This window comes from Accipiter gentilis, chromosome 20 (genome assembly GCF_929443795.1).
Source record: "Accipiter gentilis chromosome 20, bAccGen1.1, whole genome shotgun sequence".
NCBI classification, from domain to species: Eukaryota; Metazoa; Chordata; class Aves; order Accipitriformes; family Accipitridae; genus Astur; species Astur gentilis.
This window is the reverse complement of record NC_064899.1, coordinates 18,033,522-18,102,003: the sequence shown is the minus strand read 5'-3', so window position 1 is coordinate 18,102,003 and position 68,482 is coordinate 18,033,522. Positions and strand designations below refer to the sequence as shown.

The 68,482-nt window shown below is 40.9% G+C and overlaps 1 protein-coding gene and 1 long non-coding RNA gene across 2 annotated transcripts; both read right to left on the bottom strand.

Annotated features, from left to right (window-relative positions):
- Positions 1 to 9,174: 9,174 nt before the first annotated feature.
- On the bottom strand, positions 9,175 to 16,489 carry LOC126048720 (uncharacterized). Its single transcript, XR_007508957.1, has 3 exons — positions 16,423 to 16,489; positions 10,646 to 10,761; positions 9,175 to 9,265 (listed from the first exon to the last, which is right to left on the bottom strand). It is a non-coding gene; the product is annotated as an uncharacterized LOC126048720 (long non-coding RNA).
- A 12,392-nt stretch (positions 16,490 to 28,881) lies between these two features.
- Positions 28,882 to 53,507, bottom strand: TMEM170B (transmembrane protein 170B). The gene is made up of 3 exons (XM_049824038.1): positions 52,871 to 53,507; positions 42,589 to 42,759; positions 28,882 to 37,708 (listed from the first exon to the last, which is right to left on the bottom strand). The coding sequence occupies exons 1-3, from the start codon at positions 52,965 to 52,967 to the stop codon at positions 37,578 to 37,580; spliced, it is 399 nt and encodes a 132-aa protein (XP_049679995.1). The 5' UTR covers positions 52,968 to 53,507; the 3' UTR covers positions 28,882 to 37,577.
- Positions 53,508 to 68,482: the final 14,975 nt, after the last annotated feature.

Below are 68,482 nucleotides of genomic sequence, written 5' to 3'. Positions count from 1 at the left end.
GGAGAGGAACACGTATACAAAAGAATAACGCTTTTTTTCCTACCCCTGAGACAAACAGAACTACCTCCTCCTCGGAGTACACAGGACGATCTGGTTTAATGTTGGTAAGGACTACGCTCTTCAAGGAGAAAAGACGGAATGCACCAACACATACCTGCTTTTCGTTTTGAGATGTTCGTTGGAGTTTGTGGCACGGAACCGCCTAGTGACAACGCTGTTGCCAGCTGGCAGGTGAGAGACACGTTCGTCACCTCGTCTGCTAAAAGTTTGCGTGCTACAACACACCGCCACTTCTGCCTGTGTTTGGAAACACCGGTTTTCCCTTCCGCTGCTTTTCTTCCACATCAAAAGCTCCGGTAGCAGCATCCCCTGGCCCTGACGCAGCATGCGGTACCGCAAGGGTACAAGCACCCAGGGAAAGGGACCGGTTTACAAACCGAGCGCCGCGCAGAGGCGACTGTCCCTGGCACCCACCTTGCCACCTTCGGAGGTGACCATTCCGGTGGCGGTGACGGAGCGGGCGGCACGTGCCCCCGCGAGGCTGACGGAGCCGTCGCCCTCGCGAGGACGCCGTGGGACCTTACCCCGCGCCGCGGTTCGGCCGGCCTGAGCATCCGTGCCAAGGTGGGAAACGGGGACACGTGTACCCGAGAAGAGGAGCTCCGGGCCGAAGCCTTCGTTTCTGTCCACGCAGGAGGACCGCTTTGGATGCGTGCCTTTGAACGGGAAGAAGAACCTCACTTTGAAGCGCGTGTATTGCTACCAGAATAAAAATAAAATAAAATCAAGTAAAATAAAATAAAATAAGCCCCAAACTCAGCACCTCGGTTCCACAGCGGGTCCTGACATCTCAATTTCATTTTTTTTATTATTATTTTTTAAAATTTTCCAGGGGAGGAGCGGGCTCCCGAGGCGCCACAGCTCCACCTGGTGGGTCGCGCCGGCGCCGGCGCCTCCCACCCGCGGAGCAGCGGGGATCTGCCCGGCCAGCTCCCGAGGCTGCCCCAACGTTCTACACCGTTGTGGAAAAAGCTGCGGTTCTGGGGTGTTTCACCGTTACCCGCGACCGCCTGGGATGCTGCAGCCGGGGGGGGGGGTCGCTTCGGGATCATAACCGGTGCTAATTAATACTTCGTTATGAGACGCGCCACCCGAACTGCCCACGGGTGGGTTAGCGTTTACTCCTCAAGCACCGGTGGGGACTTGCGGCAGCCCCAGCCCAAAAGAAAACCCACGTTCTGGCCCGCTGTGTCATCTCACAACCAACCAACACCGCGTTATTGAGTCAAAATCACGGGGAGAATAAAGAGAAAGTTGGTCTTTTTGGTCAACACGTGTAACAATCATGTGGAAGAGGCAAGAAACAAAAGCTAATAGAGCACATTATTTTTACGCATAGTCGCAGGTTTGGGGAGGTTCTGCTTTTTTTTTTTTTTTCCTTTTAATTTTTATTTTTTTACTTTTAAAATCAGACGTTGCCAAATAGTTTTGACCTTGAATCACACATACATTAAAATGGCTCACAACCTTTTGAGGAACAACCCCCAGGCTCTAAACTGTTCCATCGCTAAAGCAGCCTCCTTGTTGCTAGCTGCCAAACAATAGCCATTGTTCCTGTAGGATCTAGCCAAAAATAATATGATGTGCAACTGCCTTCCCACTGTTGTCTTTGCAAAAGTACTTATAAGTTCCAGAGATGACTTTATGCATGGTGTACAGCACAAATAAACCCAAAAGGAGCAGAATGACTTAAAAAGCATGTAGAAACAGTGGAAGTGGGTGGAGTAGGAATAAAAGCAGCAGGGGATGGAAGAGAAAAAAAACATTATAAGGCAGAGCTTATATTAAAAGATAGTGAAGTGTTTAAGTTAAGCAGCTGTTTTTATGTTGTTGTGTAAGTGAGAACAAAACACAAATATCTGAGTACTCTGTCCACGTGCCCCTATTACTAAAACTTGCATATTCTTCTTGAGCAGGGTCGTTGCATGACTGCACCTTAAATGGTGCTTTTATGCAGCTCTGATTTTAGGAAGAAAAGGATTTGCAAAGAGAGAAAAAGGTACAGAAGGTTGAAGTAGTTTTATCTTAGCTTCCCCCTCCCCCCCCCCCCCTTCAGCTTTCACTTCAACTTTGCCAGCGTTGTTTCTCAAGACACAAACATCAGTTTGAATGACTATTTGTGAGGGAACATACAATGGCTACCCCCCTGGTTGGGGGAAAAAAGTTATTTGAAGATGAAATATCTGGAAATCATAGGGATGACAGACACACAGCTAAATATACATAGCCTGTGGCTTACAGGTGGTGTGTCCTGATTTCAAAACTTTGCAGAAAAGCGGGGGCGGGGGTAGTTATTAATAACTGAATTTCCTACGTGGAGTTCAAAAAATACCAGTGAAGGGTCAGCTTAGCTTTTCGGCTATCCATAAGTCCAGGCCATAGCAGAGGCATCTTGGACAGTGGAACTTCATGTTGTTATTGTCTTTGCTGTACACTTCCTGATATAAAATAAAGATAATCCATCTTCCATCAGTAATGCATTTATCTTATCAACAAAGAAAGCCCTTGAAAGAAAGGACAAATCTGCACAGATACAGTACATTGTGTGAAAGTTTGACTTTCAAGTTTTCCTTCACATTTCTACTTCTAGTCATCAGCCTACTCAGTCATCCTAAGTCTCAGTTCTAGACTCTGACAGAAATTTACAGCTGAACTTTGACTTAAGTCCTGAATCATAGGTGTAGAAGAAACAAAGCAGGCCAAGAAAAGTCACCTCAACTAATAAAAGCTAATTTTAAAGTCCAGTTTGAATTTCTGGCAAGTATTGAAGCTGATATTTCCATGTAATGCTATCCAATTACAACATATTTACTAACCACAGCATATTTATTGCTAACAAAATGTTGCAAATGCCTGCTATAATAGGCCTCTGTTTAGCCATTACTGGCTATTTGATAAATGATCTGCAGTGTTAGAAGGTTACAGAAGAACAGTAGAGAAACACGGGTTGGGGGGGGGGGGGGGGGGGGAGAAAGACAAAAACCCCCAAACCCCAAGTGGCCGGCAAGACCAGACTGTGGGAGAGACTCAGTTATGCTCTCTTTAAATATGACCAACCCTTATAAGGGAGAAAAACATTACCAATGTCAAGCACAGCCTGTAGGCAATGCCTGTGCCATTCGGATGCATCCCCCAAGCTTTGTCCCTGGTGGTATGTGTATATACACTCATCGTAAAAGTATGTTCCATGGAACGTACAGCTGCAGCGACTTCCTCCTCGGGGGAGCCGGCATCTATATGTCTAGAGAAACTAGCGCATGGGTCCAGGTCCAACCGCTCGGGTCCACACAGTGCAAGCTGCTTCCAGAGCTGAAGGAAAGGAAGGGAAAGGAAATGACCTGGGGGAAACGGTGCGGGATGGCGTTCCGTGAGTGCGCTGTTGTCATCAGCTGGGAAAAAAACCCCAAACGGTCACAATGGAAATGAGGTTGATCTGGTCATTACTCTGACAGAAAAAAAAAAAAGGCATTTCCTTTTAGTGGTGGTGGTGCCTTTTAGGAATTTCTGGTTTGTTTTGCTTAATTACGGGGCTTTGGAGTTTCCCAATTATCAGAGCACTCACAAAGCACTCCTACATTCTCTGTCTGTGCATGCGAGTGCCGTCTCCTATTCCCCGAAGAGAGAGACATTTTTAACAAATTGATAAGATGGCATTTTCCCATACAGTCGCTATCAGGCAAATGGAGCACTGCGTGGCATGTTAGAAATGAAAAAATGTGCTTACGCTCTTTCTAACTTGGACGAACCCCCCCAGTTCCTCCTCCCTCCTCGTCTCAGGGTCAGAGCCAGATAGAGAAACATCGCCCAGGCTACAGCACTTGCATTGCTGCACCAAATGCCAGAAGCCATCTCGTGCCCTGGGTTTTGTCGGTTTGCACGCCCCACCTTAACTGATGGGGGGTTTCAACAAAGCAGAAAAAACAGTAGCTGAGGGAATGAAAAATAAGCCATTGTACCAAACATCGGTAACAAGCTCGCAAAACCTGTGCGCTCTATCTTATTTGTATATTGCCTCGCATGCTTTAAGGAACAGTCAGTAAAGTATGATTTCCCTCAGATAGACTGAAAATATCCAAGACATGGGCTTGCAATGCGAACGCTGGGGTTCATACAGGAGGGTTTTCCTGTGGGAAAGAAGCAAGGGGCAAAGGGGAATTCTCCGCTTGGCCAACGCACCATCCCATGAAACACCTAAAACTCCCAATGGGTTAAAGAGAAGATTTAGGTTTGGGCAAGCGGTACAGTCATAGAATAATTTCATAATGAACGGAGGGGCTCCTCCGTTTAACTCCGCTTGTGGCGAGCTTTTGGTTCTCTGTGGTGTCGGGAGCGGCCAGGACTTTCCAAGGGGTGGCAGGCAGCAGGCCACATCTGTCAACAACGTGCTGCTAGAGGCGGGCAGCATGGGCCAGCTCAAGGACCTCTCTTCCTGCCATTGTTATCCCTGCAGCCCTGGAATTTCATCCAAATGGATTTGACCCCTCGCTAAACAGCCCGTGCATACTTCCCTGATTAGGGTATTCCTGTGCGTGGAGAGGATGGAGGCGGGGGTGGAGGTGGAAGGAGAGCAGCTTGCTCCATCCCTGCCAAAGTGCCACGAGCGTGCTGCTGAGCACCCGACTCCCGGCTGGGCACGTGGCTTTGAGGGGCAGCAGCTCTCCTGCCTGATGGGGAGCGGATCTGTGCACCTCGGGTGTGCTCCACCAGCAGCAACTGCTAACGGGGAGAGAAAATAGCACAACGCATGCAGTTTTTCACCCAGCTTGCATTTGCTTGTGAAACGCGAAAGAAATTTAGTAGGTGCCATTTATGCCCCATGCTTTAGGAAAAGTCTGTCATTATTTCAACTTTTCAAGTCTGAAATGCATTGTACTTTCCTACAGTGCAGCTATCAGTGTGCTGTAATGCCTCGCCATGCTTGCGTACAGTTTTTTATTTCTGCACGTTGCATTGATTTTGCACAGCATTCCCCTATGCAAGCACTGGCCTTGGTTTCTGCCTGGGAGAAACCCTCTTTTTGCAGGAGAGCTGATTCTTTTTTGTCTTTTTAAAAGTATTTTCTATCCATAGGATGATTTTCATAACAGTTCATTGCCACTAAGCCTCTGACATCTCAGATGGTGCTCCAGTTCCACACCACAAGAATACATCTGGGTGGTCTCTGCCTTGCAATTTGATGGGTATAGCTGCCCCAAGGTTGACTGCTGTTTTTATCTTTTTCTGATCCTCACAATCCTAAAAAGCTTCATTTTGTTCTCAAACCTCCCTATCTGTTTTCCCCCTCATATTTGTACCACAGTGTGCCCTGCTAAAATTCCCTTACTACCTTACTAGACCTCAAAATGTATGACAACATTTCATATAACACAGAATAATGACCAATTAGTAGCACAATCTGCTTCCAGCTGCCCTACTTTGGTCTTCTCCATTCTATTCGCCCAGCTTTCCTACAAAAGAAACTTCACAATTTCTTCCATGACAAGGCTGCTGATGTCCAAGGACAGGTCTCTGCCAGCACTTCAACCTTTATCACGCAATCTATCCCTCTGCCGATTCATGAAAGCATTTCTAAAATCCAAATATTGAAGAAAGCACTTAAATTTGAATCCAAGTTTTGCCTTTGTAACTGGTTCTCAATTTCTATTCCAGGGCATCCCCTTGTCCCATGGAGGGGTTGGAAACATTAGGACCCCCTCTCTTCTCGCCTGTCATTCAAAATTTCCGTGTCTGTCTTAAACAGACTGAGTTAACAGGAAGCCTTCCTACCTCTTTTTTCCTCTCCTTTCCTCCTCCTCCATCCCAGACTTGACTCCCTAGCAGATGCCAGTCACTCACCCTCTACAAAAAGCCATATTCCCTCTCAAAGTTTCCTTCCTTCCCCTCAGGATCTCCTAGAAGAAACATTCCTCTTCATTCTTCTGTTCCAAACTTCTGCCCCGAGGCAGATATGGAAACATTAAAACATGTATAAAGCATTATTAACCCTAGACAATGAAGAGTTATTCAGGAAAAGGTCCATAGTTTGCTATATATTAATAGAGTTTTTGGTATCCCAGGGCCATGGCTTCCTTGTAGCTTTAAGGAAGAGTGAATGTCAGAGGGTAATAATCAGAAATCCTGTTTCAGCAGATTGACCTTCTCCCTAAGAGGATATTAAACAATCTTTTGTTTGAACAGATCTCCAGGTACTTTGAGTAGGAACTTCAGCTGGGTGTCAGCGTAGCTTTATCTGAAATTAGTGGGATCATGTCAGTTTATGGCTGGAGTTGCTGACCTGGCATAACGTAACTCTTTCATCTAAGAAAATCTAAATATCCCCAAAATATTAATTAAGCCTGAAAATAGGATAAATACTTTAATACTGCATTTACAAGCAGGGAAACTGAGTCTCGAGAAGCCAAGACCCAGGTAATCCATGATATCCACTGCTTCTGGACAGGTGCACATGAAAAGTGCACCTAGGCTGGATTTTCAGTACAGTTCAGCACAACAGAAGTCAGGGGAAATGGTTGCCTGACAGTACTTCTGATGGCCAGGTCATAGGGCTCTCATCCTGGATTACCCTGAAATAGAAAAGCACATAAACCAAAAGCTACTTTTAAAACACATGAAGCCAGAATGCTCCAGTCTTATCAGAAGAGGATCCGGGTCTTCTGGCTCCTTCCACAAGACCCTCATTTCATTCCCTTTGTCTTTGCTGAGCTTTGGATCAATGCATGCAAAAAATGTTTCCACTGGGCTTTAACTTTGGCCATCCACTCAACTATGCACTCCTGTACAGTCACATGCTATTAATATGGTTTTAATCAGTAAAGGTTACACAGCTATACCTATTGTTTCAGTAAAGTTTTGGCCACAAAGTTCACATGGTCATACTGAGCCGAAAACTGAGGTTATCAAGTAATCAAGCCAAGTACATTTGTTGTAATTACAGCTCCTTATTTGTTTTATTCACACACACTCACCTTCCTCTCCTGCCCTCCCTTCTCCCAGCTTACCAGCTTGGAGCAGTATTGTTGCTTTGTGTTGAGCAGTGACCCTGCATCATGTAGACAGCTGAATTAAGTCCTATCGCTGTACCGATCTAAACTGACATTTTGACAGGGGCAACATGGGTGTGCCTTGGCAACAACATGGCAGTAAATGATGTTACAGCAAAGAGACACCATTTGAATAGGCAAAGAACATTGTTTGTAGCTCTGCTGCATTGATTTCAACCTCAGGCCAGGCTGCTCTTAGCCAGTGGATTCAAATACCATAATTGATTGAGTTCTTCCTGTGCCAAAACAATAATGAGAGATAAAAAGGGATTTGGACGTTCTTCCCCTTTCACTCTCATCTAGACTCTAAAGAAACAAACAGCTTCATCACACATGCAGGCAATCAGGTATTTTGAAATGAAGGTGCACGTAGAAGACAAATTGTGGAATGAATTCTGTTCTTAGTTGCACTGGCAATAGTCCCGTGTAAACTACATCAGAACTTTGGCCCCTGCAATTTGACAGAACTTTCACCTTCTACTGGTAAAAAAGGTTATGTCTAATAATCTACATAAAGTGATTATTACCTGATACATCACTCCATATGGCTGTTTTCTTATTTACATTGTACCCATCTTGGACTGTGTCATTGAGCGAGCCCATTTTACTTTAATATTCCGCCTGTCATTTTTTGGTTCTTAGGAATTAGCATGAGGTAGTTATGTTTGGGTCACTGCAATGAATGCTGATATTCAAAATTTGCAATAGGTTAGCTTAAGATGGCTTATTAATTGATTTAATTCAATACCTGGAAACTCTGATATAGTCAGTCTTACCTATTCAAGCCTTGTTTGGTTCAGTTTAATTATGCCTCTAAGAGATTCAGCTCACTGATAATTGTAGTTTACCACCCTGCTCTACTTTTCACTGTCTTTAAATGCCATGTTGAAAAACCATGACATTAAGAGTACTTCAGCTGGGGTTCTTTTTGTTTGTATTCTGTCCAGCAATCCATTAAGTCCTATGCTTTTCTCAGAAGCAAAATGAAGACTAGAATCTCTTTCTGCCTTTTGTGCTTTATTTATGAGTAATCAGATTTTCTCATAATTAAGCGGCACTAGAACAGTGGGACCTAAACTGTGCTGCCACCATGATTCACAGCAAAAAAAAGCAGGGGTTTGCAACACAGCTATTGTACTCCATAAAAACAGTCTGGTACACAGCCCACAATCAGCTCTCATGCTTGCGTGGTCAAGGATGTGTAAGCCCACGTTTGAGCTTAGTTCAGTGGCAGGCTAAGACTTAGGCACGTGGTTAGGTATTCAGGTGACACAGGGCTGTTGTTAAAGCCCTTGAGCATCTCTGGAAGGGATTCAAACCAGGTGACCCAAAGGTGCTACGCAGAGAGTGCTGGTGTCCTCCTGGAACAATAGCCTCTTCCCAGAGACCAGCTTTTGTTCTTTAACTACTCCCACTAGTTTATCCCTCAACAGCTTCTCCATATAGAGGAGCCTTAAAAGTAGGTCTTCTTGAGCTCTTTAGCTTGAGAGAAAAGGATGACAGCTATCTTCAAATCCAGCAGTGACCCCTCCATCAAAACCTGTTTAACACAAGGTTTATTCATGGACCACACAGGTCTATTGTTAGCAAAACACTCCATGCCTGTAGCGGAGTGGTTACCTTCTTTTTCATAAATGCAACCACAGAAAAATCACTTTCAGTTTAATTAAACAGTAAGACTGATTCTTTTCTCAAGAATTAAAGGGGTTTCAAATATGGTGGCAAAACCAGACTTTCCCAGATCTCAGAACAAGTGAAACCAAGTCCTTGAAGACAACTAGTCTCAGAATCCCCCCCAAAAAAATTAAGGAAAAAAGATGTAGGCAATTCTCTGATAAGAGATCAGAGGTCAGATCCAATAGAGCAAACATACAATTTTTGTTCTTGCTCAAAAAATAAGGGGAGCAGTCTGTTTGGGATTCCTCAAAAAAATTTGTACAAGAACTAATTTACTTTGGAAACAGAATGGTAATTAGTACCCCTCTTCTCAAGCATCTGTTTTGCTTTCCCAGGTAATGTATTTTTAAGCACGGTATTGATTAGCTTAATGCAAGTTTTTCCTGTGACTACTCACCCATAATGATGAAGATTTTTCCTCCTTAAATGCAAATAAGCAGCAATATCATTTTAGAGCAGTAGGTATCAAACCATATGGTGACTTGCACCTGAAATTTAACAGTTCAGAAATTAGAAGAAATAATATTATTTTTCTTAATAAAACCAAATTTAAATATTCCTTTTATTATACCTACTTTTTTAATTCCCTCCCTGACTTTCATACTAATAAGGCTGTAAGTGTCTAAACTGGGCAGCTCATGGAGACACGAAGCACATTCAGAACCAAGTTACAGTAGTAAATATCAACCATATTTCATTTGATTCTGTGTGAGGCAAACACCTGCTTTGCCTGTCCCAAGCAACCTTTTGTGCTTCTTTTCGAGCACAGAACAGTTTGCATTTTGTTAAAACTGGTGCCACTAACAGAAAGAAACGAGTGCTACTCACTGAGCACAATTTCCAATACAATTTGCCTGTCACTGTATCAAATTCATATCACAATGAAAAGTAAGTGGCATAGATTAGTTTTGCACTGGAGACTTTTCGCTAGCTGTGCTCTGAAAATGCTTGTAATTAAATCTGACAGACACAAGAAATTACTTAACATTAGGCTCGCACAACACAGAGCTCCTGAGAAAGGCCAGAACAGCAGATACTCCTGTTTCAGGCTTCTTTTTTTTCTTCCCAATAAACAGTGACAAGAGTACATTATTGCAAGAGTACTGTTTATTTAATGAATGCAGACTCTGGTTCAGTCTGTCCTCACGTGAGGCATCCAGCCATTGCAAGGCTGTGTCGCACAGAGGAAGGTGGTACAGGAGGTAGGATGCTACCGCCGTGCCAGCTAGTTAGCGCTAGGATACTCTACAGCCGAAATACAGGCGATAAAAGATCCACGGCCGCTTTCTGCCCCTTCTGGCAACGACTCTTATGAGACTATGTCCTGTTCGATTTCCGTTTAGCTGGCTTGCTGTTAACACACTTAGCAAGCAGAAGGAAGAGTCAACAAAGCCTTGGTTGATATTTTGGAAAGGTCTTTTGTTTGGTTGGTATTGTTCCCCCTCCCTCCCCCCCCAAGAATAGCACTCTCTTTCTGCCTCTGCCATTCAGTTTCTCCATCTCTTTCTTTAATGCCAACCACAGAGTAAGAAAGGAGCGTAACGGAGAGATATTTGGAAGTTCCTACAAACTAAATCCTTTTGCTAAATCTATCTCAGCGTCCTCAATTTCTACGAGCACATGGCGAGACCAACATGAGGACTAAGAGTCATCTAGAAAGCACAACGTTACTTCACAGACTTTGGTCAGCTTTTTAATTCTTTTCTTTCTCTTTGGGTGAAAGAGTTCAATGAACCTAAAAGACCATTTCTTATTAGAAATTTTAAGTTCTTAAAAATAAAAAATGCAGATGTGTAGGGACAGAAATCAGGACTCTGTGTAATGGTTACAAAAATATTTTAACACTGGAGCTGGTGACACAGACTTACTTTTATTCCACAGCTTGCCTTTGCTTTCTTCCCTTACGATCTCCTGTATGTCGTACATATTCATGGTACTCTTCCAGCGGTGAGGTTGCGGTGGCAGTACAGACAGCAGCGCTCACCTGCAACAGAAAGTGAGCTTTTATTTATGCCGTGAATATCCTATGCCACTTAAAGACATCAAGTTGTTTGGTTGTGTGGGGGTTTGGGTTTTGGGTTTTTTTGAGGGATATGTGTTTTAGAAAACATTCTTGCTTGCTCAAAATGCTAAGCAACTTCACAGAGTCTCGCAGGGAGGAAATACAACTAATTGTCATCTTTCAAAAAGTGACAACTGCCACATGAGTAGCAATAGTGCCTTATGCAGTATAATTGCTGGTATTTCAAAGATGACCGTGTAAGTATGGATGTCTATAATGCATGCTGCTGTCTGTGTGCTATTTGTAAGTTGCTGTGGTTTTGTGTGATTTTTTTTTTTAGCTTTTATCTTCTCTGTAAAAGCAACAGTTTGACTGTAAAGCAGAGCTTGGCATGCGATTTAGCTTACCAGTGACAAAACTGTGGTCTCTTACAGAGATATCAGAGAAGACCAAAGAAAACATAGAGATAAATTCTAAGAATTATAAAAAAACCTAATTCTAAAATCCTGTGGCTCTTTGTGAAAACATAGCTATGCGAGAGAGAAGCAGACAATGGATTTCTACCAAATCATTTTTTACTGAAATTTCCTCAAGCAATGTATCTAGATTATCCACTGTTATCTCAAACAGGTTCATAGGATCACGCGTTAACCCAGGTTGGAAGGAACCTAAGGAGATCATCCAGCCCAGCCTCCTCCCAAAGCAGAGGCAGCTATGAACACGGGGGTTTAAAAAAAAAAAAACAACACAACCACCTCCCAATTCTTCCTGTTTATATCTTGAACACCACTTACAACTAGAAAGCAGCCTCGTTCTCATCAAGCTTTTGAAAACAATTACATCTTAATTTTTTTTTCCTTTTTTAAATACAAGGGTGTTTATTTAAAGATGACAGAACATGAAGCTTTCCCATCATCCAGTACCCAGTGAAGAAAGCAGGGAAAGAAAAACCTCTCTTGGTAAATAGATACATTAGTACATACAAGAGGGGACACGTGGTGACAATGCAAATGCCGACATCTGACTTATACCAGTTAACTGCAGGGAAAACTGCTAGTGCCTTCAACAGAGTTATGGGTTTACCATATGGAATTACAACGATATAAGCCCAGACTAAGTGAGCTCTAAATCAATCTTCTAAATCTTGTTGAAAGAGGTGTTGGGGAGAGGTGGTGTTGACCAGTAATTATAGTTTAACTCAGACAGTATTATGAACAAGAAGCAGCAGCAGAACTCAGAAAAAACATTTCTCCCCCAACCCAAACCTCCCTTAAACCAAAATCTTCACTTGTAGGTCTGACTTTGTTTGACATGCTGTTGTTCACATGTAGCAAACTTGACTTTAAGCCCAGGAGAGATGAAGAGTTCCCAGGAAAGAAAGTGGCTCAACAACAGAGTAATAAAAAGCTAAGAAAGTCCTCATCACGTGCTGAGCTCTGAACCAAATGTCTACTCAGGGAGCAAGCTAATGCACAACACGATGAAGTAGGAAGTTGCTAATGACAGACAAGCTCCCAATTAAATTGTTACTGGAGATTCTCAGGTGCCTGTCAGATGAAAAGAAATAATTGCAGCAAAGCAAAATATAAGAAAACATCAGAAGAAAAGACTATTCTTATGATCTATTGGATGTGGAACAGTCTCCCTAGCGAAGAGCATTTGTCTCGAGTCACTTGTCCAAGCTTTGTTAAATCAGTTGTAAATACACCTCCTAAAAACCCCAGAATTGCATTGGCAGGTGGAAAGACATGGTGATCCAGAGGGTCTTTTCTATCTCACAGTACCATGACCTCAACTGGACATGCCCAAAAACTTTTAGAGAGGAATGTGTGTTAACGCTTACATGAGGACATGGGCCCCTGGAGAGATGAATGCATAATTGCTCCAGAAAAGAAACATCATCTAACTAGTCAGGAATGGAAAGCTGTTGTACACAGAGCCAGTATTAGTCCAGCTGGGCAATTTCTTCTTTTTTTTTTTTTTTTTTTTTTTAATTACCATCAGCAGTCTCCCAGTGTAATCCGGGTGATTGGTTTCAACTAGGTTTTCTATCCCAGTTAGCAATGAACCAGCCAGATTTCAAATATTTTTAAAGTTCAGATTAACAGTTTAATTCAGCAGTATTTTATAATAAATTCTTTAACATTTGTATCATTACCAGATAAGCAAAAGTTTGTTTTGGGAAGAAACTGCAGCATGTTTCAGATATTCTCTTCACTGAGCACACCTGCCCTCCAAAAATCAATGACTGTAGTAGTAATCAGGGCTGATTGAACTCCTATTGTTGACACTACTTAAATCAAGAAAATTTCAAGCAGCATTATAAATATTTATGGGCTGTCTGCTGGAGAGTTTTTAGCTGCAAAAAATGATTTTGGAAAAAAAATTTCAATTTTTTCTTACTTTTCAAATAATAAAGACTTTTTTTTTTTTTAAATATAAAATTGTAACCAAAGGTTTTCAGCAACATTATATGTAAGTTTTTTGTTTACAGCTTTCTATTCAACAGGCACATAAAAATGTCATAAGAGATTAAAAAAAACAACAACAAACTTCAAACCACATCCATTAAACATTTCCTGAGAGGCAAAAGGAGTTACTGACATTTTTATTGTTTTATTTTTAATAAGAAAGCACAACTGCTGCTTTGTTTCAATGGCAAGTTCTGAGGACTTGTCAGAACAAACATTACTAAGTACTAAAACAGTGATAGTTGACTGCAATTAGATTCAGCATTCCTACCTGAAGAGCTTATTGTATAATCAACGTAAACCTATGCGGTTAAACCAAATCAAAGGAGTAACATAAAAATCAGCATGGGAGCACATAACCACGCCAAACCATAGGCATACTACATCACTGGCTTTTAGTATCTGAGGCGAAGACCTGGGAATAACATCAAGAATGGAGTTATTGAGAAAGGTGAGGAAACCTCCCTGGCCTCAGCTTGACACGGAGCAGCAACAGGATGCCCTCTAAGTCTGAAATCAGGGAAAGATTTTGCAGTTTTAAGGTCTTTCCCACCCCAAAACCTGCCCACCACCATCAAGGTAGCGTTCAGCCCTAGAACTTGCTGAGACTGAGAGGACTAGAGAAGCACATACCTGGGGACATAAGCCTCTGGCTCTTGGTATTAGCTTTGTCAGTGCTGAAGATAAATATCTGAAGAGAACAGAGTTTAGAGTTTGGGATTTTTCTGGTGTTAAAATGATAAGGGGAAAAACTCCTGCTTGGTGCTCCATAGTGATACGACTTTTTTTTAGTCACTGATAACATTCAAATTGCCTTAAAAGCCATGATAGGGAAAGACTACATTTGAAAGAAAGATCGGGGTATGAACTTCTACCCAATCTCCGAGGGAGGTGGAGATTTTTTATCATCACCATCATCATCATTACTTTGTTATTGTCCTGAGATTAGTCTTAACAACAAGAACTATTTTTGAAACCAAGACATGAGTGAAAAATGCTTGGGTGGTGAGCCAAGGTTTCCTAGGGCACTGTTCCTTAGCCAGGTTTTTAAATATTCTGGACAACACTTCAAAAAAAATTTTTTTTTTTTTTTTTTTAAAAGCAATATACACTGTTAGCTGCTCCAGCATCAGTAGCTGCACACCTTTGGCACCCTGGAGAGGAAACACAGCCCTGCCAGAGACACCTTGTTTCTGTGCCTCAGGATGCTCCTTGCCTTCCAGGTGAGTGAAAGGGCTGCGGTCAGACACCTTCCCAGCCGTGCTCTTTTAGGGTCACTAACTACTCAGCAGTGCCTCTAATCCCAGACATGCAACCCAAGCAGGAGTGCAACAGGTGGAGTAAATTGTTCCTTTCCTCTCTTTTCCCTAAGAGACCCTTGGCAACTCTATGAGCTGGAGCTTATGCTTTACATTGGCCAGCCTGTACCCACTAAAAGCATTATTTTTTATTTTATTTTTTTTTCCTAAAGTCACCACAGGTCTACATGCTGCAGAGACTTCATGTGTACACTCATATATATAAGTATTCTAAAAATCGCCATACACGTGCATATGCTCCCTACAGACTGGGTTTCCGTACAAGCAATGCTTTTCTAAAATGTAGCTAGACTGTGTTTCTTAAAAATATCAAACTGAATAGACTGCACAAGGTATCAGCAAGGAACTTAAGTATGTACCCCACCTTTAACTCATTGAAAACAAGATGTGTGCAGCTGAATATGCATTTACCTATCTTGCTAAATTGGAAACTGTAAGATTTGCAAAGAACTGCTGCAAAATAAATCAGAAACTTATTGTTTCATTTTCTCAATTGGGAATGCATAGTTAAAAGTTTGGAATGACAGTTTAATGAACGTTAAGATGAAAGAAATGTTTCGCTGCGCCTTTATGAAAATCCTCATGGATTTAAAAAAAAAATAATTATAATTGACTTTTTTTCCGAGATAGTTAAAGAAATAAGAGTTTTTCCTGTCAGCAAAATGTGATTTTATAGAGGGTCATTCCTCTGTAGAGGAGATAGTGGGCACCTGTTCCCAAAAATGTAACAGCTTTACTTCTGTCCTCAATTAAGATAATTGACTAAGTGCATATTAGATTAAAAATTTTGTTCTATAGGGATCCTGCCAAGCCTACAAATGTCTTAATGTCAGTATTACCATTCAAGAACCGCAGGATGGTTTGGCAATGAATTCCTAAAAAGGGATTATTTATTTTCTTCCTCTCAAAACTGAATTCTTGAAAAAAATAAAATAAAAAGGCACACCAAAAAAACCCTGGCATCTGCCCAACTGTACGTTGGAAGTAAATTATGAATTTGCACTTTACAATGTGCAAATTCAGCCTGTGTTTTGGAAGCAGGGGTATTATGTGTTGCCCTTTGTGTGCCGCTGGGCTCCTCTGCACCTGTTTCATACTGTACATATTTGGAATTTTTCTGTATTCTTTATCATTTCAAAGACAGGAACATAAACATCTCCGCTTTTCCTGAGATGACTGTCTGCATGTGTATATATGCATCACTGAAAATTCCTAGACCCAAATGCTGTTTTCTCTTGCCAGACACCCCTGTGGGTCTTCCTGAACAGCAGGCACTTTTTCAATAGCAACTTGGAGATACTGAGGGAGACTAGAAGGTCATTTTCTAAGACAGGATGCCAAGAGGACAGGAATTGAATGGTGCTGGCTGGCCACAAGACGCCATGCAAATCAAGAATGCAGTGTGGTCCCCAGGGAAATAGTTCATGAGCCTGGAGTATACGATAAACCTGCAACCAAAGCCTTCTTAGGCAACTGCGATAACAATGTGTCACATTCCAGAGGAGTCAAAAACAAAGGTTGCAAAAGTCCTTGCAAAGCAGCGCTCCCTTAGACATCTGCGCTTTCAAGGAAAAGGAAAAATTGGGCAAGTTTTGTCACTTCTGGCTATTTTCTGAAAACAAACCAGAACCGTTTAGGGTTAGTCCATCTCAAAACCTCTAAGTAAGTGACAGCAGAAAGCAGTTGTACGAAATCTTTAACAGGTTAAAAAGTTAAATATGAGTATGCACCCGCAACATACTGAAAATAAAGTAAATGCCACAATAAGAAGGTGGTAAATGGATATTTCTATAGTATATTTGTAATATACTATATTTTATATATATATTTACTAAATATGCAATATTACCTACCTGTCTAAATGCTGTGTTAGCCACCAGCTAGGAAGATTAAACCCATATCTTTAAATTGGCTTTCTTAGTCTTTTCATTTAAGCATTGTACTACTTTCATAGATAAGTAGTCATTTCATTGCTGCTCATAAATTGAGCATAAACAGTCCAAGATACTTACTCCTTCTGTTTGCCATTGTTCAGTGACTAGTCTGTGCAAATAAACAGGTCGTGAAATAATTTCAGCGAGTAATTGTTATTCACTATTAATTATTGACGTTGGCTGACTGGCCAAGTCCCATAGGCTGAGGGAAAGGGGGGGGGGGGGGGGGGGCAAGAATGGGAGACGAAACAAAACACCCTTGCTAAGGTGACAGACAAAATTCTGCCATGCATGTATGAAGTATGTGATGCAGCACGAGATTTCACAGGAGAAGCATAACTCATGGTGTCCTTCTGAGAACCGAGGAAGGAAAGATCAAGAGCTCCCCAGAATTCAGAAAGCAACTACATTGCACTTTTGTGAATCAGATCAAGCTTTCTACCTCACCCTGCTTTCAACCTTGAGGTTTGCTGCTTCTCTTTCAGATCTGAAGCATCCAAGAGCTCATTTGCTTCTTTGTTCCAGATATTCCTGCCAATAGCAGTAGAAACAACACAGATCTTTGTGGTGTTGCTTTGTAGAAATTCTTTGATATCATCAAAGATCTCTTCTCCCTAGCAGAGTATCACGGCGCGCCTCACAACGCGCCACTTCAGCAGCGGGATACAGGCCTTCGTGCCAAGGCCTAAAGCCAGAGATGATGAGCTGAATTGTAATAAACAACAAACAACCAAAAAAAAAGCAGAGTATAAGAGCAGAAAAAATAGTTTGGAAAACAGCATGAAAATTATTCCATTCCAGGTAGGAAAGCTGTATACCAAAAAAGAAAGCGCTGGGAAGACTGCCAAGGCAACAGCTGAGCTATCTGTATCAAGGCTATGTCTTTCACAGGGACCCGCAAGAATTAGTAGAGCTGGTAAGTCAGGCTAAGGTAGGCACTGCCTCCTTATTTCTCAAAGGTGCCCAGAATTTATGCATGGGTGAGTACGAAACACACATCCACAGCAGAAAACAGCTACAAAGAGAGCCTCTAGAAAAGGATCTGCTGTGCAAGGACGCAACACCATATGCCAGGAAACCATCAAGGTTCAAATACAGGTAGGTGTCCTCTACAATAACTTCCATTTCTGGCACTGCTTCTTAAGGCATCTTTTTGCCTGGCTGTCAGTATTGCTGTTTATGTAGTGCTCTCTTTCTAACTCCACTTACATGACAATCTCTCACAGACCTCAGAAGGCACTGTTTAGACCACCATATTTTAAAAATTAAATAAAGATTAACAAGTTACTAGTCATTCTCATCTTGCAAGGACTGAAAATTATCCTCAAGCACTCCAGTAGCTTCAAATTAAGAATACAGAAAGTGTCAACCTGACCAGAGAAAGTGCTAAAAAGCTATTTAACAAGTGCAATTTGCCTGCATGAGTGCCTCCTGAAGAAAAACCCAAAGATCGCCACTAATTTTACTTTCTGTTTTCAGAAGTGCATTTGAGACGATCAGCCCTTTGCTTCACTGGTAATCCCCATACTGACAAAGCCTTCCCCTTCTCCTCTACCCCATATGTGCTCCTGAAGAAACACAGAAATAAAGAAAAGTTGGAATGCCAGTCATTCACTTCCATGCACTGTTCCTCCCTTCCTCCCAAATAACGACTGTTCGCAGTAGTGTGCCCACTCCGGATAGACAGAAAAAGCTGTCCATTCAATGGACAGTTGAGAGCACTACATGGTTTGGGAAGTCAGGACGTTTTGTTGTTTCCATTACTAGAGAAAATGCAGTCCTTGTGAGTACCTGAGCTGTGCAAGAATCACAAGTCTCCTTTCCTCCACCCCATGCCTGCTCCACAACTCCAGGGCAGTCAGCTAGTTTTCCACCAAAGTTCAAATCTCCAGGTGATTCTTTCTCTCAGAGTCTCACACACACCACAGATGAGCATGAATCCTGGGTTGGGATTTGCAGCCTGAATTTAGGCCAGCGTTCAGAGTTGTTCATGTTTAATTTTCCAGTTCAGACTCACCTGCAGAGATTAATACATTTGGGAAAACAAGAGTAGCACATTAGAACAGCGATACAAAGCCTGCGAACAAAAAATAGATCAATTTTCTAGGCAGATACCATTTATAGCTGAACATATGTATTCATCACAAATCTATTATAGACTTGTCTCTTGGTTTCTACTTCCTCATACTCAAAAACCTCCTACACAATTATTTCCTATATGATACTTTCCTGCCTACCCACCCCAGCCACTGCCCTTCCTGGTAGCGCGCCAGTTTTTTTATTGTTCAAAGGTGAAAAACAAAATCTATCCCAGGAACTCACTCTGGCAAAGCTAAACCTAAAACGATTAATTTAAGAAGCGTGAAACAGCCCAGTACTGGGGCCTCCAAGCAGGGCCGGCAGCCCTGATACGGCACAGAAAGCCACATGCATCGCTCTTCTTTCCACTTGCTTTGCAGTGATAGAGCTGACAGTCCTGCAAGTACAGAATTCAAGAAAGTTAAAAATATGCACTTACACTTAGGATTAACTTCCAGGCAAATAATAATGAGGTTGCCACAAGGATGCTGTGGGGTTTGAGAATAAAAAGGGGGGTGAGCCATTCGAATCATGAACAGCAGCAATGCTTCCCTCGCACATAGCCTCACAGCTAAAGATTTTCTCCATTTACACAATTTGTGAAACAATTTGACTAGGCATCTAGATTGCCCAGGGGCAACCTACAGTTTCTGTAAAGCCACCTACAAAATGAAACTGAATAATGAAGCTCTGATTATTTGTACCAACTGGAGACCTGCTCCCACAAGGATCATTGGAACTCTAAAAATTTCACTGTTGAAATTTCACGCTTCCCTTTTCCAATTACAAGATCAACGCCCTGGTGCTTTGTTTTATTACAATATTTTTCTAAGAAAATAAGTGGCCACTACATGGAAGTGAATTAGCCTTCATTCAAAACATGTTTTGCAAAAGGTTTGATTTCATTCAGTGCCAATCAGAAGACAGAGAGTGATCTTATTTATGAGGGCTGGATCTATTGTCTACGTTTAATTAGCTGATTATTAGACTTCCCATTTCTGTTATTGCAGATCCTTAATTCTTTTCCTAACATGATGTGCTTTAAAAAATGTTTTCCAAAGAAAGCAGAAGACATTTCTATTTCTCCTAATTGTTCAGGAAATTAAAACAAGCCAAATTTTTTTCAGCTAATTAGCTTTGAAATACCTTGTTTCTCACTGCCAGAACTGACCTGTAACATCTTTCTCTCTCTCTCTCTAAATCACCAACCGCTCATTTGCTTCCTTTCACTGTCCTACATCACTCAGCAGCTTTCTCCACAGGACATATCCTCTCACCAGTTGCTCATTTGCCCATAAGAAAACATATCCTGATGGACGCATTGAGGTTTTTTTCTCCCCAGATATCGACACAGCATACTACTGTTAATGGCAGAAGTCACTTCTGGAGGAATAGAAGGTACTGCTTCATGTAGGCAAAAGGGAGTAGGGGTGTGCAACATGCCACCACACTGCAGGCACCAGTAGGTAGGATGCTGAACAACTACTACTTCATTTTCACTGGATTCTTTAAAAATTGTGATTGGGGGGAGGGTGAAAAGTTTTAGGACTTTGTCTTCACTGCTTTAGCCAGTAATTAATGTCATCAAACACTTTTTGGAAGTCATTTGGGTCTTTAGATATTTTTGACACTGTCTCTCATGGCATACTCCTCGAGAAGCTGGTGGCTCATGGCTTAGACAAGTGAACTCTTCTCTGGGTGAAAAACTGGCTGGATGGCCGAGCCCAAAGAGAGGTGGTGAATGGAGTTAAATCCAGTTGGCAGCCGGTCACAAGTGGTGTTCCCCAGGGCTCAGTATTGGGGGCAGTTCTGTTTAATATCTTTATCAATGATCTCGACAAGGGGATCGAGTGCACCCTCAGCAAGTTTGCAGATGACACCAAGTTGGGAGGGAGGGTTGATCTGCTGGAGGGCAGGGAGGCTCTACAGAGGGATCTGGACAGGCTGGATCCATGGGCCGAGGCCAACTGTATGAGGTTCAACAAGGCCAAGTGCCGGGTCCTGCACTTGGGTCACAGCAACCCCATGGAGCGCTACAGGCTTGGGGAAGAGGGGCCGGAAAGCTGCCCGGCAGAGAAAGACCTGGGGGTGCTGGTGGACAGCCGGCTGAATATGAGCCAGCAGTGTGCCCAGGTGGCCAAGAAGGCCAACGGCATCCTGGCCTGCATCAGAACTAGTGTGGCCGGCAGGAGCAGGGAGGTGGTTGTTCCCCTGTACCGGGCACTGGTGAGGCCGCACCTCGAGTGCTGGGTTCAGTTTTGGGCCCCTCACTGCAGGAAAGACATGGAGGTGCTGGAGCGTGTCCAGAGAAGGGCAACGAAGCTGGTGAGGGGCCTGGAGCACAAGTCTTGTGAGGAGCGGCTGAGGGAACTGGGGTTGTTTAGTCTGGAGAAAAGGAGGCTGAGGGGAGACCTGATCGCTCCCTACAACTACCTGAAAGGAGGGTGTAGTGGGGTGGGTGCTGGTCTCTTCTGTCAGGTGGCTGGAGACAGGAGGAGAGGAAATGGCCTCAAGTTGTGGCAGGGGAGGTTTAGGTTGGATATTAGGAAAAATGTCTTTACTGAGAGGGTTGTCAGGCATTGGAACAGACTGCCCAGGGAAGTGGTTGAGTCACCATCCCTGGAGGTATTCAAAAAGCGAGTAGACGAGGCACTTCAGGACATGGTTTAGTGGGCGTGGTTGATGGTTGGACTCAATGATCTTGAAGGTCTTTTCCAACCTAAATGATTCTATGATTCTACTCTCTATATTTCTGTCAGCACCATATAGGACCCATCAATTAAGTCTTCCACATGCTGACCTTTAACACACCGATTTTCCACCTTAATTTTGTATATGGAAAACATCCATAGGAAGCCAGGCCTTACACATCTTACCTTGCAAGCCTCTCTGTTTTCTGAAGTGCTTGAGATTGCGCCTGTCCATATGCAATTTGTTCATGTAGCCATTGCATATGGTATGTTTAATCCTTCATCAGAGCCTGAACTGCTGTCACAAGAGCAAGGATGTAAAACTAAATTGACCCCTTCTTTTGACATTGGATCAATGCACCCATGAAGTGTGCAGCAACAAAGAATTATGGGCAAAATACATTTACTAACGTATGGTTTGCTTTTACTGCAGCTTCAGTGAAACACGGAGTGCTTACTTACAAAAGTCAGTGGCATGAAACATCTATCTGAAGTTTTTCTGTGAAAATAAATCGGAGCATGTTTAAAAAAACAGTAATTCTCCTGAAGGGGTTACCAATACTATTCAGTCCTGAGACAGGGAACACCCTACCCATAAATCAAGATGCCACAGAAAATAGCAATAGGACTTCTTGATATTCTCCTTTCCTACTCCTTCAGCCCTTCTCTCATGATACCACTGCCCTGGGAAAACGATAAATGTTTACAGGAAGAAAATTGCTCTACTGCCAAACCCGTTCAATACACGTCACCTCTCAGAACATACTAATATCTTGTTCTGGTGGCATTTGCAATATGAACAGTCATCTGCAAAGGATGAAATCATCAATATATTTCAAGATACATCCTGGATCATTGAAAAGTTTTGAAATGGCATGGGTGTCTGGTTTTTTGTTGTTTTGGGTTTTTTTTAAAGTGTCTTTTGGCTAAGGAAAAATGTACCAGAGATTTTAGGATATATATCTCATAAAAAGTAAATTTAAAACATTTTATATTCACTAACGAAAGTTGTGATAGTGCTCATCTAGCTAAGGAATATTGTTAACTGAAGCTATTATCCTAGAATTGTTGTTTTCTAAAATAACCCAGGTATCAGAGTGAAAGATGAGACTACACAATACACCGTTTCCCCTTTATTCACTCTAGCTGCAATACAAAGTCCTCATGGCAGAAAAGCAAATGAACAATATCTTATAAAGTAGACACCCCCTTGTGAAAATCTTGCTCATCTTCAGCTTGAATTTCCCTACTGCTCCCCTAACAGATTGCCATTCCTTGAGCACTAAGGAACCAAAGAGGAGAGATTTTACTATGTATGGACATCCTATGTATGTCCATAGGATTCCCCTTGCTCCTAAAAACCAAGAACCACATTCTCTATACTGATATCCTTTTGTCTGGTGTAAGTCAGTTATCACATTTCTTACACAGCTAAAAGGAGTCATAAATGCATTCAGTCAGACAGCTACTGCATGTCCCTAGAGCACCTGGAAAAAGATTCCCACGGGTAGGGAGCAAACAATAATTTTGCTTGCCCCTAGTATAATAGTGTTTTTTTCTTTCAATTAATACTTTTCATAGATTTTATTTTAAAAAGTTATTTTTAGGCTGCTTAATTTCTGTCTCAAGCCACATGAAGGAAAAGTTCTCTTCTCAATAGCCCATTTAAGGAATCCAGCCAATAAGATGCAGCCAAAAGCAAATCTTGAAGAAGAGGAATATTTGACCGTGCTTATGTATAACATCGTATTTGTAGTATCAACTGTCCCAGGCAGTTCAAGACAAATAATTTTGGATATTTTGAGGCAAGCTCTATCAGAACTGGGGGAAGAGGAGAGAATGATGCAGGGACATGCAAAGCAGCCGTCATTTCCTATCAGAACATAAATCAAACCATTAAAAGTGTCATCTTAATTAAAAAATGGGAAGTCAGAGAGAAACCTCCAGCAGAAATTAAAAGCTATATGAAAGAAAATTATCCTCACTGAAAAAGGGGCATATAGACAGCATAGGTGCCACCAAATATACAGCATGAATATGACCTGGCAAACTACTGAAATTTAGAAATCCTTAAAAACCTGTTAAGAGCAACTGAATAGCATTGTGCGTGTTGCAGGACTGGTACACACCACGAATTACTCCTTCACTCCAGCTTGTGTTACCTTAGTAAGTATACGTATGTATGAGGGCATACACCAAGAGGATTTTTGCTTTGTATCAGAACACCTCAGCTGACTACAGTAATGAAAAAAAACCACATCCCATTTTTTTTTACTTAATCCCATACTCACTGTAAAGAGTGAATTACAGGAGGCCAGAGGAACCAGAAGGGAGCAGGGACCACTGCAGGTAGGTAACAGCCTTTCAGAAGAGCACTGCTGCAAAAACCCCATCAAGAACCTGTGAATGAGAAGGCAATAGAGTAGCACCTATCAGTGAATTGGAAGTATTGAGAAGCAAGCTAGCCTTAAAGACGTTCACACCTAGGTCAGTCTTCTAGGACACACTATCACTCCCTGCGCTGTTTATACAAAAGTGGATTTCACAGAACGTTCACTGCCATAGAAAGGAGCACCCAAAACCAACAACAAGTTCACTTTTTGCAGGGCTCTTTTTCACTACAGACAAACAATAAATATTATGACCCTCTACCCCATCCCCGCAAATTGTGCATGCTCTTATGTTCTTGAGCTCTCAGCCTTTATTTTCGTATAACCATACAAGCCAAGCAATTTAACCGTGCCCCTATTAAATTACGTTTGTGAAACAGAGCCTGGAAAGGGAAATTTCCTGACAATTATAGAAGAGAAGCTGGAGAGATCAATTGATATAACCTCGTCATGACCCATCTATTATTCAGAGGGAGTAATTGGGCAGATAGCGTTACAATCACTAATACTTTCACACAGGTGCAGCACCATCTGCTTCTGCCCTTTTTGGCATGGGGTTATTAGATGTTCAGTCCTAATTTAGTTATAGGGTGAAATTAGTAGGTTGAACCTTTATGAACCAAGGGAGACCAGTGTCAAATACTTGGAGTACGATCAGCGGAAGACAAGACTGAAGAAGCCTAATACTAGGCTGTACCTCGCAGACATTTGATTTCAGATTTGTAATAGCCACTTCCTAAAAAAGCAAATATACTCTTTAAAGCCTCAAATGCACATTTTTACAGTCAGATAGGGTTCATTGGTTAGCTAACACTGAGATTTCGCCAAAGGAGATTGTCCCCTTTTCTCACGTGGACATCCAAAGTCAGAGGCAGCAATCTCTTGATCAGCCATAGCTGCATATTTTCATACCGAGTGCAGTGCTGATGGGTACTGGCTTTTCAGAGGGGTATGCTGGACTGTTTGGTCTCAGAAGATGGCTATCAGTACTCATTCCTCCTGCACTTCCAGAACTGAGTCTGACCTTTAGGTACGGACTTGTTTTGCAATAGGTCAGGTCAGACTATTTAGACTTTTGTTTGTTTGTTTGTTTTGTTTTTTAAATGAAGACATTATTTCTTCAAAACTCATAGCTCTACAAGTTTCAGGTTCAAAATTGGAACTGTTTGAACTTATTCAATGAATTTTCTACCTCTTCTAATTTAGTATTTTGACAGCAGGACCAATGGCCCATCATGCAATCTCTGGCATTTAATAAATGCTTGCTTTACTCCTTCTGTTTAATTATTGGAGCAATAAATCTCTCCTTTACAGTTTATTTAAAGTACATTTCAAACACATGATCCACGCACTACATTGTTCGTGCTCAGAGAGGCCTCTCGGCAAAAGCAAGAACATTCAGCTATTGCACTGCAAACTTACTAGAAAACTCACTCCACAGGCCTATGGTAAAGGGCAGAATACTGCTGTTATTGGCATTGTTGAAAGTTTACAACAGGACTCACCATTTATTTTTTCAACTGGAAGTTTCCAAATGATATCTCAAAGATGTTTATAGTTTAGATTTAACAGATTTCACCTGTTGAAATAATTAGTTGGATGACTTCAGTTAGCAGCAGTGCTCCAAGGACTGTTTAGCCTCATTGAAAAAAAAAAAACAAATAACAAAACAAAAAACAACCTCACAATTTTTAAATTCAGAAATCTGGTCTTTTTTATATTATTAATCTCCTTGGAATCTGTACTCAGAAGCTGACAAAGTTAAACATAAAGGAGTGACTATCTTACTGATCCAAAAAGGACTTCACTTTAAATGCAAAGGACCGCCAAAGGCTGAGGTCCTTCCTTCCCCCCTGATTCATTACAGGATAATACACTATTACAAAATAAATAAACATAGTATGGTCAAACTTGTCTGCTGTGTTTGTTAATACTATACCATAGCATAGTTCTCAATCAAGATATAAACTGTCAGATACAGATGACAATATAAGTGCTGTTATTTCTATTGTCATAGTGGCAAAGAGTTTCAATAAAGACTGGGATTCCACATTAAAAAAAATTGTTTGAAGAAAAGCAACTTTATTCAGTCATCTAGCATTCATCTTTCTGCTCCAAAATAGGGCTGAGGTGTTTGGTTGTTTGGTTTGGTTTTTTGTTTTGGGTTTTTTTTTTGGGGGGGGGGGGGGGGGGGGGGGGTTTACTTTTCTGTGGTTGTTGTTGTTTTTTACTGTATATAAAGAAAATATATTCTACAACACTGCATCTTCAAATCACTACATTTGTCTGAAACCAATCTGCCAAAAGTATCACCCAGTCTGGAAAATACTGAGCAGGAAAGTGGTGATCATCAAGTCCAAGTCACAGTAACTGAATGGTTCAAATATCTACTTTTAAGAGGTCTTCTGGGAGTTGGAGTCAGGCTTCGAGTCATAAATCTTAAATATGAAAATGAGTGGCTCAGCCCTGGGCATATGCAATCACTGTGATTATGTATCTGTTTAGGCAGATAAGTGAAAGTATGGGGGTTTTAATGCTTATACCAGGAATTTCAGGCACTTTCCTTCTCTACTGTAACAGCTAGTGGAGTTGAAGTTCACTACAGGACTGTTTGGAATCTTTCCCACAGGACATGAAGTCCTGCAAAATAGCTCTACTTCCAGCAGGAACTGGTAAGTTTCTCTTGCAGCTGACTTTGAGATTTTAATGTAATTTTGACTGATCTGGTTGCTTTAAGGCTGATGTTCCTTAGACCTGCCAGTCAAGGCGTTAGTTGACCAAGATCCTCTGTCTGCATAGAAATTACTCTGACTGCCAAATTCATGGTTAGTCCTTTGCAAAGATTAAAATGCAAGACCCTGTCTTAGCACTGAAGTGTTTCTTCCTCAAGTATCTCCTACCTGAAACAGGAATCTCAGAGTTCTGGAGGTGGGAGGAATGAGATATACAAGTCTATAACACCACCACACCACCCACCCCACCCCCCCCCGACCCTGGTTGGGTTTTTTTTTGGGGGGGGGGGGGGGGGTGTTGTTGTTGCTAGTGGTGGTGGGTTTTCCTCCCCTCAACCAAACGGGCAGTCTGTTTGACACAACACGAACTAATCACTATTGCTACCTACAGAATGGCAGAAAAGTACGGTAATGTCAAAAAGGGTTTTCTTTACTACGATAGGTTGCAATAACAAGCTGAAGGGTGATTAGGTCTATTCTATTTCCCCATCCTAGAGCTAGGGAAAGAAAACTGCAAGAAAACCTTTGTATATCAGCTATTCCGGTAGACACATCTAGCCAAAGATGCCAACTTGGTAAAGTTGGGTACATAACACTCAGGAAGGGAATTAAAACAAATATGTTCAAAGAACAGTAGGAGGAAAGGGTCAACAGAGCTGTAGCTTGAAAATTTCCTTTTAGTTTCTAGACTTTTTTCTTTTTGTTCACAATGTCTTCTTGTGCAGCAAAATGGCCAATGGTATCTACACAAAACTGAAGAATTAGAATTTGAGCTTGGTTTACATTTTAATACCTCTGAAATCTCAGCTTTGAAAACATGTTTCATATTTAGAAGCAGAGGAATCTGACCAGTTAGAAAGTTGACAGGGACTTCACTTTCCAAAACACACAATGGAATGACAGCAAGTGTTAATGCAATGGCCATGCACTGACAGAAGTGAGCCTAAAGTTGACCTATGGGAGTCTGAGTCCTGACTTGCACTAGCAAATACAGAAGACAAAACCATCATGTTCAAATCCTAAAAAATTCCCAGTTTTAAAAGCCCACTTTGTTGGCCTGTGGAAGGTGCTGAGTTAGACCTGCACTGCACAGAAAGAAAGAAGAGGTACCAAAGAAAGCACCCGCAGTAGCAAGTCAAATAGAAGTAAAGTCTCAAGAAGAGGTTCCCTTCTGTCCCAGTTTGTTGCCCACTCCCACTTTTACTGTTTCCTTACTACCTGTCACCAGGCAAAAGTTTTTGCCCTGGATTCCCAAACCAACACACTACCACTCTATTGAAGAAAAAAAAAAAACAAATCCATTTCTTCTGCTAGTCATGTAAAGAGTAACTTAACATCAAAGTGTTCCAGCTCTGGATTTTCTCATCTGCTCCTGTAGTTTTTATTTTGACTTTTAGAAGTATTCATGTTATATAGCACAATGTTAAGCATGCTACCAGCCATAAATAACAAATAATGCCTTGAGCACCAGACATGATAAGCAAAGATAAAGTTTAGAGGAAAAAGGTGAGGATGAATAGTTTCAGTCTGCCCTAAGCCTTTAAATGCTAAGGCTTTTTACCTTTGTAGACATAATATTCAGAAGGAGCACTAAACCAGGATGATTCCTTTGGTCATTATCTAGAACAGCAGCGTGGGAGAAAAGAGGGCGAGAAGGGAAGAGAAAGCTTGCACAGGCCACGATCACCACCTAGTGACAGAACTTTTGCTTTGCAGGTGGTTTACCTAAACACACAAGTTACTGTGCCAGAGAAACAAACCAGTTTGGGAGGGGTGATGACTTACCTTGGAGCAGGTCTAGCACTTTCGGCTTCTGCTGCCCGCCTGGTTCCCGATGCGGACACAGCTCCGTTTTTCTCGGGTGTTCCCGCAGCGGTACAGGGCAGGCAGCCAGGAAGCACCGCGGCGGTGGGTACCCAGCCGTTCTGAGAGGCTGTTAGCCCACGCAGGGTACAAACCCACAGCAGCTACTTGCTTCTGGCGGCTACTCTGAAAGCTTATACTTTTGCACAATATTGCACTGTACCTTACACAAGTTCCACCAGAGTTTGTCATCGGAAGATTCGGGTATTTTGAGTCTTTTCCTCCAGACTGATTTCCCTTCTTGTGCCAACCACCGCTTCCAATAAAAGCTCACCTTGAAAGCAACTTTACCTTACAAATTAAAAAAAATAAAACAAAACAAAACAACCCCAAAACCACCCAACGACAAAAAAAACCAAACCACCGCTACTTTTGAGACATAGCAACCTGGTTTTATACTCTCTAAAGCCCCTTAAGCTTTTCATGAGAAGTTAGCTATTGTGATGCCATCTCTAAAAGCAGTGCTTTCAGGCTGCATGGAAGAGATACAGATTTACTGGTGAATGTTCTCAGACTGATTTAATAAAATATAGAGCTAATAAAACTGTATCTTTTATTGAAAATAAGCAATACAAAGCTTACATTATACTTTGTCAAAATGGCACCTCCAAGAGGTAATGACTAACACACGCACGGTGAATTAGACTTCCTTAAAAATAAAGCACATGTGACAAGCAGGAATAAATAGCATCTATATACCTCAGCAGGTTGACAACAACAACAACAACAAACTAGATAAAACATTTACATCATGTTGACTAAGTATAATTTTCCCCAAACAGCATTCCATTGTGAGCTGGCTTAACCTGATGAACTAAATCAATCTAGTTTTCATTTCTGCAACCAATTTTTTTTTCTAAACTATGCATATCCAATTGCATAAACAAATCCTTATTATAACCACAAAAGCAGCTGCCTCAGTTTCTGTTGTAGCCATTTACGTAGGTTTCATTTGCTCAGGCATTTTTTTTCCCCACCTGCTAGAATTCAACTATCAAAACCAGAGGCCATAGGTATTAAAATAACATGTGAAAAACATGGAGAAATGAAAATCTCACCCACAAGACACTTCAGTCTTGTGCCAACACAGGTCCCACTGAGATTTTTTTTCCATCTGTAGAAAGACACTTGCAGGAACACACCACTACAGTCTAGAAGAAAGTGCATCACTTAATTATTAATTTTAGCTTTATTTTATGTGTAAATTTATACATTTCAATCAGGTTCACAAAATGTAATACTTGTTATCAGAGTATTTCATACAGACATTGACACATAGCTTTATGATTGCTTATAAGAACATGCAATAAGCTATGGAAAGTTTATGAAAATATTTTAACAGAAACTTTTAATCAAATAAATGAGCATGAGAAACTGTTTGACTTGTAAATTCTGTATGTAAGCTATTACAAAACATTTCCTATTATACCAAAAAAAAGATTGAAAAATACTTAAAGGCTCTTGAAATCTTACAATTGGACAAGTGTTCCACTGTGCCTCCATTCTAAAGCATGGAAGTGGAAATTGTGCAGAAAAAAGTTTTACTTTAAATAATTGTCCAACTGTTATTGCTGTTTTTCAAAGAACCTGAAAACATACAATGAAAACTTCGAACTAAACAAACAGCTGAACGGACATATTTAGATCATTCCTGCAATTAAAATGCAAAAGTCAACTGCAAAAGTTAACTACAAAATTTTCTCCAAATGCCGTGGTTTGTTTTTTTGTTTTTTGTTTTTTTTTTTTTTATATGTACATAGAGAACTGTACACAAATAGGGAAATAAAAAAGTTGCTTAAAAAAATGAAAGATAATAGTATACAGTATTTACAGCTTAAATGTCACCCTTTTTGCTTTTAATTGGAGCTGAACTATTACATGAACATGCAGTACATCCACAACTCAAAATTAATACCTTTTTTGCAGTGTAATATAGTCCTGTACAAAGCATAACAACTATATGTTAAATCACTCTTCTCCATCACCATTCTTGCTATATTTAAGCTTCATAATGCCTAGGACACGATCCTTTAGCTGAGGCAACTTCATCAAGTGAAAATATGAATGTTTCTTTCCAATACAAATTTGCAGAATGCATTCTATCCACAAGATACTTTATGGAGAGACATTATGCTGCATCGTGTATGATCTATTGTTTAAGTCATGCTTGATGAAATACAGTATTAGAGGGACACAATTTTGTCAGTGGACTAATGGATACTTTTTGAAATTTTCATTTTCAAAGATTTTCAACTTCCCTTTTTCCTCTGCTCCTTATTTGCTCAGCCAAATCCAAATAATACTGATTGCAATTGTAAAGCTTATAGTACAACTGTTATAGTTACCAATACAGATGTCAAATACTTTAGCCTTTTTCTGACTGTAAAATAGGTACCTATCTTCAGTGGTTTCTGTAAGCATTTCTGAAGAATTATGTGCTATTCTAAATATTGCCACAGTCAAAAGTTTAGTTACATAAATACCTGACTATCCTCTAAAACCCCAAAACATTGAGGACCTCCAAAACTTCATTATCTGTATAAAAGTTGAGCACTTTTCAAACAAGTAAAAACTCCAGCCAAGTAATTTTAAAAGGTTATAGATCTTTAGCTCTGATGGACTCATCAATATACCTTATACTGATGGATAATCCAGAAACGGATTTTACAATGGTGATATTAAATACCTGAATTAAACTTCAAAAGTTAGATCTCAAATGAAAAGGAATGACATTTATATCAATCAAATATTATTTATTTTACTGAAAATGTCTTCAGTATTTACTTTGCCTTATAGGTTTTTTCTTTTCAATTCACAGAAGCAGAACAAAAGGACATATTATCTATTCCCTTTAACAATTGACAAATCTTACTAGTATTCATGCAGTAACTTCCTTAAGTGTCCAGTAACTACATGAGGAACAATTAGAAGTGAAAAAAATGTGTGTTCCTGAAAGAAAATACTTCTATAGAGCATCAGAGTATCATTGGGTTCACACCTGCTATAATGGGATATATACACCCTATGCAGTAACGTATCTCTGCGGACTTTGAGATATCTTTGTGATTATATTTAAACTTAATGCACAAACTGATTTCAAGTACAAGTCCAGGCACAAGTGTGGGAAACAGCATGCTGTCAGGACACAATCTTTCTCATTTACAACGTATCAAATGGTATGTACTCAAGTTAAAGTCTACCTTCTATGACAACTTCATTTTCACCAAAGAATGTGCAGTTAAGTACACAGGTTAATGCAGCCCAGCTGAAAATTTTACTGCTGTAACAGAATACTTTTCCCACTGACCTTAAAGGTTGTAAAGGTGGTGACCAAGGTGTGACCAAATATTTGAGTTTTAACCCAATACAAATTTTCATGTGTTAAATTCACCTGTACACAAAGAACACTTACTCCTTCTGAAGCAACAGCTGAGGATTTAAACAGTCTTTTTACCTTGGGCTGCTCCCAATCTAGATGTTAAAAAAAGGAAATAATTAAAAAGGTATTCCGTCACTTTGCTGATGCAGCTGAAAGTTAAATTCTGGTAACACTGAAATAAAGTTATGTTCTAGCATTTATATATATGTAGCACTCCATTATAGTTTATGAACAAAATTCAGAATTTCATTTTATCTCAAATTGCTTGGAAGTAGATTAGGTTGCAGTTGTCATCCTAACAACCAATCTCCACTTTTTTCCTCTTAACTGAAATACACATATAATGAAAAAATGTATTTCTAGAAACAGAAGAGTAACTGAAAAAATTCTCATGTTCACAATTGTTTTTCTAAGACTTATTAGTCACATACTTTTTCGGAGGGGTGTCTCTGATTCATCCACACTTTGTTACACCTAGGAATACTATTGTATCTAAAGAAGAAAATTAGTTGCTTATGTGGAATTACATACGTGTGATATTGAATGGGTATGTACAAAACCATCCAGCTTAATATGCTCATGATAAAATATTCAGATTTAATACAGGAAAGCTGTTATTAGAATACACTTAGTGCATGAAATACATAAATTAAACCAGAAAGTAACAATTAAATCAGTTCTTACAGTCATTAGAGCTTAGACTCCATTACAGCTTCTGCTCAAATTGCATTATATATGCCTGGCCCCCAACAGAATTAAAATAAAAATTGTAAGCAAAACAAATATCAATGTGTGATATGTTGAAGAGGGAATACTATTTCCTTTAGAGTAATAAAAACAATGTACTTCAAAAGTAGAAAGCTACTTTACACAAAATCAGGACTACTCTCTTTGGTCCATGTTGAACATTCAAAACTGGTTAAATTATTTGTTTCTTTTAAAAACTGTCAACAGCAAACTTCAAATTATATCGCTACTCATGGTACGTACATTAATTTAATAAACTCAGAATTACCCACAAAATGAAAGACAATAATTATTTGGAAGATTTGTTTTCTGCAATACAGTTGGGGTTTTTGAGTCAAACCAAAATTTTTTGATCTGGGGAATAAGCCAGGCCTACCAGAGCAGCGACAAATATTCCTTAGCTGCCTCCCAAGATGAGAACCAGAAGACCAACCACCTCAAGTGTGTGCATGCCAATCCACACAGCCTGGGGAACAAACAGGAGTAACTGAAGCTCCGCAACCAGTCAGAAAACTATGATATCATAGGACTAACTGAAACATGGTGGGACAACTCACATGACTGGAAGATCACGATGGATGGCATCCCCATCTACAAAGAAGGGCTTAAAGGAGTATCGAGGAGATTATAGGCCCATCCATCTTACTTAGTCCCTGGGAAAGTTATAGAACAAATCCTCCGGAGGCTATCACAAATCAAATAAAGCACATGATTGGGAAAAGCCAGCACAGATTCACAAAGGGCAAATCATGCTTGACAAACCTGATTGCCTTCTACGACAAAGAAAGCTGCTCAGTTGATGTGGGGCAAACAGTGGACATTGTCTACCTGGATTTCTCCAAGGCTTTCAAGATGGTTTCCCACAGCCTCCTCCTACAGAAACTGATGCATTACAGTCTATACAAGTGGTCCGTGCAGTGGGTAGGGACCTGGCTGACAGGCTGCACCCACAGGGTGGTGGTAAATAGCTCCTTTTCAAACTGGCAACCTGTCACACGTGGGGTCCTCCAGGGGTCAATGCTGGGCCCAACACTGTTTAATGTCTTCATAAGCAATCTGGATGGTGGTATCAAGTGTACCCTGACAAAGTTTGCTGATGATACTAAACTCAGCGGGGAAGCAGACACTTCGGAAGGGAGAGCCACCCTGAAGAAAGACCTGGATAGGCTGGAAGAGTAGGCTAACAATAACTTTATGAAGTTCAACAAGGACAAGTGTAAGGTATTGCACCTGGGAAAACATAATCCAGGCGCACAGCACAGGCTGGAATCTACCTGGCTGGGGAGCAGCTCTGTGGAAAGGGACCTGGGGGTCCTGGTGGACTAGCAGCTCAATATGAGCAAACAGTGTGCTGCTGTGGCAAAGAAAACCAACAAGATGCTGGGTTGCATCAACAAGGGCATCGCCGGCAGAGATAAAGAAGTCATTATCCCACTCTACTCAGCTCTTGTCAGGCCACACCTGGCCCCATATTGTGTTCAGTTTTGGTCCCTGCTGTGCAAAAAAGATGCGGACATGCTGGAAAACCACAAAGATGATCAAAGGACTGGGAAGCCTGCCATATGAGGAAAGGGGGAAAGAACTGGGTTTGTTCAGCCTCAAGAAAAGAAGGCTTAGGGGAGACCTTATCACCATGTTCCAGCATTTAAAGGGTGGCTATAAAGAAGACTGAGACTCCCTTTTAACAAGGAGTCACACAGAAAAGATGAGGGGTAACAGGTACAAGTTACTCCCAGGGACATTCCAACTGGACACCAGAGAAAAAATTTTTACAATGAGAACAATTAGCCATTGGAATCATCTCCCCAGGGAAGTAGTGGATTCCCCAACATTGGACACTTAAGATTCAGCTGGATAGCGTGCTGGGCCATCTTGTCTAGACTGTGCTTTTGCCAAGAAAGGTTGGACCAGATGATCATTGAGGTCCCTTCCAACCTGGTATTCTATTATTTTATGACTACACTGATAAATGGTAAGTGCGTGGGATGTTTAAATCTTTAACAACAGCAGCTTCTAACAAAGAGAAGCTTCTTCACATTAAATATTATATTCAGTATTCCCCTTCACCCCAGATTAAATTGCATTGATGTATTATTATTTGTTCTTTACTTGAAATTAATCATTGACAATGCAGAATGTGCCTAGTGATACAATGCAGAGGCAGGCAGAGCTATTTGAAGACAGCACTAAAAGACCTTGTGTGGACATCTGCACAACACTGTATTGTCCAAAGGGAACCAGAGTACCATCAGTGTCATTCACACACAAGATATCTTTGTAGCCTAATAACAAGAGGGGAAAAAAAGAAGTTATCTGAAGTAATTTTCTTTTTCTTGGGCAAGTTATTTCAATTGTTAGTGCGTGCAAGGTACAGAACACACCCCAAAACCACCATTCATATATATACACACATAAACATGCATACACTGCACTGACTAGAGCACCTTATGTTTAACAATGCTGTTTCTAATGATGTGGAATGAAATTTCAAAGATTCATAGACATAAGGCCACTTACTTACACTTCCTTTCACTGCTAGAGTTATTATACAGTAAGTTCATGTTATGATCAATGAGTACTTCATAGACAAACTATCTGTCCTCATATATTCCTCACAAGAAATAGTTAAAACAATTTTCTATCAAATACATAACTTTGTCTCTGTTAAGCCACTTAGGCATTATGTTATCTGCCTATTCATCATTGCCAGGCAATAATGCCATATAGAGACAACTAAGCACCTAACAATGTTTTAAAAAGTGATTACAATGATCTATGCAAAGAAAATTATTTGGAGGAAGGTAACTTAACATCTGCAAAGATGCCTCCTTGTCAAAGGAGGAAAGTTACCATGACAACAATTTCATTGGCACGACAATTAAAATGAAGAATGAAGTTCATCAATAAAAGTTCCGTATATGCATTTCATACGTTAGTAGTAGTCTGTTATAGTTTAACTCAGTGAAAGACAGCAAGCCATTGATCAGTGGTAGCATAATAGCCTCGTACCATAAATAAGAATTCAGATACTCAAGGACATCTGGAAACTGGGAAGAAGTTTTAGTGTGAGGTAAAGTCATGAGACAATCTAAATTACTGAATACAGTGCTTCATGAAACAGTCGGGTTTGATCCAGACAAGCATTTCCAGGTTGTCAGACAGGAATGTTTTAATGTCTGTTGAGTAAGACATTATAACAAATAACCAAATTAATAACAAAATAGCAAAAATAGAACAAGAATGAAGATATGGTAAATTTTTTTTTAAATCCTCTCCCCTAAAAATATATGTAACAAGGCACATTAGGAGAAATATCTTCAATTACTTTATTATTCAATTTGATTTAAATACCTGAAACCAGTTTTCTCATAATTTAAGACAATGGGGAGAAGTTTAAATTTCCTTTTACAGATGTAATAATTTCATTGTCTACTAAAGTGCAATGATTGTTATGCCAAAAAGTATCATCAGAAAGTAAAAGCCACAAGACAAAAAACACCAAACCATGAAAAATAAATAAGTTTTCGAAGACATTCAAAATAATGAGAATATACGCACTCAGTCACATTTTAAAGCAATTCAAAGCCAAAAATATAACACTGAAAAGGTTTATAAACCTGTATTTTACCTTGTTCCCTGCAAAGCCTGTAACTTTGTACATTTTCCAAACAAGACTTAAATACTTTTAAAGAAAAGAAGTAATATTAGCATCCTTCACACTTTAAAAAAGTTTATGTGAAGTAAAATAAAGGCAGACAGGTTAATTCATTATAATATTTTGAAGCACTAAGCGATATGACTGTATTCTAAGTTATATTTTAACCATATTTTTAGCTGTGCAGTAGGTGCCGGTGGTTTCAACAGTCCTGAAAGTCTTTTTGACTTCTTAACTGCAAAACCTTTGAGCAATTTACTCTTCCTGTCAGCATTAAAAGCTGACTGCTGAAAAGCATTCAGTTGAGGAAAGATATAAAATATTCCTTATTCCTCACACAGAACTTTGTGCCCTTTAAATTTTGCATTTCATAAAGAATTAGTAATTAGGCTTAAAATCTCTATTCACTCCAAAACATTCACATTTAAGACATTTCACATGCACAACACTACTGTCCCTTTTAAACTAGACAAGCACAAGCTCTACTGAAAGCTAAGTATTTGAAAGTTCCTGGTTTCTTAAATCTTTCCAAAGATACAAAGTGTTTAGAAACAAGGTAATAAATACATTAGTGCTGCCCCACTTCCAAACTTTTGGAGTATAGTAACTATTTTATTAAAATTAACATTTTTGTTCAGTAGAAAACCAGTATATCATTTTTTATCCATTTTCCTCATAGGTGTATTCTCTTGAACTTTGTTATATTTGTGTGTTCTTTAAAGAATACATGTAGGGTTAAGAGTCCTATCAGTGATTAAATAAATAATAGGGAGCTTATTTGCAACAAGTAGCCTTTCTGGGGCTTTCAGAAGGGCTGGTAACAATCTGTATGTTTAAGACAAAATAATTTTAAGGAAAGCATCAATTTAAGATTTGTTTGTGCATACCGAACAGATTGTACTTAGTAACCCTCATACAGTCTCCCTAAGCTATTGATTTCTGACAATCTAAAACCATAAAGAAATGATGTGCTGACCTTCAGAAAACTGCCATGAGCCATTCTACGCATAGTGCTAATTACACCAGGGTTGCTAAAGCTGTGGTTCTTAAACCCCATCAAAATTCACCTACACTTTGAAACAGACCTAACAGTTATGTTCACAGCATTCTTCTATAATTACAATTTCGAAGCTTACCAGCCAACAGTTAAGAATTAAACTCCAAGTTTGGCACATACAGCAATTGTCAGAAGCATCCCTTTATTTTATTACAACACTGTTAAGAACAATGATCCCATCACCAAGCATTAACCTGACTGGCAGCTATTCAAGGTGCTTTATCTCAAATTCGCACACATGGAGTGCACCTTGCCTATGACTGAGGCACATAAGGTGCAGTGCAGAAGTACAACAGTTCAGACACTAGAGGACAGTCTGTTCATTTGACCGAACCTCTAGATTCGTAGTGCACGTTCCACATTGCTTCCTTTCTCTTGCACTAGAATTCAAGTTCGTAAGCTGATGAATCCACTTTCAGGAAGTTCCTCTTCAAATTAAAGATTTCTTTAAACTAGTTGATTTCCCCCCTCCTACATAAGTCTCAAAGTGTTGCAAGAATTCTTGAAAATGAGATAATTAATGTCAGTACTGTCTGTCCAACGCCAAAGACAAGAGCTTCCAAGGGAGCCATATTCTTTCCTGCTACTCTGTAAATTCCAGCTACTGCAGCACCTAAGAATCACAAGAAAAACAATGATCAAATCACAGAAAAAGCCAAGGCTGAAATATGACAAATTATTTACTGTGTCTATGCATCAGCTATTTATAGAACATTACCAAACACTGTATTGCTTCATGGCATTACAGAATTATTAGCCTTACTTGTATTTTTGTAGTTATGCAAGTCCTTCAGGAATGATTTTCCCAACTGAACCAGATTAACTTTTCCAACATCAGTTTAAGAAAATTGAATCTTGCTGTTTCCCTGTAGACACCTTAAATTCTTTTTTTACATTTTTGCCTTCCGCTAATTTTAAAAGGTAGCAAAAAAAATCCCCTAAAAATTGACCGTATCTGAAGTGTGGTTTAATCGTGCTTGTATAGGCAGGGAGAAGGCAAGAACAGTAAAACTACTAGTGTCTACAAAACAACCGTAAACACACATTTATCAGCTTCATTTAATATTTCAGTTGAATAACCTTGTCATGTTGTGTCAGTTTGGTTTTGACTTAAACTACTAAATTGTTAACAATTGTTTAGCAAACCAAGCAAAACATGAAAAAGATCAAAGCACTGCATTGTTATCCACCAGTGTGTATGAGAGGAAATTTCTAATCAATATGATTAGATTTTGAGCTATAACACATTAAAAATTAAGAGACCATTTTTCTTACACAGTTTTGTGCAAATTCCTGTTTAAAGTATAACATCAAATGGCCAGGATAAACCAGAAACAAAATACTGCACTGTAAACACAGGTGCTACTAACTCCCTTCTAACTGCCTTTCACATACTGAATTTATCACATGTGTTTGAAGAAAAAAGTCACAGAGCAAACTTATAGGGAGAAAATGCCTTGGAGAAAATGTCTTGGAGAAAATGCCTGAGAAAAAGATAAGTCTTTCTATCAATCAGTCAAAATAATAACATGCTAATGATGAATAACATTTTCTGCTCAACCAACTTCTAAGCCTTTTAAGGATACAAAAATGTTAATTTGAAAAAAGAAATATAGGCTGTATATGGCTGTGTCCATAAGTAAAAAATTTACTCAACCCAAACCTCAAAGGTTCAACTAGAATGAAGCTTTTATTTAATAGTTTCTGAACTAGTATTTTCTATACAGTGTTTGCTTTCCTTGCCTTAAGAACAACCATTAAGTTTATTGTCCTTTATTTCAGAATAAATTAATTTTTCCTGAAGACCAAAACCCAAAATTTAGTGATAGACCTTTAGTATTTATGGTCTCAGATGCTACCTGATCGTAATAAATGCTTTCAGGCATCACAGAGGCTTTTTCAGGCTCAAAGAAAACTGAAAAGCCACCACAGGTTTTTTTTAAGTAATAGGAAAGAGTTTAAAAAAAAATAATTGTAATTTTGTTGGTTTTGCACAGTCACTAACAGGAATAGTCTGCTGAAATGATCAAAAACCCATTAGTGACATGGAAATACACTAAGTCCCAACAGATTTTTCTGAAAGTACAATGTGTATCTGAATCATCTGACATCTTAAGAAAAGTAACACCTCATTTTTACAAAAATTTTAGGAAGAGTAGAATTCACTAGCAATTCTGGCCATAACAGCATTTGCAAATACAATTAATCAGACTATTAGGTGAGTAAATTGGGGGGGGGGGGGGGGGGTGTTTAGTTTTTGTGGGTTGTTTTTTTAATTGCTGGTTTTTTAAAAAACATATTCTGTAAAGTGTATTTTGTCAGGAATATCTCACCAGAAGGCTAGCCTTATGGTATTTCACTCAGCTACCTTGCGTAAGCTTTTCCATTTGTTCCTTGACTATCTGCTGTCAAAAACTGAGCAAGATCCTTTAGACTGAGCCCAGTACTGACATTAAAATTATTTTGGTGATTGAACTCTCAAAGTGAATTCAAATCAGCCAAATTGGGGTACCAGAATTTGATGCTATTAGTTACTCAATAACAGAAATTTTTGGTTTCTTGAGAAAACACAGAGATATTCTGGAAAATATCAATAATTAAAAAAAACCTGGTAGTTTGATAATTAAGTATTTGTACTCATCAAATAACAGTGTACAATACAACCTGTAATGTATAACCCAGCACAATTGGTATAGAGCTGAAGTATGCTACAATAGGCTGCCAATGAGATGAATGAGAATATGTCACCAAAAAGGAGTGTGCTGGGGGAGAAGAGGAAGAATAGACCCTTCTGGATGAAATACAGCTAAAATCCTTGCCTCAAACTTCCTGACATTTTTCTGTTCTTGGTTGGTTTGGTTTTTTTGTTGTTTTTTTTTTTCCGACAGTATCCACTGCTATTTAATAATTTTTTTTATACCAACTGTTAAGTTCCATGATTTTTCAAAACCTTGAAACTGAGGCATTTCCTCCTTTTTTACATGCTGGTAAAAAGATTCCAGAAGGCCAGAAAGTTTGAAAGATCTAACTGAGCAAAATTAAACTTGCATTATTTAATAATCTATACTGCATTCATTCATCTACACAAATGATGCAGAGGACTGGAAATACAAAATGGAAATGGAAGTCAGTTTGCTATTTCAATTACTTAAGCACTGGACTAGGCATATCCAAACAACAAAATACTTCAACATGCATTCCAGTTTGCAGCACAATTGCTATTAAAATTCCTCTCTTTAATATTTTATCACCATATTTTGTCTTCAGAAGCTCCCCACAGAGTTTCTTTCAGTATGAAACAGCCCAGTGCGTTCAGAAACAAAAATACCTGGAAGTAAAAGTATTTGGCTAACCACTTTGCAATGCTCTGGGCAAAACCTTTGGGAACAGTGTAACAAGTCTACAGTCTAAGCCTGGAGAAATTCTCAGGTGAATTTGCACATGAACAGTGCCGCTTACTTATTAAACATTTTGACCTGCAAAACTGGATGCCAAAAATACAACTGTGTTGCTCCTCTTTTTATGCTTAGATAAAAGACACAGAGTACTTTCATCTGAGAAACACTGAACCTGAAACTTCCCCACCACATAATACTATAAAAGACTCTGCTTGGATATTCCAGCATCACATTTCCTATCTTCAGTTCTTCCAAAATGCTCATGCACAATTGACCTTGTAACAGGACCACTGCCACTTTAATCGTAGGACAAAAATCAGCATAACATGTAATGTAAGGCACTCAAACTGGTTCCACCTCACTTTAGAAAAAAAAAAAGAGTTATACTGAACTATACTGGGTTAAATAATAGAAATTCTAGGATGAGATATATATAGTAATTGAAACAAGTTTTTGAGGAAAGTATTAACGAAACTTTTCATGAAATTTGCGTTTTTATTTAATCTTGAAAACCAACAGGCAAGAAAGACTTTCAGCAGCAATAAGAAAATCTGTCACAAATCAACCATGAATGTGTCCAAAGCTGAAGTGATACCACTATTCTGATAATTTGGTTAGTACACAGAAAAATGGGAATGAAAGGCAGAAAGGCCTTTCAGGTTAGACCATCTCAACAACACTGAAGATCTTTGGGCAGAAACTACTACTAAGGTTAACAGAGGCCCCATTCAATCCATTGATTTTAATGTTGAGAACTGCTGATTGGCATTATTTCAGACAACAAAGCACAAGCTTCTTTCCTGTATAATTCCTGAATAATATTCACTATTTCTCCACACCCCCTACCAAACAGAAAATTCACCATGCTCTTATTTGCTTGGGAAAGCTACTGTAGTCTACTTATAAGTTAAACATACATAGCTGGATATGATAGAGCCAAAGACTGAATAAAGTGTCCTACTGATCTTATAGCATATATTTTAGTATTGACACAGATAACAGAATTTCTTAGGGAAGATGGAAGAACAGTATCTGATACCACTAACTCTAGATGAAAACAGCTAAGCATCATTTCCTCAAAATGTTCTTGGCAACATCACTTGTACCATATATGGACAGGTACAACACTTTTGCATTTTTCTACATAAAATACTCCTGATTTCTGCAATGTTTTCATGACGAGTATAGGTTTCAACTACAGCTCTGTGAACCTTTCAGCATGCTGCTTTAACAGAGAAATGGTTAGCATCTTATCTGTGGATACAATGTCAAAGAATAAAAAAGTGTCTAAAAATGTACCTTGAGTGGTAGGCATTAAACTAACACCATAAGAAACTCCAAAACAGATGCCCTTACCAAAGAGCACTTTGCCTAGAACAACAGCACAGCTTAATTTTTTTATTTATTTATTGGGGGGGGGGGGGGGGGGGGGAAGTCTAATGGCCTTCCTCCCTACCCCAGATAAAGTAGAAAGTAACATTATGGCCAAGCCAAGACTGGAAAGTTCATTCAAATCCATAAGCCAAGTATAACTTCTCCAAACAAAGGAATTTTCTTAGCTGTAAACCACTACCTACATTGCACCTTTATTTCTTTTAAAAGAGCAACATCCTAGCCAGCTGCAATTTAAAAACCTGCAGCAGGCCCAAGGAAATGAGCAGGAATTCAGCCTTACAACCAATGGAATCAGGACCTCTTTTCCAAGAAAATCCTCGTGGCTTTAAGGGTACTAAGAGGTGATCTTGATCAGAAGCCTTTAATAAAAAAATCCGCAACAAGTATGGTAGGACAGGACAGCTCTTCCTGATCGCCAAAAGATACTACCTGCTGAGCATACACCTTTTGAATAGCTTGGTACCCAACATTTCCAAAACGAGAGAGTACAATGATTTCTGCACTTTTCAGACAATTTATAGTAGTTTTATCTTTACATAATAGAAGAGCAACTCAGCTGTCATTATCATTAGGATAGCTATATAACTAGGGGAAAATCCTTAATAAACAATTAACAAATCACCAAGAAAAAGGGTTTTTTTCTTTTTAGAAGTTAGATGTAAAATAAGAAAGAAAAAAACAAAACAAAAGACAGACTTACTGGTTATCATTGCTCCAGTTATAGAACCCAGAAATCCAATGCTGACCACAATGACAGAGATCAGCCTCCCCTGCCTATGCCTCTGCAGCATCACAAACATTAATACTCCCACAGCACCATGGACAAAGAGAGAGGAGAAGAGAGCCCAGAGGAAAACCCAGTACCACATTTCTGAAAGAAAGCAGTCAAATAAAGGGTTAATATTTCTGAGACAAGAACAAGTAAGAGTTTAAAACATTGCATACAATCAACAGTAAGAGAAAAGCAATACTGATTTCCATCTTAAAAGGGATCAATATGACAACATCAGCGTGTGCTCAAGACACTTTCCCCCTTTTAGCAGTGTATCATAAAGGAATAACTCTTATGATCAAAAAAATTATAAAAAGCATTCTGGCACAATTCTTAATTCAGATGTATTATTACAAGAAGTCCATCATTCTTTTAATAGCTTCTTTAAACAACATTAATTGCAGTATCTTACTAGGTATTGTAACTACTACACCTGCAGAATGAAACATTCACTGAAACAAAGACTGAACCAAGAAAAAGTCAAGAATTGTTTTGGGTGGGGTTTTTTTGGTTGGGTTTTTTTTTTTTTTAAAAAAAAAGAAGAGACAGCATCAGGTAACATCAAATGGGAAAACTGAGATTAAAGACTTCAGCTTATCTACCCAGGAGCTGTAATAGAATGTTCCATCAAATTAGCTTCAAAGGCACAAATAAAAACACTACAATTTTAACAAGAAATTTTAACACAACCTCTTCCTTCTAATTGCTTAGCACAAAACTTCATAGAGACATGTAGACACTATTATTTAAATTACTAAGCAAGGACAAGAGATCATGAGAATGTGTGGAGTACAAACATTTCTCTAAAGAATGGCAGACGTGATCATTACCTTCAAAGAAGAGAGCAGAAACCATCAATGAAGCTACATAAGAATTAAAGAACCTTTCTCACTTGGTGGTAATTTTCTAAAAACATTTACTATAACTCAAAAGGGTAGGGAAATGCAAAAGAGAATTTTTTGTTTTTTTTTTTACATCAACTACAGTTGGTATATATCATCACAGAATTCAGCAAATTGGGGCACATTTTCCCAATTGACATAATCTCACGAAACTGTCATCAATTCAGAGTTTTTGCTGCAGTTCCCCCTCAAAAAAACAACACAGCTTCCTTACAACAGCAGGATGCTTATTGTTTGAGGTGAGCCTGTATTATTGTAGCTTAACACACATCAGTCATTTGAGCAGAAATATGACCCAATTAGCTAACTCAAAAAATACTTAGCAGCTCAAAACACCTAGTGAAAAGATTCTGAGAAAGAATGGTTGCTACACAATAACCAGTGTCCTTTGAGTTCGATGTCAATATAGTATGTACATCCATAGCACAAATACAGAGTTTAAGCTTTTTCATTTAGCAGTACTTTGAGAGTAGACTCAACCCTTCCCCTTTCACACAGGCATAAAAGGCAAAACTATGTCACAGGACTTACAACTCCTCTAAATTATGGTCACCAAAAGGCTCTCTTAAGAGAGCAGCAAGGAAGGTGGATGGTTAATCTACATTCAATTAATACTTCAGCTGTAGCTCAAGGTGTAACTTTTCTGAATGCTTAGATATATGCACACATATACTGAGGGTGGCTCCAAGCAGCTCTCCTCAGATCCTCCATCCCTTTACACCTTGCCCTAAGCTGGGCCTCAAAAATCATTGCAAAAGGATAATGACCACTGTACTGTTCCACTAAACCTCCCATTCTCAGAAGCTACTGTAACAGAACAGTGGCAAGAGTGCCAAGTAGTCACTCTACAAATACCTGACAAACCCCCTCACTAATATTAAGAAAGATTGACTGATTGCTGATCTAATCTCCCATGGTCATGGATAATTAGGGTGGAGAACCTCTCCTGCAGTCCTAACAGGCTTTGTCTGTTACTAGCACAGATTGGGTGTTCCCACTGTTTTTTTCTAGTGGAAACAAATAAACAAGGAAATTAGCCAAGGATCTATCAATATAGAACCCAGCAGCCCTGCTAGACCTACAGTTTGACCATAGGGAAATAAGCCTTACGAGATGGGGGAAAAAAAAGTTTACTTTCCTGCAAATGTAAATCACGTACAACTTTGGGCAGGAAAACCCTGTCAGGAAGGAACACTTCCATTCTTCTACATCAGAAGACCTACCAGGGAAGACCCTTTCATTGAAAGTGGTCACAAAACCAGATTCCTAGCAGCTCAAACTGTTGATATTCTATCAACACGATAACAACTAAGCTCCTATCCCATGGGGGATCATTTCCTTGAGCACCAAGTGGACTGTTAGCAGATACTTCATAAATTTTAGAGGTATGTACTGTGCAGACTATAGTTCAGCAATAGACTGAACAGGTCCTCAAGTCTAAACTGCTTTGGCAACACTGGCAGTGAAAAAACACAATTAATAACCATGAAGAACAAAGTTAGACAAAAGAACTCTAATATGGGAATTAAGAATGTATCTAGTAGGCAAGAGCAAGCATCTCCTTGCTTGCAGATGTTAATCTCTGAAGACTTTTAATCCTAGAAGATACTATGTGCTTATCTTCGATCTGCCATTCTAGTTCTCCACAGTAACATGGTTGAGCCCATCTCCCAGATTATTCAGAGAAGCATGAAACTAAACTGCTTGCAGGTGAACGTGACACTGAATGCACTATTTCAAAAGATAATTTGTTCTTACACAGAAGATGATGTTTTGCCTTGTTTGCCAGTAAATACTGTAGTAGAGATGCTATTTATTTTCTGGACACAGCACCCTTTCCTGCAATTAAGTTTGTCACACAATTTTCATACCACTCAGATTATACTGATATGCAAAATACTCAGTAAAAGAGAAGTCTGGATCATGAGGACATAGTGCTGACAATGTTCTTGACCCAAACTTTCATTTCTCTTGACTAAGATGGATGCAAGAGATGAAACATCAACTACCAAGAGAAAGCAAGGGCTTCTTGCAATTTTACTAGAGTAAAGATAACCTGATACCCCAGTGACGGACTCTGAGAATACATATTTCAAATCTGCAGTTGAAGGAAACGCTTGGTTCTTATGTAAGGTTACACGAACAACTACAGGCTTCCAAGACTGCCAAACACTCCCTAACTACACCAATGATGTATTGATTAGTATTATCCCATCAGTTCTTCCACAGTCTAAAAAGAAACTTCTGGAAGGTGTGCTGTTGTGGGTACTGAATTCAGGCAGGTATCAACTGATTTCATAAAACTGCATCAGAATGAGACAAACTTGTCCCCATTTAACTTGAAGCCCAAGAACAGACGACTCAGTTATTTCAAGTAAGAGGGGACCTGTGATTATGGCAGCCTGTTCAGTAGCCAGTTATTCTGAAGATACTGGTCAATATGTAGATATGCTATGGGGAAGACAAGCAAAGCTCTCGATATTGTCTCTCTGCAAATGTAGAGGGACAGTCCCAGGACACTGAAAGTCATTCTCTCCTAAAATGCCATTGCAGCTGAAAAGCTTGAAACTGGACCAGGAAAGCCTGTTGGAATCTAACTCTGTTAGGCACCATCACTCCCTGTAATTTCTACAGGGTTTGCTAGGTACTGCATTACCTTTTAGTAAATCAGTGTTTGTGGTCACTGTCGACCCTCACCAGGTAGAAAAGGCAATTGATTTCCAGTCTTAGGGAAGACTTATTAGAATGACTGTATTTTTAGAACAAAGGGAAAGATTATGGGAAGGCTAACTACTCCCCTGTAACTAAGAAACCAAAAATATTTACCAACCCTTACACAACAAAATAGCTGCATAGTGAGCAACTATCTTGGGGTTTACTTACATTCCAAATGAGGCTCAAGGAAAATTAGCATCACCTCTCACTTTATATTTAGGACAGGAGACATGAGACTAGAACAAGCCCCAAATGTCCTGTTGGATAAAGGAATATAAACTCGAGTTCTTTGGTACACACTTTTTTCTCCTACTTCTTAAAACCAACACACATACTGAGTGCATTCAAAAGGAAATTAGAGAACATCCAGAAATATTCCTTGTTCCACACAAATGCAGCTGTAGCATTTAAAGAAAACAGTTATAAACCATCACTTCACAGAGGCTTAGGTTTCCAAGTCCATAGCATTGTAGAGTCAGTGATGGAAGAAATACAGGTAGTGTTACACATACCTGCAATAAACCAGTACCTTCTTATTATAAATTATCCATGATAGCGTATAATTTTGCCAAACTGACTGTAGATGTTAAAACTTGTAGGTGTTCACTTCAGAAGAGTTGGAGGGGAACAGGGTGGAGGGAGGGAACACCGTCATGTCCAGCTGAAGATAAGAGGGAAGAAGGACCAAAACTTTGTTCATTTGGGAAGGATACAGAAGGGGGAAGTGACAGGTGTGAACAGAAGGGTTAAGGACATTGGCCTGTGATACACCTATCTGCAGAAGGCAGGCAGCAGGATGAGGGACAGAGCAAGCAGTGGAGTTAACTGTCTTTATCCTGTAAGTAGGCAAAATACTTGTAGATCATCTTCTACTTGAGTTGCTTTTCATTTGGGCAACTCCATCAAGTACATATGCCCTAGATTATCCACTCTCCACCAACTTAGATATTTAAATTTGTTAAATAAAAGTAGCTGAAAAGTTTTTCTTTACCAAGTTACCAGACAAGCTATGAGCAGAGAGACTAGAAGCAGGGGGGGGAGGGGGGGGGGGGGGGAGTCCTTCCTCTCCCCTCACACACATTCTTGCTAAAAATTCTCACCTCCTGCAACAAGGACTGAATTTTTAAAAGGTAAGGAAGAGAAAAAGTCTCCCTGAACAGGAAACAAAGTACAACTCTGCCACTTTGTCTTGTGGCTGGAACTATTCTAGCATCTCCCCTCAGTACCAAGATACCTCTAATTTCCTAGAGATTCATTATTGGTTGGTTTTTTGGTTGTTGTTTTTTTTTAATGGTTGTAATTAGCAATGAATATACAATAATTTATATTGTTGTATCCTGATACAAAACAAAGAAGAAGGAATAATCACACTGCTCAAATATTCTGGGATGATAGCTTACCTAGTCATTATATGACTGTAGCATTTCAAAATCTGATATTAAAGAAATTGAGAACTTGATCACACAAAGCTTTTTAATCTTCGATTTAGATCATACCTTTCTCTTGCAAAGTTGGCTTTTCTAGCAAGGCACTTAGCAGAACACAGCAAGATATCTTCCAGAAAACTTACACAACATACAAAATCAGAGCCATTTATAATCATAATCTATGAACCTCTTATCACAGCCATCTTTGTCATGTTAAAGTAGCTGTTAAAAAACCTGAAAGATCTGTAAATCGGAGAATTGTATCAATTGACTATTTCACATAAGTGTTTCCTGTTCTTTAGCTACAGACTACACATTTAAGTAACAGGCTATGTATTTATCAGCAATTCTGCCAAATCCAAGAATTTTCTTTATCTGCCTGAATAGGTATCATCCACTTTGTTAAACCACCACCTCACTTCATTAAAATGTCAGCTCAGTCCTAGAAGCTGAAACAGGACAAATCACTTTTGAGCATCTTCCCTAGGAAAGACAGGAAGTCATCCTTTCTTATCCTCCTTTATTTATTCTTTTTATGTCTGGTAGTTCAACTCACTTATTTACTTCTGCCCATTAATTGGGCCAGGGATGAAGACACCCAAGTAAGCTGTTTAACATAGATGAACAAGATAAGGAAGAGAGCCAATCTTCTAAGCAAACTAAAGGAGGCTTCAAGCTCCATAAACCTAGAGGACAATATAATCATTCTTATCCAGACAGGTTGAGGGCAGAGAACTTTATGCACAGGTATTTGAGTGAAAGAGTTCAAGGTTCTGTAAAATTCAGCATCATCTAACTCCAGAATCATGATGAGAGATGACTCTCAGATAAAAGTGTGCTAGAGTAAGACTGAAGGAAGCAAAGGATGGGTTGGGGACAACACTGAGAGGTGCCACTAGAAAACAGAGAAAGACAATGTGGACCTCTGAACACAAACGATCAAGACTTTGCTTGTTCAAAAATAACTGAGTAGTTGAAAGATTTGCAATACCTATAAGGAAGAGGAAGCGAGACTGAAGTGTCTTAAGAACATACTGGTATGGCTATTTGTGTCCTATATACTGACTGATACTTTTAAGAGGTATAAACTTACCTACATGATTACTGTTGCTACCTTGATTTAAAAAAGCACATGGTCTTTGTGTAGCTACACTAATTATCTTGCTCTTTTGATGATATGAACTGCACGTATGGAATACTTTGCTGGTATGGTAATAATGACTTAGCTTTATCTGGCAGCGAGCTCCAAATACTAGCCTAGCCTCAGTTTATTTAGTCATGCCCTCACAGACCTATCCTAAAGAGACATGGAATAAAATTTTTAAAAAACCCTCCCAGCTTCCTTTGCTTGACCCTAAGAAAGTTTCAGAGCTTACTTTCAGTGTATCCAAATTACTTTAAGTAGCCAAAACACAACTTACTTATATCAAAACTTCGCAGTTGCCAAAGAAATACAGAGAACTAGGAAAGAAGCAGTACCTACTAGCTTACAAGCACAGTGACAACCAATCTATTGCATAGATTCCATAGCTTTTCTAATAAGGACAAATGAAATCCATTTTTTCAGGTTTATTTAAAATTCTTAGCACTTAACGACTCACTACCTTAAATCTTGTTTTCAGTTTATGTTCCTTTCCACTAGTTTGACCTGGGTGGGGATTTTTTCTACCACAAAAGTTGCAAGGCTCAATTAACTTGTAATTCATGCCCTATCACTCCAGTTTTAGAGTAATTCTTTGTTAATTTAGGTATTTATATATACCATACATATGTTACGCTTAGGTAGTATATATACATATTATACATATATGAGTGTCAGCATACACAACCTTAAAGATTAGAAAAGGTTTTTAAGGCATGCTACAGTTTAGAACAACATTCATATCACTTCCATCTTTATCAAAACTTGAAGTTGCATTCCAACAGCTTCATCTTGGGCAAATAAAAAAAAAAATCAAAGTCAACACAAAGTATATAAACGATAACATTTTCAAATATTGTCTATATATGAACATGCTGTCCTACTGCCACTCAGCTTCAGTAAACATGGAGTACCTCCCTAGCCCATCTTCAGCATTTTTCTTTTTCTCTAGTCCTTAGCTTGTTTTGACAGATGAATAATGATTGCCTATAACACTTCATAAGTCAAGACTGATTATTCCAAAATAAAGTAGCTCCCTTGAGATTCTGATCTAGGTACCCAGCCTACCACTATTAGCTACAGAGTTGTCAAGCAATAAGTATCTCTGCTGTGAATACAAAGATACAAATTTAAGTCAACAAGGTAGCACATGTTGAAATTTGAATTAAGAAACTGTATAATGTTATATTCCTGTAGACTTATAAACGCAAAGCACTCAGATGAAGAAATGACATCATATTATACCCACAAATATAAGTCAGCTCTTTACATGTTACAGTATTTTCTTCATCTCTGGGACCTTTCCTTAATTATCATATTAACTGGTACTTTCAAGTTAACAGGACTACACAGTCAAATTATTGTTTGGAGATGCTAACGTTTTCACTGCATTAAGTGGAAGAGAAGTACTTGCTGGAGAGCATTTAAATCATAAATTACAGACTAGTCCTCTCAGCTTACAGGACTGGGCACAAATAAGTACAGGATGGAGCTTCAGGAAAAAAAAAATATAACAGACAAGGAACATCATCTATGTAACACCCATAAATGTTCACTTTCAACAAATTCAGGAGTTATTGCTGTCCACCACTTTAAAATTATAGACTTTTATTTCAAAGTCTATAAAAACTGTTGGTGGAGTCTTGAGCTCATTACCTTAGGACACTGGGGTGTGAAGAGGAAGAAGATGATGAGTCTGACTTTAGAAGTCATACAATAAAACACCATATATTTATGAATTTCTCTTCCCAGTACTCTGAAGAAGTTTCTCCTCATACTTTACAGAGGTGCCAAAGGGAATGAATTAAGTAGACAAACAAGACAAAGTCATTCACATACCTATTTTCTTAGCAGGCAAAAAACAGAATTTCTGGTTTTGAACAAAGTTTACTTTGGTAAATATTTTAGGAAGGGTTTATGTAAGTTTAATAACAGTTATTTGTTAATATCAATTATTATATTAAAAAATTTCTTAAGATATAATCAGTAACAGTGTATCTTATATAGAAGATTTTAAATCCAGTGAAAGTTATTAACTGTTGACAGTCCATAAGAACATTCAGCACAACAGTTTGTGGCTATAAGGACAACCTGCATTTAAGCACCAAATCAGAAACCATAGTGCAACTACAACTGATGCTGACATATTCTCCAGCAATACTACAATGGATAACTAATTATTTTTCATATTCTTTATATTAAAAAGAAAAACCATTCCACACTAAAAACACCTTGTGCAACCCCTTGTTATATTGCAAAAGGGCCAAGAAACAATTTTGCTTACTTAACACTCGGAACTGAATTTCATAGAAAAGCCTATGTTGCATAATGCTTTAATAAGAAAAACTTTATAGAGGATGCCTGGCACAAAGACAAGTTAAATCCATTGTGAACTTTTTACTTTAAGAGTACAAGATGTATTTTTTATAAGTAGTATGCAAAAATAACTACTCAGAAAATGAGTCTTATTAGTGTGTCTCCACACTAATACCTGGAAAATTTAATCATCAGACACACATCTGAAAAAGTTCATAGATCAAATAAAAAAACCCAACTTGTATAACCTTTTTGTTACATTAAAAAGTACCCTGGAAGTTAAAAGAACGAGAAAGATAATAAAGCCTAAGATGATCGCTTTCTTTTTGCTACAGCTTCAACTTCAGCTACACTTCTATTTTCATTATACTTCTTCCACCTTGAATAGATGTTAACAAAAATCAAAACTATCAATCATTACTACAGAGGGGGGAAAAAGATGGCATAATACTCTTTCGTAAATATTAGAATATTTTCATAAACATTTGAAACAAATCCCCTTTATTCAACATTTTCCACTAATCTGTCACCACCTAATATACCCCTATACCAAGCAGAAAGAATTTGCTCAGTAACATCTCTGCTATTGGCACCAAATCCCTGCTTATTCAGAGCTGGAAGCTTATGCTTTTCCTTACACCTGGACAGGCCAGGAAGTCAGAAGATACACCTCTCCAGTATATGCCTTGGGTCTCACGGTAATCCACACTTGTTTTTCAGCATGAGATGGAGCAGAAGAAAAAGCCATTTCTTGCCAAAGCTAGCTAAAGCTCCCCTCTCCAAACACAGGGTGAAGCCCTGGCTCTACTTTGGTTCACAGACTTTTTTTCAGAACAGCTCAGTCTTTAAGGATCCCTGATGCTTTGTCAGGAAACACCTGCCACCTCATTAACTCCCACAGCTCTCATTGTCCAGGGGTATACTCGGGGGGGTGGTGGTGGGGAAGTCCCAGATTCTCACATTCATTTCTCCGGGGTTTTTTTGTTTGTTTGGGGTTTTTTGGGTTTTTTTTTTTGTATGCCAATGAGCATATATCCACTAAAAAACCCCAACACTCTCCCAAACATACTCCAGCCTTCCATACGTATTTCTACATTCACGCACGCTTTCTACAACCCTTTACTCGTACGCAGGTACCCATCAATTTGCTCAAATACCCTGTACCATTAGCCTTTTACTACACACGTACAAACAAGAGTGAGCGAACACATCGACATCTTCAGCTCCTTTACTCCTGCAGGCATACTGGGCAGATACCGGGCTCGCACACCACTCCTCCCCACACCGAACACACAGATCCCTCTCGTTTCCCTGGACATACCAGCCCCGCACCCAAGCCCCCCAAGCACACACACACGCCTCACATCCACGCTCACAGAACGGGCGTGCGTGCACACCCACACACACACACGCGTGCACACAGACCCGGGAACACAAACCCCAGCCCTCCCTACGGGTGACACGCAGGGAGACCACCCCCAGCCCTGCACACCGGTCCCACACCCACGCCCTCCATTGTGTACCGGGGGCGGGGGATCGCTCTCCAGTCACGGAGCGGCTTCCCCCGGCCCCCACAGCGCACACCCATACCCACGCCAGCCCCCCCCCCCGGCCGGCAGCTCGCCCCGCCGCCCCCACGCGTGCGCCAGAGGCAGCCCACCCTCCTCCCTCCCTGCCTGCCTGCCCACGCCCCGCCACCGCCCCGTTACCGGTGAGGTTGCGGAGGACGGTGCCGTGCGCCCACAGACTCAGCACTTGCTGCACCGACAGGTTGATCATGGAGTTGTCTCCCGCTTCCACCTTCATCGCGGCGGGGGGTGGGGGGGGGGTCCGGCGGCCTCCGCCGCTCCTCAGCCGGGGGGGACGGGCGGCAGCGACGGCCTGACCAGCGGGAGGCCGGACGCCTCTCGCCGCCGGACCGCGGGGCGGGAGGGCTGCGGCGGCGAGGAGCGAGAGGGCGGGGAGGCGGCGAAGGGGCCTCCGCGGCGCGGGGGAGACATCGAGGACGGAAGGGGGAGATGGCGGCGAGCCTGGGGGAAGCGGGGTGGGGGGAAACCGAGCGATGGGGCCCGGCCGCTGGCGCTTCCCCGCGGCTCAGGGGCAGGGCAGGGCGGCCCCGAGGTGCGAGCCGGCGGCGGGGACGGACGAGGAGGCCCGCCCGGACCCCATCGCCGCCTCCTTCTCCGTCAGGAACGGTGGTCGTCGCCGCCGCCGCCTCGCCACCGGCATCGTCACCCCGGCCACTGGCATCACCTGGGGAGGGGGCGGGGCGGCCGCCAGGCTCCTCCCTCCCTCCCTCACGCGGGCAGCGCCATGCAGCAGCAGCGGCCCCGCCCGCGGCTGCTGGCGCGAGACGCCGGCCGCCGCCGTAGGGGAAGGGTGGGGGGGAAAGAAACGCGGCCCACGCGCAGGCGCGGTGCGAGGAACCGGAGGGCGCGAGCGCCGCGACTCCCCGGAGCGTGTGGAAGGGGCAGGGTCCCAGTGACCGTTAAGTAGCGCACGAGCTGCGCACCTCCCCCTGATTGGCCCTCGCCATAGGGACGGGCTCACCCCACGTGCCCGTGGCACCGCCCCCCTGGCGGCTCGCGCCGTTCCCGCCGTTGGGCGGTGGCGGGGCCGCCCGGGCCCCGCTCCCCTGGCCGGCGGGACTGACCGGCGGCCGGGATGCCGCGACCGGCAACAGTAAGCGGCGGCGGCGTTAAAACACAAAAGTTCCAGAGAACGCGGCCGTCAGCACCTCCGCGGCGGGGTCTGAGGCTCCCCGGCCGTCCCCCGCTCGCCGCTGAGGAGGGGTGAGGAGACGGCGAGCTGAGGAGAGGGCGATGAGCGCCGGCGGGGCGGAACGGAACGGGACGGGACGGGACGGGGAGGTTAGGCGCACAAGGTGGATTTTGGCTGGGAAGGCCGGAGGTGCCTTAGCTCCGGTGGCGGCAGGGAGCTGTCATCCTGAGGCAACGTGCGGGTGATGCTGCGTAACGTTCCTGGCTATTCCTTTGAACCCAAGAGCTCTACAGGCAGTGCTGCTGCAGATGAAAGGCCCCAGAAGCTAGAAAAGATGAGAAGGCTTCAGAGAACCTTAACTCCGTAACCATACTTTAGTTAGTTCCTTTGCTTTATATAATAATAATAAAAAAGCGGTCTTTAAGCTGAACGCCGCCTCTTTCAAAGCACAGGATGCATGGTGCTTACTGATTTAAAAGCCAGCAAGTTCCCCGCCATTCCTAAATGCATGTCCCTGGGCCGTATTTCATGCACACATTTCCTCACTGGCCTTTCTTCAACAGTGCTTGCTATAGTACTTCATAAACATCATTTTATGTCAGCATCTTTTGATGTAAGCGGTTGGAGAGGTAAAGTAATTCGCAATATAATTTGCAATTTATAGATGAAGAGCCACGACAGATAAATCAACTAATATCCTGCTTGATGCCAACGATCTGATTTTTTTCAGATAGACTATTGCAGGATATTTGGTTCGGCAGACCACTCCCAAAGCCTTTTCTTTGCAGCTGACAATGCTTGGCATTTCTGCAAGTAGGTATCAAGCCAAGCAATGAGAAACTCATGGTGAATGACTCCCTAGAGGGCTCTGGGTTTGAATGATCAAGCACAGACTCACTGTGATGGAGAAAGAACTCAGTTGCCGGGCCAGATCCCTCTTCTATGATGGAGGGAAGGTTTTCCCTCCCTCTTCCTACGCTCCCACCACCTTACAGTTGTATAATTCAGGCCTCACAGAAAATGGTCCCCTTTGTTACACTGTAGCAGTTTGGTTTTAGGGCAGAATTATTCCATGCTTTGAGTAGGGCTCAGTGAGAAAATAGCATATCATTTATGCTTGAATGTGAAATGTACAGTGAAGAATTTCGAAACAGTTATTCTGGTTTATTTAACTTCTGCATGCTGAACTTTGAGAAAGCATTTTTCAATGCGCTTAAAAACCATGCCCAACACCAAAGCTGTTTGTAGTGTAGACCAGTGTCCCAAGAACAAGTATACTCCACGGGACACTGTGGTGTAATCAGAGAAATTCCCAGACAAAAGGAAAACTAACATTTTGTGAACATTATAGCTTATAAACCCCATTGCAACCTACTGACAGATGTCAGCAAGACTGTCTGATAGGCCAGAGGCACGTATGGAAACAAGCACATATCTGTATACAATGCTGCGTTGGTTGTCAAACCTCAGGCATGCAACGTCTTAATTGAACATTTTCTGATCAAACAGACTGACGCACTTGGAGAAGCTCTGTTGACAGTGCAGAAGGGATAAAGAGGCAGGGACTCATCTTACAAGGGGCCATAATTAGTCCCATTCATTCAACTCAGTCCATCATCCAGTGGGTAAGTGGGATACAAATTTGAAATGCACTTTTTGTCATGTGGAAACAAAGCTAACTGGATCATCGAGGAAAACGTTGCTAAAGTATTGACTTTAAAGCAAAAAAAGGTGGTGCATGGCAATGACATTTCCTGGTAGCACTGCACTGGGAGGACCATGCTGGAGGAAGAACGTGCCTTGAATGAAGCAGCAGAAACAACCAAAATTCACTCCTCCAAACTAACTTCATACAAGCAGGGACTTGTGGCCAGCATTTTGTCCTCAGCAAGACCTCTCAATGGGGAGGTGTTGCCACGGAAGGCCTGAGAGTATTAGCTCCCTGTGGGGATTATTATGAGCTCTGTAGGCAGCGATGTCATCAAGGGGTCCCCAGCAGGGCTGAGGCAGCTGGGCTTAGGTTGCTGGTGAAGCTGTGACCCTGGGGGAGAATAAGCTGGGGATGCTTGGGCAAGGCAAGCACAGGCAGCGATGGCTGGGAAGATCTCAAGGAGGAGAAATCACAGTCTGCCCTGGTAGATAAAGCAGGGAAAAAAAAGAAGAAGAAAAAAAAAGAAAAAAAGGGAACATGATCTTAGTATTTAATCAGATAAGGTAGTTCCTTAAAGGTTAAAAAAAACCCAGAAGTAGCCCTTTTGTAAGGACCCTTGTGGTACCTTGGGGAGGGAAGGACAGGCAGTGGCTGTGTAAGAGGGGGCTCCGCGGGCTTGCTGGTAGGGTGGCAGGAGGAGGGCTGCCGGGTGGGGGGGTACGACTGGCACCAAGAAACACTCCACGGAAGTAGGAATTAGTAGGAATTAGGAGAAGGAAAAACAGGAGGAGGGCGAGGGGAAACAACCCCACCAACAAACCTCCACCATTCGCGTACAGATAGGGCCGGCGTTTCCACTCCAGCGGGGTATTTCGGGGGCCAGAGCGCCGGTCACAGAACCCACCACAGCCGGGGTCCCGCCTGAGGGGAGGGGGCGCCCCCCCCCACCCGGGCCCCGCGCGCCCTCTGCCGGCCACCAACGGCCGCCGCGCGCGGGAGCCAACGGCCGCTGCCCCTCAGGGCCGGGGCGAAGGCGGGCGGCCCGACCGCCGGCCCTGAGGGCCGAGCGACCGGTAGAGCTCTTAGAGACTCCGGGCCGCCCTCACCGAGGAAAAACTGCGTGAGGAAGGCCTGAAAACTCACAGACGGACCACTCGTCTCGATTCCCTTCCCGCCTAACTCCCGCTCCCCCGTTCCCTGCCGGTAGCTGGGGGATGCGTAACCTGCCCCGAGACGCAGGAATGCGAAGCGCTGCAAGGAGCAGGCTGGGCACCCTGACTTTGGACGAAGTAAATTAGTTTTACAGGTGGAAAAGTAGGGTCAGCTTAGTTCCTCCGCCCCGCGAAGGATTAGAATATGTCTACATGAGTTGTTATTAACTTCTGGTATTGCTTTCGGAAGCTGAAGAAATAATGATAAATTTGATTGGAGAGCCCTTGGCCAAATGAATCATTTTCCACTTGGAAAGGCAATGCTGTTCAAAGCGAACCGATTTCTGAAGTCACATCTTTTTAGGGAAATGGAACAGCACTGGGCATCCTATATTGTCCCGTTTTGAAACATATGTTTAATTTTTGCATCATGAAGTCAGCTTTTTGTCATAGTAAAAAGTCAAAATCCAAACAACATGTTTTGGTCCCCTTGGAGAAAAAAAGTTTCCACTCGAGTTTTTCTAACCAGCACTAGCCATGCAGATCAACTGGCCCTGCAGTTAAAGATCTGTTCGAGATCTGGTTCTGCTGAATGGACAACCCCAGCACTGTTCAGATATACAGACATTTTTTTCCCTTACTTCAAAGGGGTTTTTTTAGCCTGTGATTCAAGAAGCTGACAAGACATGACCAAGTGCAGATAGTAAACGAATACCTCAGACGTTAGCAATAGCTTTCTGCGTACTTCCCCCCCTTCTAGACCACCATTTTATGCACAGCAGTTACTACTCAATCAGAAGAATTGGCAGCCACAGCTAGTTGTGGTTTGAGAACTGGGTCATTGGAGATCCTTGGCCTCATAATCTCACCTCTTAAAAGGCTGAAACGCGATCTCAGCCCCTCGCCTGCATGATGGATGAAGACGCCTTGACAGCGACGTAGGAGAGGAAGGAAGTAAGGTGATATCACGGGCTAAGTATCGCAATTCTCCCCAGCATGAAAGCAGGCTCACAGGTTGATCTAAGCCACCAAAAAAATCCTTCAGAGCCGGCTTCCAAGGCTGCAGAGGGAGGCGGCGGTGCACCGGACACTTCCCCCACGCACCGGTAGATGGAGCGCTGAGGTACCGGACATCTCCTCCGCACCGCCGGCGCTGCAGCGGCCGGCCGCCTCTCCCGCATGCTGCCAGGGCTTTGTCGGCAAAGTTATTTCAACATAGTACCTGTGGATACTTAGAATCCGCAGTTAGAATCTCGGGGGGTGGGGGGGGGTGTTAATTAAAGCTTTGAAAGAAAAAGTCTGCTTAGTCGTGTCAGAATATCCCTCTGTAAAAGACACTAACTTTCAGCCAGTAGTTTGCAAGTATTAAACAGCCTTAAAGATTGGACCCATCAAGAAATAGGTATAAAAGTCCCACTGACTATTCTAAATGCTGTCATAAACAAACTCTTGCCTAAACTGGGATCTAAATTTGTTTTTTTTAGCATTTAAGTCTGCACTGTTTAGAAGACCAAGGTACATATTTGTTTTAAACAAGATCACCGCTCAAGAAAATAAGGCTTTCTCCTACCCTCTTCACACACACACACACGCAAGTGTGCAGTCATGCACATGCAGCAGTTTTAAGTCAGGACTACTGTTAATACCAACTATGCTGCTATTTATAAAAGGATTTTTTTACTCTGTGTGAACACATCTAGAGGAATCTTTTCTTAAGATTAAGAACATTATCAGGGTTCACATGAAGCCTAAATTATCATTTGTGTTTCCCCTTTTAAGCTGGCTGAAAGCAGGAAATTACCTGTGAAAATTGCCATTAGGAAATATTTGGAATAGGCTAGCAGAAACGACCGTCCTTTGAAACATGGGTGAAACTAGTTTCATTGTTCCCTCAGGAGTTAAAAATAAAGTAAAAGTGGGAAACAGCCCTTGCTCCTTTGTTCTCTTCAGTGCCATGTTCAAAAAGTTTGTTTGGCTAAAATGCAAAAAGCTTACTTGCTACAAGATTTATTTCTCTTAGAATAGTCTCGTCTCCCCTCTCCCAATTATTTTAAATAATGTACCAGACTCTCAAGGTCCATGCCAACACATTGATGCATGATAGCCACATCAGGTTTCTCGTATGCTTAGGTCATTAGCTAACAAAGACATTGTCAAATTATTAGTTTTGAAATATTCTGGTTTTAAATTCTTTGTTTTGAAGTCACTGGAAGTTTGGTAGAGAAATCTGTTCCTTCATTAAACTAATTTTTATTTAATCCTCACATACACATTTTACTGTCCAGGCTTTTATGCACAGCTTGTATATACAATTCTAAGCACTGGGATATCTAATTTGCAATACATGTTTGCACTTCTTTTATGATTCAGAATTCAGGAAAAATCAGCTTCAAAATATCTATTTTTTGTTGAAATAACTGTAACTTCAACCTGCAGAGTTAAAGCAATACCTGCATGCATGCATTTATGATCTGCAGCACGCTTACACTGAGCTCCATCTCTCCTCTTGTTTGCTCCTCAATCGATGCACTCTTCAGCACAAAGAAGGTGACATATCAGCATCACAAAGCAAGACATTTCCTCAAAACTCCTAGGTTTACCCCCAAGGCAGCTGTGCTATGCACAAATCATTTCTGTGCTTTGCAATACCGCAGTTGGTTCCTAAGCAGGTTCTTCCACCACTTGACCTGGCATCCATTGAAGTAACCCGGAAGTATCTAATTGATTTCAATGGACCTCACATTTGGTTCTGGATGGTGGAATTATCTGATCTTATCGTATCTTCTTTTCATCTGACAACTATAATTATGTTTAGTAGAACTGTTACAGGTGTTTCTACAGATTCAGTTGCCTTAGGGAAGAAACAGTTCCTTTCTGTCACTAAAGGCCACTGGTATGTATTTTTGTTCCTCTACAGTATAGGCCAGTTTTATCTAGTCTTACCCAGTTCTTGATTACCCCAACATGTTTGCAGTGCTGATTTACATAACTTCATTGTCCATTTTATAGATACAGTCTACTTCAGATAATATCTTTGAGGGCATCTCTTTCCCCTTTTTTAAAAAGTACAACTGTGTTGCCATCATTTTTTAATCATCTCCCCTGGTTCCTCCAGCCCTACCACAATCCCATGAAATTCAAAATCTGACTCCTGACTTGATTTTAATTTACTGGTTAATTTGAAATTTTTGGCACCACCACAAGCATATGTGACTTCAGACCATGGTGAGGTTCCCATCTGAATTCCTGGAATTTTCAAGCTGTTTTAGCAAGTCTTCAAATTTCTGTCATCTCCTTTAGATTTTCCTCTCCTAGTTCATAGCTCGGGCTGATCATATAAATATGCCACACAACTATGCTCTCCAAAGGTATCCACCTCTGCATTGCTGAGCAAAATGACTCAGGGTAGGCAACAAGGAAAAAAGAAATCAGCTTATGCCTACAGCAAAGGGATCTCATGTTCTGAGGAAAAGAAAACCAAAGTCATGTGGAACCGCAGGTAGCTGTAACTGTTAAAGCAGTAAATACGCAGAGTCTTGCATTTCTTTTGGATCAGGCCTTGATACTTAAGAAAATTCTGCATGTATGATCCAATCACATCCCAAAGTTCTTCTTCTGAGTGCTTATTTGTACTGTCTTCAATACGACCTGACTCTTCAATAACATTACTTCTAAAGAGAGGAAAAAGCCAGCAGTGTAACTGAGGTGCCCAACCAAGAATCATAAGACACGGCATCTCTTTCTAGACTAACCTCACACTGACAGATAAGCAAGTCACATGGCCAGATTCACATTAGACAGTATCATGCTCTGTGAATAGCCCTCTTGTCATCAGTGGGTCCCAGGGCTTGGGTAGTACTCAAAACACAAAGGGGCCTCCAAATTCTATTTGTAACCCCTTTGGTTTTTGGTTTCTCCAGTTGGAAAAGAGAGATAACCTTACCTGCCAGGTTTAATTCACTGACTGTTTAAAATACACTGAAAGATTCAGATAGACAGCAATGAGAAGTATAAAGTATTGCCAGAGATAAATACCTTCAAGACGGCTTTGTTATTGTTCTGGCTACCTGCCCACAGTGCTTTGCATGCAATTTAATACCACTGGTAGGAGAAATATTTGATTTACTAGATTGGTAAGCTCTAGCTGATTAAAAAACCAAAGTGGGGAAAAAGAAAAAAAAAAACAAGGTGAATTTCTTGATTAAGCCAGTATTTAACACCCTGTCCAGAAGCACTTTTCTGGTCCCTTCCAAGTGAGCTGTCGTGATACTCAATGGTCTCAAGAACAGGGAAAAAGAGCCAGGTAAGGATGGGAAGTGTGCTCCCCCACTCAAAGGGTGACCTTAGTCACTATATCTGGGCTCAGCTGCCCTCTGTAATCTGCTGTAAGAAATCTCCTCCTCCTTTGACAGGGGAAAATTTTGCCATTTGTTTGTACAGAGCACCTAGCTGATAGAGACTGGAATTGAGAATGCCACACAGTGCAACACCCTCTTGCCACCCTAGGTCTGGAAGCAGCGTGGCCACATTTGCACGGGGCTGTGTCAGAGAGAAAGGGCTCTGCCTTCTGCATTTCATTTTCCTGCACTCCGGGTTCAAGGATTAGTGCAGGCTGAACTGCACAAAACTAATCTGCACCTGCTTGCATGGAAATGCCTTAGGTCAGGGGTATTTTGCAATTCATTCACGGCCAGGCTCCTTGTCCCAAAGCCCTAATTAGAAGTGCAGTTTCACAATCAAACGTTTAAGTATGCCTAAGGCTGCACTGACACTGAAAATGACCATCTCACTCTCTTCCTTCAGGTCCTCCCCCAAGCCAGCACTGGCAAAGCTGGGCACTGAGACCAGAGTAGTAAGCTGAGTGGTCTGAAAAGTAAGGTACCTGTAGGAGAGGGAGGGAACAAGTAGTAAAGGTGGCAGCGTTCTTTTAAAACATTTGTAGACACATCTCTACACAAGTATGTCCTAAGTCCTTGCTTTGTGCGACAATAGTGGAAGAAAAAGAAGGTAATACAAATTTATCACTGCTAGGAAAGGCGGGATCTGACCCAAAGTGGCAAAGAATGCAATGGCAATACTCCTAGCTTACATGATGTTAGCTTTTAGCTGCACCAGTCGCTATGGCCGTGCCCTAAAAATAATTCAGATCTTGATAAGATGAAAAAGACCATCTCACAGATTTTTTCCTCACCTTCTGCTTGCTTGGTAAGGAACAGAAACAGTACAGCAGAATAAGTGCGTGCAGGTTGCAGTCTTCACAGAAATAACAACACAAAAGGAATACATAAGGTAAACAAACTTCCCAAAGACATCACAATTTAAACAGGTTTGCTTGTAATGTGCGCTAACGAACCTGCTTTTAAACAATCCACTACTCAGGAAAACAACCCACAAAATAGTCTTACAAAAGGGAAAGGACCACAGCTAATTTAATAAGTTGTTTTCTACAGGTAATTTTCCTGTCCCTACTCTGACATCAGGAAAAAAATTGACTAGTTTCAGTAGACATGAGCTGTCCTGTCCTCAGATAATCTTTGGGGCCTGAGAGAGCAGGAATTGATGTATACAAATACAGCACATTTGAAAAATATTAACTAAAGCTGGGAATAAACTATTCTCTAATGGAGGTCTCAGACCTGATTAACAAAGAGAAAAGCTGAAGCAGATGCTTTCCAAGGGAAATATATACAACACATCTATTCCAGGCTTTTATGACTTGATCTTTAAAACTGGCCAAGAAGAGATTTAATCTCGTTTACTTAAACAGATTACAAAAGGAAAATGTCTCACCACTCTACCCCTTTGTCAGACGGATTCCAGAACAGAGGATTAGCTAACAGTTTGGTCTTACAGTGTGTATATATGTACTACCTTGCATAGGAAAGAGGAACTTGGTCAGTTTGCAAAACAAGGAGAAATGCACGTTGGTCCAAGTCCTCTGTTTCTGTCAGCCTCTATGGGTAAAGCAGCACCATGGGTCAGGACATTAGGGAAAAGGTTTTAGGCATTGGTTTCCACTTCTCACTACGTAACAAAAAAAAAATACCCTTTCTGTTTCTACTTGTTCATGTAGGAGCAAACAAATACAGCTTCTGTAAAAAGCACGACAGTACTGTAAGTACTAATAGCATCAGTATTACAAACGCGTTAGTAACAAAATCCTCCTAACTAGGAGCTGAACCCCTGTGCCAGCATGAACCCTGGCACTGGGCCTTCCAGACAGACTGTCTGTCTGGGGAGGAAGTTGGAGTGAGTGGCTGCAACCTTCCTGCAGCCAGAGCTACCAAAGGAAACCAATGCTGCTCAGAAACCGGATGGTGCTAGCTGAAGAGAGCTGTGCCGCCAGGGTGCAATGATTCAACGCCATCCACCGGCAGCCACTTCTGCCAGAGCTTGTCTGGAGGGTTGCCCGAGACTTATAGCCGCCCTGCCTTCCCCACCCTCCTTTCCACTCTGCATGGCACAGCACTGGAAACTTGGTAACTGCAAGGCTTGCCCAGGGTAAGGTGTGCGCTGAAGATGTACGTTAAAGTTGCTGCTTCCCTTCCTTTTGGGTGGAAGGGAAATTCTAAACCATTCTGAACCTGAAATTCTCCGTAGCCATGCAGAACACTTTTTGAACCTCTCTCTCACCTTCAGCTCTTCTGCTTCTACGTGTTTAGAGGCAACCCACTCCCTCCAGCCGCACCTAAAAGCATGCAGAGGATCATAAAGTCTAGAGTCTATTCCTGGATTAAAGCAAAGTTATAGAATCTTTTAGTTGGAAATGTTATCTATTCATAAAGGTTTCTAGTGGACGGTGCTTTGCTCATTGTATCTTTTTGGCTGTATTACTCTTATTTTGACTTCTGCAAGTACAATCTGGTTTTTATGCCAGAGGCTTGCTGATTATATTAAATTTTGATTTTGCAGCTTTGAAGGGATTTCTAAGAAGAGAAAAATCACTGCTATATGAAAAGATCACTGCAAAATTAGAACATCACTCAAATTTCCAGACTGAGCTGTCATTGGTGAATAACATAGGCAAGACCAGATGCCTCATAGTGGTGAATTTCGCACACTGCTTTTCTGCAAGGTAAAAGTAGTTTCCCAGAAGAGTTTCTTGACAAAATGTGATAGTAGTGATAAGAGCTATGATGATCAAGATAAGGAGTTCAAGCAGATCAAGATACGTAGTTGAAGTGAAAGGCAGAGATCTAATCCCCTAACATAACTGAAAAACAATATTGTTAAAAGAATGCAAAAAAAGAGAATTGCTTTAAAGCATGACTCGAGGTCTATGTGCAGAAACATACCTGTCTACATTGTAGATAACATTCTGTGTACAAATGTAGTGCAGCTGGCACCTACCTGCTGACCTTTGTAGATAAGAATTATCTCATTGATACATACAATTGTTCTATTTGCATATGTGGTAATTACATGCACTTGTTTCCCTCTGGACCTTCCAAGACAATCTTCTTGATGAGGGCTCTGATAGAAAGTCAACAGTGTAGTTAGAGTTGAAAGTCTGCTCTTTATTTAATCAGTCCAGATCAAGGACAATGTCTTATTACCCTGCCTGGCCATGAATTTATTGCTAAGAGGTAGCTGCCATGCATTTATAGCTGGGTAAGAATACATGCACAGCCAGTTACAGCAGCTTAAGTTAGAGGCTATGAATGCAGTTTTAGTTTACTTTCTCCTGGACACATACCTTTCACGCTGATACTAAATAACCACAGCTAAGAAAATAACTGATTTTTCACAGGTAACCAAGGAATGACAAATAAGTTCTGGACCCTTTTCAGCTACAGCTTTAAGTTTTGTAATTTAATTTCTAATGAAGCTGGTGAAGTCAAGATCTCCAGGGAGCTGTCATCTTTAACTCCAAGTGTCTTTTCCACAGTTCTGTTACAAAATTACAGGGAGCTGAAAGTTGCTTTAATCATACTACTCCTGTTGAATCTGTTAAAGCTCAGACAAACCTGATGTCAGCTGCAGCCCCAGCAGGGCACTTTCAGAAGATCAGATTTCTTTAAATTACAAAACCATGCTCTTTACAAGGAGCAACAGACCTTTAATGTCAACATTTTATAATCCAGGTCATGGTTAGTTTTTTCACCCTGTACTTAGAATAACAACCTTAGCTTGGTTGTTCAGCAGGAACATTAAGCAGTGTAAAGCACCTTGTGACTTTTGGATCAAGGCCAATATTATCTTATTTACATTCAGTACTTTATAGAAGATGAAGACTATTATTTTGCATTAGAATTTTATTTAGGTATAGCTATTTATAGAGGTATATAAGCTTAGTTCCCTTCATGTTGTTTTTCAGTATGCAGCACAGACTATTGCTACTTTGGGCACTGGTGCCACAGTGCCGCAAAAGTTAATCATATCCAGACTCAGTAAGAATAAAATGTTAGATCTTAAAAGACCCAGAAAAGAGAGGCAGGCAGAGGGAAAGGGACAGGTCCTCAGCTGGTGTACATTATGTTGTTTCATCTTTCACTACAGACCTTACAGTTGCTACAAAGTGCTGGGAGATGTTTTGTAGGCTCTGGTGCATCAGATGAACTTGGTTTGGTCAGGTGATTGCAGGGATGGAATTTAGCAGAGCAGCTAATCCCTTCAGTTCTACACTCCACAGGGGCGAATCCCTATGCTCTTTTTGCTAAGCAGAAAGTTATACTGATGTTTGATCCTATGGTTTGCAATGCCATGGTTACCTCTCCTCACTCTGATCTTCATGGGCTGAACCATAAATATAATAAGAATTCAAAAGAAATATAGAATCTGTGTGGTGGAAAGCCAGTTTCTGACACTCCAATTACTTTACTGTACAGGCTCAGGTACTGACAGTGATGCTATTTGTGAAATACAAAATTGCCCAGCGGAGCTTCCCCTGCCAAGGCATTAAACAGGAGATGCTGACCCTCAGTGCTTAAACATGTATTTCAATATAAACTTTTTGATCTAGGATGCTAATTGGAAAAGCTCACAAGCAACTAACATAATAGCATGGGCTGTTGTATGACCACCTGGGCAAATAAATTACAGTAGCTGTGCTTGTTTTCTGCAGAACACAGCTAGGTTTGGTCTTTTCTTTCAGGTAGATGGGATTAAATTTTATGTAAAAGTGTCAGCAGCTTTAAATGTAGTGAGATAAGAAATTCAAAGAGGTAAGCTTCAGGGAGGTGTATTTAGAGAGTGTAGTCATATTTAGACTCAGTTTTCACTATTTTTTTGCAACAAAGTATGATAATATAAACCCAAAGGGTGAAATTCCACACCAGAGTGTGTAGTCCAAAAACACACTACTCTGATAGTGTTCCAAATAAATCAAAGGGCTAGAGCTTAGATAGTCCACAAGTATTGCCTAGGCTTCAGTCAAGTTCTCCAAATAAGGCTGAAATATCATCCTTCATGAAAACAGAAACAACAACAAAAAAAGTACGTTTCTGAAATTGCTCCATTTATCATACTGATTCCATGCTTCCTGTTGCAAAGCCTACTGGGTTTTATATCAATCAGCCTTATTTTCAATAAGCTCAGGATCATGCAGATCTCTGTGGCAAGTTACAAAGTTAGCTTTGAGCTGACGCCAGGTGTGTGTCAAGTGTGAATAATGAGGTCTTTGCAGAATTAACATCACAATTATTATCACTAATACATTGTCTGTAGTCCAGAACATGTCCTTATAGTACTAACATAATAATACAACAAGCCTAGCAAAAGTCTGTGTTCTAGTTAGTGCCTATAACCTGCAACATTCAATGTTTTAATGCCAACCTTCTGAATTTACTCTGAATTCCTTTCTGTTTCTCATTCTATATCACTGGGCCCAACCATTTGCTCCCTTTACTCTGGCCTCCCTATCATCCAGACGCATCCATTTTGACTCCTCTGCTGACTCAACTACATACCACAAATGAACTGGAAGCAAAGGTCAAATTTCAAGGTGTGCTACATACACACCTTGAGTTGGAGGTGTACAGCAGGTCCAGAAACATGCATGCTCTTCCTTATGCATCCTGTATTACCAGTCAGAAGGAAAAGAACCTCCATATGCCAGTGTAGACTTTGGCTGAAAGACAATTTTATGTTGCTTTTTGATTTAGTTAGTAAAGACAGCAAGGGTATTGAGCTCAAGAGAATCTCTTTGGTTGTAACCAAACATTGATAGAAATGTGACTAAGTCAGCATTGTCTTTGCAGCTGGCATAGCAAATGACATTGGAAAAATAAGGTTTCGTTGCCTAAGAGCCCACTAATAAATGCAGCTGGAATTAACAATTGCATGCTGGGATGCCTAGCAGTAGTGATTAAGGAGATGTAATATGCATTTAGTGCTGCTTGGTTTACAAAGCAGTATTTTAGCTGGGAACGTTACTCACATCATAAGTTCTTTGGGAGCCAGTGGTTCAGTTTGATTTCACAGACAAGTAACATGAGATCCTAGAAACATTTGATCTACCGGATATTGCTGGCACTGCTTACTGTTGCTTTCTAAGAGCACAGACCTCTGTCACATACCTTTCCTTAGGGCACAAATTGCTTTCTGTCTTGCTCAGGAGTAGACCGTTACACTAATGAAAATGCAAGTACGCCTTACATTATTCAGGAGGCCATCAAAGTCTTTGCATATCCTTTGACAGTTCTGCAAGGTATGATCTGCAATCCTCCTCCCTCCCGGATTTATACTTCAGAACAGTTAGAATATTTATTAGCAAACAGGTGTTGTTTAATCAACACAGTAACTAGGACAAGCACACTGAAGTTATAAAAGACTAGTCTGTGCACAAAAGCTAGGAATTAAGGACAGGCAGGCAGGTTTTCTTCCTGCAGAGCAATTAAATTTTGCTGAATGTTTTCATGTCTAAACTTCCATTCACATCTACAGCTTCTACCTCTTGAAAAAGGGGAAGAGGAGGGACAAGCACGATACATAGGGATCTTTTTGGGAAGGCAGGAAGAGGAGACGCTGGATATCCCAATGTGCTCTTTTGCACTTCTGAAAATGTGGTAAGAAAGACCACAATATTCTCCTGGAATGTATTTTGGGAAGTGATCTTTCCGAAATTCATAACCCAGCTGTAAGCACAAATCAGAGGTCCATGCCCTCTTAAGGGCTTCTACCCTAAGTTCCAAGAGGTGCTTTCAGGGTTTTTTTAATGGCATATCCACTGCATTATCAGCTACTGGGTTTTTCTGACTGTATCCAGAAAAGCCTGTCAAGCTCTTCAATATAGCATCTGCTGCTGCTCACGGAGGTGGTCAGTGGTCTTCCATGTTCTTTGGCAGGGGAAACTATTCAGCATGCAGCACCACAGATGGTTGCACTGACAGAGCAAGAAGCTGGCATATGGCAGCACAGTCATAGGAGCAAGAGGTCAGTAGTCTCCTTAGATGAGACTTGTCAATAGAGAAAATGCTTCAGGTAACTACAACCTAAAACTTTCACATTTCTAGGAAAGAAAAGGAAAAAAAAATTGTTTAGGTTCAAGGGAATACTCCATGCTCAGATGTCTACACTCTTTTCTCTAGACTTCCTCTTCCCTCTCCCTTGTTCCTGTAAAGCCCCCTCCATACCACTGATGGTTAGGAACCTCTCATACTGCCCCAGAAGAAAAGTAGGAAAAAAGTTTTAGAATTACCTCATTAACAGTTTTATTAACCAGCATTTCAGTTATGCTCTGTGCTGTACCGGCATAATTGTTGGATGGTGAGGAAGTTATTGGACATTTTGGCATGTTTCTCCTATACTACAATTGTCACAGATCATCATACTCCTGCCAATATTTGCAATATTGCAAT

What these genes read in the sequence shown, in the direction of transcription:
- TMEM170B (XM_049824038.1), bottom strand. Translation starts at nt 52,967, where the DNA reads ATGAAGGTGGAAGCGGGAGACAACTCCATGATCAACCTGTCGGTGCAG. An exon ending in CGTCCTCCGCAACCTCACCG is followed by an intron (nt 42,760 to 52,870) that starts GTAACGGGGCGG and finishes GCTTTCTTTCAG; the next exon opens with AAATGTGGTACTGGGTTTTC. An exon ending in AACTGGAGCAATGATAACCA is followed by an intron (nt 37,709 to 42,588) that starts GTAAGTCTGTCT and finishes TGTGATTCTTAG; the next exon opens with GTGCTGCAGTAGCTGGAATT.